This window comes from Bufo bufo, chromosome 4, assembly GCF_905171765.1.
Source record: "Bufo bufo chromosome 4, aBufBuf1.1, whole genome shotgun sequence".
NCBI classification, from domain to species: domain Eukaryota; kingdom Metazoa; phylum Chordata; class Amphibia; order Anura; family Bufonidae; genus Bufo; species Bufo bufo.
In genome coordinates, this window is record NC_053392.1 from 523,422,349 (window position 1) to 523,494,437 (window position 72,089).

The 72,089-nt window shown below is 45.7% G+C and overlaps 1 protein-coding gene across 5 annotated transcripts; it reads left to right on the plus strand.

The window, feature by feature from the left end:
- The first annotated feature begins 11,243 nt into the window (after positions 1 to 11,243).
- On the plus strand, positions 11,244 to 45,088 carry PAPOLG (poly(A) polymerase gamma). Of its 5 annotated transcripts, none has more exons than XR_005778495.1 (22): positions 11,244 to 11,454; positions 16,175 to 16,333; positions 17,092 to 17,158; positions 20,302 to 20,383; positions 20,461 to 20,570; positions 21,538 to 21,591; positions 22,819 to 22,930; positions 25,364 to 25,453; positions 25,783 to 25,921; positions 26,035 to 26,107; positions 27,760 to 27,880; positions 28,019 to 28,103; positions 30,234 to 30,287; positions 37,544 to 37,663; positions 37,847 to 37,956; positions 39,271 to 39,392; positions 39,473 to 39,660; positions 39,973 to 40,076; positions 40,392 to 40,615; positions 43,034 to 43,243; positions 43,802 to 43,969; positions 44,226 to 44,314. XR_005778495.1 is itself a non-coding variant. In XM_040429721.1 (22 exons), the coding sequence occupies exons 1-22, from the start codon at positions 11,438 to 11,440 to the stop codon at positions 44,322 to 44,324; spliced, it is 2,253 nt and encodes a 750-aa protein (XP_040285655.1). In that variant the 5' UTR covers positions 11,244 to 11,437; the 3' UTR covers positions 44,325 to 45,088. The 5 variants fall into 5 exon arrangements, 3 of the variants coding, with proteins under 3 accessions (XP_040285655.1, XP_040285656.1, XP_040285658.1); XM_040429721.1 differs by having other exon boundaries at positions 43,034 to 43,096; positions 43,910 to 43,969; positions 44,226 to 45,088; XR_005778494.1 differs by having other exon boundaries at positions 43,802 to 45,088.
- Positions 45,089 to 72,089: the final 27,001 nt, after the last annotated feature.

Sequence of the window (72,089 nt, forward strand, 5' to 3'; positions counted from 1 at the left end):
TCGGATCCGCAAAACGCACACGGACGTCTGAATGGAGCCTTACAGGGGCGTGATCAATGACTGTGTTGATCACCCCATATAGACTCCCTCATCACCCCCCTGTCATTGATCACACCCCTGTAAAGCTCCATTCAGACGTCCGCATGATTTTTACGGATCCACTGATAGATGGATCGGATCCGCAAAACGCACACGGACGTCTGAATGGAGCCTTACAGGGGCGTGATCAATGACTGTGGTTATCACCCCATATAGACTCCCTGATCACCCCCCTGTCATTGATCACACCCCTGTAAAGCTCCATTCAGATGTCCGCATGATTTTTACGGATCCACTGATAGATGGATCGGATCCGCAAAACGCACACGGACGTCTGAATGGAGCCTTACAGGGGCGTGATCAATGACTGTGGTGATCACCCCATATAGACTCCCTGATCACCCCCCTGTCATTGATTGCCCCCCTGTCATTGATCACCCCCCTGTAAAGCTCCATTCAGACGTCCGCATGATTTTTACAGATCCACTGATAGATGGATCGGATCCGCAAAACGCATACGGACGTCTGAATGGAGCCTTACAGGGGCGTGATCAATGACTGTGGTGATCACCCCATATAGACTCCCTCATCACCCCCCTGTCATTGATCACACCCCTGTAAAGCTCCATTCAGACGTCCGCATGATTTTTACGGATCCACTGATAGATGGATCGGATCCGCAAAACACATACAGGCGTCTCCCTGGAGCCTTCCAGGGGGGGTGATCACCCCATATAGACTCCCTGATCACCCCCCTGTCATTGATCACCGCCCCTGTCATTGATCACCCCCCCTGTCAGGCTGCATTCAGATGTCCGTATGATTTTTACAGATCCACGGATACATGGATCGGATCCGCAAAACACATACGGACATCTGAATGGAGCCTTATAGGGGGGTGATCAATGACAGGGGGGTGATCACCCCATATAGACTCCCTGATCACCCCCCCTGTCATTGATCACCCCCCCTGTCATTGATCACCCCCCCTGTCATTGATCACCCCCCCTGTCATTGATCACCCCCCCCTGTCATTGATCACCCCCCCCTGTCATTGATCACCCACCTGTCATTGATCACTCCCCCTGTCATTGATCACCCCCCTGTCATTGATCACCCCTCTGTAAGGCTCCATTCAGACATTTTTTTGGCCCAAGTTAGCGGAAATTATTATTTTTTTCTTACAAAGTCTCATATTCCACTAACTTGTGTCAAAAAATTAAATCTCACATGAACTCACCATACCCCTCACGGAATCCAAATGCGTAAAATTTTTTAGACATTTATATTCCAGACTTCTTCTCACGCTTTAGGGCCCCTAGAATGCCAGGGCAGTATAAATACCCCACATGTGACCCCATTTCGGAAAGAAGACACCCCCAGGTATTCCGTGAGGGGCATATTGAGTCCATGAAAGATTGAAATTTATGTCCCAAGTTAGCGGAAAGGGAGACTTTGTGAGAAAAAAATAAAAAATATCAATTTCCGCTAACTTGTGCCAAAAAAAAAAAAATTCTACGAACTCGCCATGCCCCTCATTGAATACCTTGGGGTGTCTTCTTTCCAAAATGGGGTCACATGTGGGGTATTTATACTGCCCTGGCATTCTAGGGGCCCCAAAGCGTGAGAAGAAGTCCGGTATCCAAATGTCCAAAAATGCCCTCCTAAAAGGAATTTGGGCACCTTTGCGCATCTAGGCTGCAAAAAAAGTGTCACACATCTGGTATCGCCGTACTCAGGAGAAGTTGGGGAATGTGTTTTGGGGTGTCATTTTACATATACCCATGCTTGGTGAGATAAATATCTTGGTCAAATGCCAACTTTGTATAAAAAAATGGGAAAAGTTGTCTTTTGCCAAGATATTTCTCTCACCCAGCATGGGTATATGTAAAATGACACCCCAAAACACATTCCCCAACTTCTCCTGAATACGGCGATACCAGATGTGTGACACTTTTTTGCAGCCTAGGTGGGCAAAGGGGCCCATATTCCAAAGAGCACCTTTCGGATTTCACAGGTCATTTACCTACTTACCACACATTAGGGCCCCTGGAAAATGCCAGGGCAGTATAACTACCCCACAAGTGACCCCATTTTGGAAAGGAGACACCCCAAGGTATTCCATGAGGGGCATGGCGAGTTCCTAGAATTTTATATTTTTTGTCACAAGTTAGTGGAAAATGATCATTTTTTTTTTTTCTTACAAAGTCTCATATTCCACTAACTTGTGACAAAAAATAAAAACTTCCATGAACTCACTATGCCCATCAGCAAATACCTTGGGGTGTCTTCTTTCCAAAATGGGGTCACTTGTGGGGTAGTTATACTGCCCTGGCATTCTAGGGGCCCAAATGTGTGGTAAGGAGTTTGAAATCAAATTCTGTAAAAAATGACCAGTGAAATCCGAAAGGTGCTCTTTGGAATATGGGCCCCTTTGCCCACCTAGGCTGCAAAAAAGTGTCACACATGTGGTATCTCCGTATTCAGGAGAAGTTGGGGAATGTGTTTTGGGGTGTCATTTTACATATACCCATGCTGGGTGAGAGAAATATCTTGGCAAAAGACAACTTTTCCCATTTTTTTATACAAAGTTGGCATTTGACCAAGATATTTCTCTCACCCAGCATGGGTATATGTAAAATGACACCCCAAAACACATTCCCCAACTTCTCCTGAGTACGGCGATACCAGATGTGTGACACTTTTTTGCAGCCTAGGTGGGCAAAGGGGCCCATATTCCAAAGAGCACCTTTCGGATTTCACTGGCCATTTTTTACAGAATTTGATTTCAAACTCCTTACCACACATTTGGGCCCCTAGAATGCCAGGGCAGTATAACTACCCCACAAGTGACCCCATTTTGGAAAGAAAACATCCCAAGGTATTCGCTGATGGGCATAGTGAGTTCATGAAAGCTTTTATTTTTTGTCACAAGTTAGTGGAATATGAGACTTTGTAAGAAAAAAAAAAAAAATCATGATTTTCCGCTAACTTGTGACAAAAAGTAAAAAGTTCTATGAACTCACTATGCCCATCAGCGAATACCTTAGGGTGTCTACTTTCCGAAATGGGGTCATTTGTGGGGTGTTTGTACTGTCTGGGCATTGTAGAACCTCAGGAAACATGACAGGTGCTCAGAAAGTCAGAGCTGCTTCAAAAAGCGGAAATTCACATTTTTGTACCATAGTTTGTAAACGCTATAACTTTTACCCAAACCATTTTTTTTTTACCCAAACATTTTTTTTTATCAAAGACATGTAGAACAATAAATTTAGAGCAAAATTTATATATGTATGTCGTTTTTTTTTGCAAAATTTTACAACTGAAAGTGAAAAATGTCATTTTTTTGCAAAAAAATCGTTAAATTTCGATTAATAACAAAAAAAGTAAAAATGTCAGCAGCAATGAAATACCACCAAATGAAAGCTCTATTAGTGAGAAGAAAAGGAGGTAAAATTCATTTGGGTGGTAAGTTGCATGACCGAGCAATAAACCGCTAAAGTTGTGGAGTGCCGATTTGTAAAAAAGGGCCTGGTCTTTAGGGGGGTATAAACCTGTGGTCCTTAAGTGGTTAAAATGTAAAACACAATAATAATAATAATAATAATAATAATAATAGTACAACTCCATCTAGACAACACTGTTCTAATAGCTTTAGTAGCTCCCATACTGTTAGATCTGACTATAGGGATGCTGCCTGTGTAAGGGCATATCCTGCTGAATACCGCACCGCTGTTACACTGATTAGGCCGTCACGATGACAGTCTGATCTTACTAATGTGACAGGGAGCTGTATTCATCAGTTCATTGTCATTGAACCACTAAACACAGGCTCAATGTGGCTGGTTGCTCTGGAAACATATGACATTGTAATAATGTCACAGATTTCCCAGTGTCATTAGGTGAGGGGCCAAGGAGATGATCCTTGCATTTCCCCATATAGAGACGGGTTATATTTGTGGCCCATAATCCGTGGTTTACCGTTAGCTGTGATCTGTAGAAAAGACAATGCTGGAAATAGACCGTGCTGTCTCTGACACCTTGAGGCAGCGATATTCAGAATTATTCTGATAATGTCTTTAACACTGGGTTTCGATGAGGTGGACACGATGTTCTGGCCACAAACCCACCCAGTTAGCACACACTTATTCCAGCTCACCTCCCTGGTCAGTAAATGCAGTCCCAGTTCCAGAAGCCTTGGGGTATGACCCCGCCGCAATCAGCACAAAATTCAAAAGAACGGCTCCGGATTCACATAGAGGTCCTCTAAAAACTTCTTCTTTATTCAGACATAATGTTTACAGCAGACACATCCACCCAGTATACAAAGACAGTTAAACAAAACAAGCAATGCAACAGCTCACTGCAAATCAAATAAAGTACAAAATTGCATCATAATAGCAAATGCTGAACTAATAAGTTAGAGATACTTGGCAAATCGTTTTGTACAAAATTATTTGAGCCCGTCTGCCGAACGTCAAGGCAATCTCTAGTTAGACGGGTTCCTAACACTAAATATACCTGTTATGTGCCATAGCGGCTATCATAAAATTCAGAAAGTGCAGGTTCCACTTACATGCTGGATCCGCCTGAATTTCCGTCATTTTCGGTGCCAAAATGGCCTCCATTATATCCAGGGAAAGCAGTTACCAGCATGCACGCCGGGCCCACTCCACACCACCCCTGGCGCCAAAAGGTCACCAAGGACTGCAATGAGAGTCCACACACTATCTCTCTCCTGGTGCCAGATGGCCTCAGTGAGTGGGGGGGAGCAGGCCAAGCTAAATACTAACACTGATTAAAATCAACCTGTGGGACAGACAAGCTGGAAGGAGTGCACGACTGGGGAGGCAGCCACACCTCCAGTACAAACTGCAAAGAAAAAGGGGGTCAGTCAGCACATCCCAATGCGCAGGGGCACGTTGCTATGGCTGAGAACAAGACTGTTAAACAAAACAAGCAATGCAACAGCTCACTGCAAACCAAATAAAGTACAAAATTGCATCATAATTGCAAATGCTGAACTAATAAGTTAGAGATGCTTGGCAAATCGTTTTGTACAAAATTATTTGAGCCCGTCTGCCGAACGTCAAGGCAATCTCTAGTTAGACGGGTTCCTAACACTAAATATACCTGTTATGTGCCATAGCGGCTATCATAAAATTCAGAAAGTGCAGGTTCCACTTACATGCTGGATCCGCCTGAATTTCCGTCATTTTCGGTGTCAAAATGGCCTCCATTATATCCAGGGAAAGCAGTTACCAGCATGTACGCCGGGCCCACTCCACACCACCCCTGGCGCCACATGGTCACCAAGGACTGCAATGAGAGTCCACACACTATCTCTCTCCTGGTGCCAGATGGCCTCAGTGAGTGGGGGGGGAGCAGGCCAAGCTAAATACTAACACTAATTAAAATCAACCTGTGGGACAGACGAGCTGGAAGGAGTGCACGACTGGGGAGGCAGCCACACCTCCAGTAAAAACTGCAAAGAAAAAGAGGGTCAGTCAGCACATCCCAAAGCGCAGGGGTACGTTGCTATGGCTGAGAACAAGACTGTCAAACAAAACAAGCAATGCAACAGCTCTCTGCAAACCAAATAAAGTACAAAATTGCATCATAATAGCAAATGCTGAACTAATAAGTTAGAGATACTTGGCAAATCGTTTTGTACAAAATTATTTGAGCCCGTCTGCTGCACGTCAAGGCAATCTCTAGTTAGACGGGTTCCCAGTATACAAAGACCTTTGACGCGTTTCGGAACTAAATCCTTAGTCGTAACAACGTAACATAATGAAGCACAGAAATTTATACTTATCTCAAAGCCTCCTCCCCAAAATTTCAGGGAGGGGAAATGACGTTATTGGTTGCTTCATTAAGCTAACACCCTTCACTTAATCAAATAGAACCTGTGTTTCACCCTGCGCTGTGACCCCTCTTAACCCTTGATGATCCGTAATAGCTTTGCTGAGATCCATACAAGGGAAGAATACGTCTGAAACCGCACAGTGTGAACAACATAATGTGATATATACAAAACAATGTACAAAGTGACACATACTGGCCTTCTTTTTCTACTATACCATTTTATAATAAATATAATTGTGTTAAATTGTGTTAAGAGGATCCTTATGATAAAAATTCACAGAGAGTGCATGGAGATGAAAACATGGAAAAATGAGAACATGGAAAAATGCATACACTTATGAAGTGCACTTCAGGAAGCGCAGAAGTGCAAAACGGCTGTTGTCCTTTTTCATATGTATCCATTATACTGCCAAGAATGAAGAAATAAAAGTGCTGGGCTTTTGATTGGTTTGAGCCGTGGATATACATACTGTATATCCTAAGGCGCTGTCTCTCATCCTCCGGTGTGCTCACTCCAGGGTGAGGGGTAAGCAGGACAGCTCCACATTCAACTGTATGGCCTTGCCCAAGGCTGAGAGACAGAGAACAGAAGCTGATGTCCCCCTGCCCCACTACTTGGTACGAAGCCTGAGAGGACGGCACACTGAGAGGCACTATGGGGGCTTTATTACTTCTGAAAGTGCATCTTGCGTTTTATTACTACTAGCGGCACAGTGGTTGATAATTTTACTAGTGGGGGACACTATGGGGACTTTAAAGGTCTGTTCAAACCGACGGCAGTTTGCTTAGAATCTTTTGTCAGGTGATGGTGCCCATTGGCATCCTGGTCCCCACTCATAATAAATGACGCCGTGTCAGATGTTGTACAACTGACTTATAATAAGGCCCATTAGGGTCGTGTTAAAAACATTGCCTCATCTGAGACAATGGGGACATATTGTAAGGATATGCCCCTATTGTCTGATAGGTGAAGGGTCCCAGCAGTCTATATCGAGAACGTAGCGGGCCAAAATGGTGGCTAGAGGACTCCAGTCTGACCACCACCAAGCGCTCTCCCCATAGTAGTAAATGGAAGCGCACCGCGCATGACTCGCCACTGCTCCCATTCACTTCTATGGGCCCAACGGAAATACCCAAGCCAGTGTTCGGCTATTTTCGGCTGCCCATTAGAAATTAATGGAGTGCAGCTGCGCATGCACAGTGCGCCTTCCACTACTTTCAGGGCTCTGTTTAGGAGATAGGTGCAGGTCCCGCACCTATCAGACAATGGGGGCATATCCTAGCGACATGTCCCCATTGTCTCAAATGAGACAACTCCTTTAAAGGAAATCTGTCACCTCCACTTAGCCACTGAGAGGACTTCTCCTTGAGTCCTCTCCATCATGTGTGGGTGCTCAGCAGTCCTCTCAATGTTTTTTGGCATAGGTTTTCAGGCGCACAGTGGGGGAATGAGTATGAACATATAAATTAACAATCTATTCATGTAGGACTGTAGTTAATAGGTCCTGGGGGAGGTGAAAGATTCACTTTAAGGTTTCCAACTGTTTAATGGCAGGATAAGATAATCTTTTAATAGTCTCACCATGGGGAAATTCACAGTGTTTCAGCAGCACAGTGTACAAAAATTCCAAAATAAAGGCATTACAGTGACAGCAGGGTCCAGATAAAAAGTAAAAATTAAGGGATATACAGTAGATATCGCAGCTTAAAAAATTGAATGATATCCGCAGGAACCCAGTAGGCAATGAGTGCAGTCTATCTCCGCTTTGGTCAGTGTTGGTAGTACAACCTAACAGCAGCAGGGAGGAATGACTTCCGACAGCGCTCCTTCTCACATTTGGGGTGAAGCAGTTGGTCACTGATGGTACTGTCCAATGCTATTACAGTCTCATGCATGGAGATCAACTTGGATAATATCCCTCTCTCATATACCACCTGGCTCCCTAGGACAGTGCTGGCCCTTCTAATCAGTTTGTCAAGTCTCTTCCTCTCCCTGGTTTAAATGCTACTACCCCAGCAGGCCACTCCGAAGATGCCACTACAGAGTTAAAGAAAAGGTCCTAAGAAGTGCCCTCTGGACTCCAAAAGCTCCTAGCCTTCTAAACAGGTAGAGCCTGCTTTGACCCTTTCTGCCCAGTACCGCTTATTATTGAGGAGTACACCCGGGTACTTATAAGTGTTCGTGTCCACTGGTTTAGGGAGATGTCTGTGCTTGAGAAGGTCCAGCACCATCTCCTTAATCTTCCCAGTATTAATCCAGGGCCTTTCTGCTGCCTTAGGTGAAAAATGATACAGCGCACCCACTCCCCCTCCCCAATGCCAATTTTTTAACCTAACCCCTTCCCTTCAGCCCATGGCCCTTCCGCTGACCCCCTCTTGCCCCTACCTGGTGCTGCTTGAGGCGATCGCCTCACCTGGCCTCATTGGTGGGGCACCCCTGTATTGATCCTAAGGTGGTTCTGCTGGCACCAATCCACAAATTCCGGGGTCAACTCTCTGTACTCAATGTCATCCTCATCTGTGATGAGGCCTACTATTGCCGAGTCATCAGAGAGCTTCTGTAGCAGCTAGATGAGTTGTACCTGAAGTCTGCAGTGTACAGTGTGAAGAAGAAAGGAGCAAGAACTGTACGCTGTACTACAGATCACAGTGTCTGACACACAGTCCCACAGGCTCTCACATACGGAGGTCCGTTTGTCGGGTAGTCTAGGATCCAATTGGAGAGTAATGCATGCAGCACTATGTGACATTATACCCTATGGCAATGTGAACGTAACCCTACCAATTATTTCTGAGCAACTTCAAAGGTAATTCCCATCATCCCACAAGTGTGACAAAAAAAAAAGCCAGATCAAAAACCCCTAAAGCACCGCAATCCATGTGACTATGTCCCACTGTGTGAACCCAAGCTAAAAGTGGCCATGCACCCTAGTTCCCTCTGCCCTCCAACCATACACAAACATGCTCAGTTTGCATGTGTTCTCAATAGGGAGAGGGAAATAAGCCATACTTGGCAACATTTTAATTGGTAAATTTGAGGCACCTCAGCCCCACAGTGGGAATACTCCAACCCTACACAAGAATGCTCACTTACGGGCAGAGCTTACATTAGTGCAGCCCATTTTGGCCCTGGACAGCCCCTGCAAATTCGGGACAGCTGGCAACATCTCTAGTGGTGGCTTATCTCAAAATAATCGGCCATGTCCAAATCCAACATGCCTGATCCTGCGTTTCCCCCAACATCAGGGATAGTTGGGACAGTCGCATACCGATTTTCAGGGGTCGTCAACTTTCAGCAATCCCTTTTCAAAAGCCCAAGGAGGGACAACAGCAGAGGAGCACTACTCAATTTTTTGGTTAAAGGAATTGTCTCATGTCAGACAATGGGGGCTATATTGGGAACGGAGACCCACAAAGTGGTGGCTGGAGGACTTTGGTCCGGTCACCACCAAGCACTCTCCCCAAAGAGGTGAATCGGAGAGCACTGCGCAGGACGCCCACCGCTCCCATTCACTTCTATGAGCCTGATGGAAATAGCCGAGCCAGTGCTCGGCTATTTTCAGTGGCCCTATTGAAAATGAATGGAGGGGGGTTGCACATGCGCAGTGCCCCCTCCACACTCTCGGCCTCTGTTCTCTTGTACTCAAATGTATCTACGACTGTGAAACAGACATCAAAATCTAGGACTGTCCTGCCGGATCCGGGACAGTTGAGATTATGCCCTTGTGACACTACAACTCCCAGCACGCACACTTGCTTGGTTGTTCTCTGAACTCACATAGATGTGAACAGAGCATGCTGGGAGTTGTAGTTTCACAACAGCTGGAGGTTGCTGACCTTAGAAGGGGTTTAGCTGCTTTGTAGAAACCAGAGTTACCAAATTGCTGGACAGTCTGTAAAAGGCGACTTTTTTCCTGTGTTGGTGAAAAAAAAAAATATATGTATATATTTTTTTGAGGCTGCTGGTACTTAACTAGATTATTTTTGTGGTAATTATCATGATTTTACAGCTCAGTAAATGCTGGTAATGAGTTCTTAACATTAGATTCAGCTATAGGCATGTATTACTTTAAAGTGGTTATCCAATATCATAAACAGCCCCCCCATGTGTCGGGCCCCTCACCGGAAATATACTTACCCAGCTCCCGGCGCCACTCCTGGTCCCTGCACCGCCGCTGCTGCTTCTCCCTGTACATGGATGAAAACATCCGGTGTCGGGGGTGAGCAGCCAATGGCAGGCGGGGACGAGCCTCCCTAGCATCGCGGGTGACGCTAGAGAGGCTCGTCCCCATCCCCGCCTGCCATTGGCTGCCCCCCCCCCCCTGTGTACAGGGAGAAGCAGCAGCGGCGGTGCAAGGACCAGGAGTGGCGCCGGGAGCGGGGTAAGTATATTACCGGTGAGGGGCCCGACACATGGGGGGGGCTGTTTATGATATTGGATAACCCCTTTAATCTTTATCATTCGTTATGGTTTTCCAATTTGTCCTTAAAAATGTTGGCTGTCCGTAATTTTGGGATAAGTTGTCCAGAAATAGAAAAAAAATCTGATTGGCAACCCTGATCTCCCATACAGGGCCACATTCCTATGGGCCTTTTTTATAGAGACCAGAGAGTATTGTAAAATTTGATTTGGCTGCTTCGCTGAATTTTACTAAAAAATTACACTCCCCCTTCCCCCTCCCCCATCATTGTACCCTTCAGATGCCGTGTTCTTAGATGATCGCAGCTTCTGGCAGTTATAACACAGGGGAAATAAAAATCAAACTTACCTCATCCATTTGATCGCAACGCAATGTTGATTGAAGATCTAACCCGAAATCTTGCAAGGCCTATGATGACGTCATCACGTCGGTCACCGGCATATGATTTCGTGCGAGATCTTCAATCAAGATGGCAGCGGCGATCAAATAGATGAGGTAAGTATGATTCAGGGAAAATCAATTTGCTACCACCAAGCATGAGGTAACTCGGCTTCGTGGCGAATCAAATTTTCCCTGAAATTCAGACGGACTTTGATTTGCTCAACAATAATAGAGACCAATGCAGTCAAAAAAAAACATCTGCAACTAACCAATTACATCATTGCTTTTATTTTCTAGAGCTGGTTGGGAGATAGAAGATGTAGCCTGATTGGTTGCTAAGGTTTTCTTTCCTCAGCACTAGCTTCTCTCCATCGCTACCACCAGTTATATGACCGTCTGCAGCGTCATCACTATTCGCACAGGTCAGGTACCGTCTGGGGCCGCTAGAGGTCGCCAAAAGCTCAAAACCTCGGTTTGGCAATGCATTCCCATCTATCTCTGGGCGCGGTGCATTTTGGGAGGTTTTTAGGGAGCAGCAGGACAGAGTGTAGGCGCTGGCCGCCATGTTGAGCGCTTTGTGTAGTTATAAATAAAGATCGGCGGACTTCCGGGCGGTGTATTGGTTGGTAGCCGTGACAGTTTGAATTTCTTTTTGTGGGGGGGAAGTCGATTTACGGTTTGGTTGGAAGCTCTTGATTTCACCCGAGGCTCAACCTGAACCGGGAGCCATGAGAGAGATGTTCACGTAAGTTTTGTGGTGTCCTCTCGTCAGGACCGTGTGTGTGGGGGGAGAGTGTGGAGCTGAATGCTTGTTATATTGGAGCCTGCTCTGCTCCACCATCCTCTATGGACCTGGGTATCCCCCTCCCTCTAAGTGGTCAGAACCTGAGAGAAGTGGGGCACCCCTCAGTGACGTCATCATGTTCCTGCGGCTGGGGGATGATGTCACATCACTGGGGGGGGGGGGGGGCGCAGAGGATTGTGGGAACATCTCAGAAGCAGGATAAGGCTCTGTTCACACCTCGTCTTGTGACATATATTCTAGTCTAAAGCCCGTACATCACCATGCTTTTTCTTTTCTTAAAAAAATCTAGGTTGCTGCACTTTCCTATGCAGGTGGCTGCAGGAAAAGTCTTGATGGCACTGTATGCCAGGGGTCGGCACGCCAGGTGTTCTGAAACTGCAACTCCCAGAATCCTCCACTTCCATGGGAGCTAGAACAGCAGCCGAGTATGTTTGCATGCTGGGAGTTGTAGTTTCACCTCAGCTGAAGGTTGCTGATCCCTGGTCTATACCATACCTGTATCGTGGCCCCCCCTGTATGCCTCTTCATTGGAGGTATACATCTTCTGGCCGAAAAAGGATCCAGCTAGTTTTAAAGGCCATTGCTTCCAAATGTTGTCACTAGTGTTTGAGCGAACTTGTGTGTAGATTTCAGTGCCGGTGCACGGACTGCCGGGGGATGCTCCGGTGAGGCCTGCGGCTCCCCATTATTTAGGCGCCAGCAGCGCAGGGAATATTAAGACCGGTGTTGGACGTCTCCCCCGTCACTCCAGGTGTTCTGAAACTACAACTCCCAGAGTGCGAGAGTTAGAAGAACAAAAGCTGAGGATGTTTGCATGCTGGGAGTTGTAGTTTCACAGCAGCTTGAGAGCCAAAGGTTGCTGATCCTTATCCTAGCTATTGCCACCCATCTCCGACATACACAAAACCTTGTTCCCTGAAGAAACGGCATTACCAATGTTGCCATTCTTTTATTTTTAAAGGGGGCATCCCATTAAGATGGCGATTACATGCTCCCCGTTTTAATAGACGTGTGTCCGATGCTCGATTTGAACTCTAAGGCCCCTTGCAGACGAGCGTGAGCCGCTGGCCCCATTCACTTCTATGGGGCCAGCGCTGCGTGAAAAAATGCAGACTATCGAACGTGCTGCGGTTTTCACGCAACGCGCAAGTGATGCATGAAAACCAACGCTCATGTGCACAGACCCATTGAAATGAACGGGTCCGGATTCTGCGCAGGCGCAATGCCTTCACCTTGCGAAGTGCACCCGCGCAGAATACTCGCTAGTGTGAAAGGGGCCTAAAGGCATTACACCAATTCCAGCAGCCCCACAGACTTGACCTAGCTTAAGGATGGGCTGTCAATATAAGATCAGCGAGTGTCCGACTCCTGGCACCTCCGCCTATCAGCTGTTTGACCAAAAAAAAAAAAAGCTTTAAAACCCCGTTATTGGCAAAACAGACATGGTGGTGTGCATGACTCCTCGTATTACTGTAGCAGAAGCCGTGCAGATTAGTATATATAGCCGGGATGAGCCGCTATTTATAATGTCCCCTAATGCTGACATGGCAGAAGGAACTATTTTAAAGCTTCTGTAGCACTAACTGTGTGCCCGCCTCTCCTGTAGATGCCGCCTGCTCTGTGCGTGTCACAGCACACTTCTGTACAGGGCCCAGTATTGTGCAGCAGACAGCTGTGTGCCCGCCTCTCCTGTAGATGCTCTGTGCGTGTCACAGCACACTTCTGTACAGGGCCCAGTATTGTGCAGCAGACAGCTGTGTGCCCGCCTCTCCTGTAGATGCCCCCTGCTCTGTGCGTGTCACAGCACACTTCTGTACAGGGCCGAGTATTGTGCAGCAGACAGCTGTGTGCCCGCCTCTCCTGTAGATGCCGCCTGCTCTGTGCGTGTCACAGCACACTTCTGTACAGGGCTGAGTATTGTGCAACTTGTCTCATTCTCTTATCAGAAACCTCGTGCAGCAAGTCTGCAGGGCACAATGCGCTTCCAGAGAAGGATCTCTCCAGTCTTCTCCTCACAGACTCCGTGGTCAGATTCCAGGAACATCACTCCACTACATTGAAGATAAAAATGAAACTTTCCAAATAGTCTTAAAGGGGTTGTCTGGGAAATAATAATTGCCTATCCTAATGAGTTTTTAATTTGAAAACCACTTTAAAACTTGGAATCAAACTGGGCTGCGGTTCCGACTGGTACCTTGGATCCGACGCAAAGTTTGCTTCGAAGTTTTAAAGCGGTTTTCCACTTTAAAAATCAATTACCCAAGTTATTCAACGACTTTGCGAAAAATTCACTTCGGCGCCCATACGTTTTAATACTGTACGGAGATGGATCTCAATACAGTATTTATGCAACGTTTTGAATGAAACGACTTCGCATGTAGCATCCAATGCTCACTTAGCTCATCATTATCCCATCAGCAAGGGTCCATGTCCCGTCACTCTTGCTAATCAGATTTTGCGGGGCGCCAAGATATGGCGCTCCCTGGTGCTCTGATGGACGCCGCAGCCTCCTGGCAACTCGCCAGCGCAGCACCGTACATTGTATAGCAGCTATGCTTGGTATCTCAGCTCAGCCCCATTGACTTGAATGCCATGTGACTGATATATGGCGATGTCACTGGCCTAGGATGAGGCCATGGCGCTCACTGAGCCCCCAGCCTCTTCTAACAGCTAATCACCGGGGTTCCTTTGAGTCATATCCTGAAGATAGGCCTTCAAAATCTTTTCTCGGATTACCCCTTTAAATTTAAAGCTTCATGTATTCAGATCCTGTGCAGACCAATGTGCCTCCCTGGTTACATGCGGTCTTCTCTTCCTGCTAATAGGAGTAACTTCCTTTCTTAATATGCAATGTTGCTATATTTTAATTGATTTTGAGGCACCAAAATACAAAAAAAAAATAGTTGCATAAGTCACCATAGCCTTTTAAGGGGTTTTCTCATTTCAGACTCTCTAGGATATGCCCTATTGTCTTATAGGTGCAGGTCCCACTGCTGGGACCCACACCTATATTGAGAACGGAGCCCCGAAAGTGAAGGAGAGCGCACTGCGCATGCTCAGCCGCCCTCCATTCATTTCTATGGGGCCGCTGAAAATAGCCGAGCACTGGCTCGGCTATTGCCGTCTGCCCCATAGAAATGAATGGGAGCATGCGCGGCACGCTGCCATTCACTTTTATGGTAGAGGCGGGGATTAGCAATTGGTGGTGGACGGACCCCGGGAAATCTGGGGTCCTCCAGCCACAGCGCTGCCTGCTCCGTTCTCGATATAGGTGCGGGTCCTAGCGATATGCCCCCATTGTCTAAGATGGGAATACCCCTTTAAGCCGTGGCTGTAGGATTTTGTGGAGATTGCAATATCCCTTGGTCAGTGGAATTTTACAATTTGTCTTTTCTCTGACGCAGTTGATTTACCGAAGAACTTGGAGGTGTTAGCAGCCGGACTATCCACATATTGCTTGAAGAGGTTCTCTGGGAATAATTCTGGTAGTTTTTATCTAATGCCCACAGCCCGTCTCTGTAAACAGAAAATTCATGTTTACCTGCCGCTCCGGTCCTCTGCGCCACCTCCGCTGTGTCCATGTTCTGATCCCTGCAGTGTTGACATCCGGCGCTGCGTAATCACATACTCTGCTGCAGCCAGTGATGTGCCACTGCTGAAACCAGTTATTGACTGCAGCAGAGCATGGGGACACGGCAGAGGGGAGCAGACGAGTATGAATTTTCTGCTTAAGGAGGCAGGCTTTGTGCTTTAGATAAAAAGTAATTATTCCTGGAAAACCCCTTTGAGGGAGTATTCCCATGTGGACATTTTATGGCATAGAATAGGAAGTGCTCTAAATGTCCATTAGGAACAGGCCTCCTATCTCAAGAATGGGGCCCTGAAGTTAATGCAGAGCAAGCAGTGCACGTGTGACCACCCTCGCCATTCACCGCTTTGGGAAAATAACCAAGTGCTGACTCAACTATTGAAGTGTGTTCTCTGTTTACAGCGGGGGCCTCATACTTGAGATAGGAGTGGGACCCTCACATATCGGACATCACAGCATATCCTACTAAAATCAGATCGTCAGGGCTCCGACTCCCAGCACCCCTCTGATCCGCTGTTGGCAAGAGTGCGGGCACTGTGTAGGGGTCATGCCTGGTTACTGCAGCTCTGCTAGGTTTTGGATACTTCTCGCAGGCAGGTTCTGAATGAGTTGAGAGAAGGTTTCTCTAGCAAGAAGCTGCCACAACAATTTTCTTTTCAGGCTGCCTTCGTTTCTGCGTCAAATGCAGCGACTCGACCGGACACAAACCGCAGCAGCAGGGGTGCGGCTGGCTCTTTCCCCTGGACTCCATTATACTTAATGGGGCCGGCAGGCTGTATTCTGCAGGAACCACTGCCGCAGATGTGAACGTAGCTTTACCTGAATGCACAGGTGGATGAGAATTCAGTGCCAGTTAAATATATTGAGCATGTCCACTGACGGAGGCTGTTCTATAATAAAAGTACTGGAAAAGAGCTGCCCTCAGCATCCCACCACTTCCCAGCTCATTAATTCCGAGGCCCTTTTCAAAAATGGGAAAAGCAATTTATTTGCAAAGCTTCTGTAGCTGTATGTACCTGATAGTCATGTACCCAGTGGGTTCTCTTCTTTCACTCTTCCTTTGTTCATCAGGAATGGCCATCTGGAGGTCCAGCCTCAGAGAAGCTATGGCATTACCTCCCCAATTAGTTGGGCTGGTCCCAAAGACCTTGATCACCTCTACACCCAGAAGCTGATGGAAGCCATGAGACCTTTTGGAGTTTTTGAAGATGATGAAGAACTCCGTCACAGGTTGGTCATCTTGGACTGCTTATCTGTCACAGGGGGGGTTCCCCTTTAAGATCTAAAGAGATGGCGTATCATTAGGCTGGGGGTCTGACTTCTGGGGCTGCCATCAAACCTGTCTCTGTTAGCTTGGGGTCAGACTCTCCTCAGTCAAAAAGTGATGGCCTTTTGCCAGATAAGATGGGAATATTAGAGTGATGCATTATCCGCATTTCTTCAGTATAGATTGTGCTGGAGTGGTCCATATCCAGCAGCACATGATGCTCGGCTAACCTCCCCTCCTACAATTCTAAGCGCACACAACAGGTTTTATGGGAACTGTAAGAACGGCCTCTATGTTGCTGCAACTTTCCAGATGACTCTCATGCACCCATGCCTGTATGGCGGCACACTGACAGCTCTATGTATGTGTAGGGTTAACGCTTACACTGGCTGATCCCAGTGTCTAAAGGTGCCTGTGTGCAGGTAGCAGCCAGTTGTCAATCTGTAGGTTGTGTAGGTCCATTCATATGGCTGTGTAGACCCCAGAGGTCATGTCACCCTGCAATACAGTCATGCACCTGAGCGCAGATTCGCAGTATAGTGCAGCCGGAGTAGCTGACTGCTTTCACCAGAAATCCCACAGATCTGTCCGACAACCCTAGTGCAATGGTTGGTTTTAGTAATTGGCATATGTTACCATTCTTAGTACTTCTGACTACTTGCACGTGGGAATTATTAGCCAGTCTAAATTGCATACCTGACTGTATCCCCTTTATTTCCAGGATGTTTGTTCTGGGAAAACTGAACAATTTAGTCAAAGAATGGATTGCTGAACTTGGGGAATGTAAGGTAAGTGCACGGCTGTCAATTGATGATTCCAACAGAGCAGTTTAAAGGAATTGTCTCAGACATTGTTGGCATACAACATGTCTTGGGCATCGCTGGAGTATTTGACAGCCGATTTTAACCCCTTCACGACATTCGCCATACATGTACAATGGATGTCGACACTTTAACATGGTTTTCCGAGATGTAAAAAAACTGCTTATGAAGCACGGCGCCGTACATTGTGTAGTGGCTGTTCTTGGTATCGCAGCTCAGCCCCATTCACTTCTATAGGGCTGAGCTGTGCCTAGGCCACGTGACTCATGTCCTCACTGGTCTAGGAAAAGCTGTGAGAAAGCCACGGCACTCACAGGTGCGCCTGTGCCTTTAAAATAAAAATGCTGTTCAGGGGTGTTGGACCCCTGCCAATCAAATACTGATGACCTTGGAAAAACCCTTTTAAAGATGGTGGCTACACCATAGCTGTGGGGTATCTGCTGTTTTACACAGCAGACACTAAGGCTAATACCTTCGATCGGCATTGTCGCACACTTAACCCCTCAAATACTCTGGTCATTTTTGACCAAAGCAGATGAGGCGGATTTCCCTGGGCGCGCTCCCAGGGCTTCCCTGCGCTGAGATTTGGGAAACCTTTCGTTGGTGGTGATAGGCCTATCACAGGTATATTCCCATGTAGAGTTGTTGCGATACCAAATTTTTGATTCGGTTTCGATACCATGAAAAAGTATTGCGATACTCGATACCATTCGATACCACGCGAAAAAAATAAACAAAAAAAGCCACGTGCATTCCTCATTTTTAAAAATGGCGAATCGCGCAGTTTTTATTTTATTTTTTCTGTTCCGGCATTCACCACCTAGATTTTTTTTTTTATATATTTTAATAGTTTGGACTTTTCTGACGTGGCGATGTAATATGTTTATTTATATATTTTATATGTGAAATTGGGAAAAGGGGGGTGATTTATACTTCATATTTTAGTGTTTTTTTTTTTTTCACTTTTTATTTAATAACTATTTCCCCCCTTAGGGGCTAGAACCTGGGATCTTTCATCCCTTTTCCTATTCACCCTGATAGATCTCTATCAGGGTGAATAGGACTCCACACTGTCCCTGCTGCTCTGTGCTTTGTGCACACAGCATCAGGGATGTTACCATGGCAACCAGGGCTTCTGTAGCGTCCTGGCTGCCATGGTAACCGGTCGGAGCCCCAGGCTTACACAGCTGGGGCTCCGATCAGAAGCTGCCACTGCACCACCAATGAGGGGGAGTGGAGAGGTCCCTGTGGCCACTGCCACCAATGATTTTAATACTGGAGGGTTGAGAGGGGCCGGCGCACTGTGCCACCAATGATTTTAATGGGATGGGGGGATTGAGGGGGGGGCACACTGCACCACCAATGATTTTACCCCTTTATACAGGAGGCGGGTACTAGCAGATCAGCGGCAGTTAACTGCCGCTGATCGCAGCTCCCTGTCAGGGGCAGGGTGCCGGCAATGCGATTCTGCTGCCGGCACCCGCCTCCTGTATGTGTTAAAGACTGACTACTGTATATGAGTCCAGACTTTCACTATTAGGCCACACAGAGCGGCGCCCAGCGATGTCTCAGCACTCACCATTTAGTCCTGGGCGCTCCGTTCGCCCGCAGTGCCCCATTACTGTCTCCTCTCCTGCTCCACATGCTGCTGATTACTATCGGAGCGATGGGAGGAGACATCAGCTTCACTAGTGGGCGTTCCTTCTCCCTGGCTGTAGCGCTGTCCAATCGCAGCGCAGGGAAAAGGAACGCCCACTAGTGAAGCTGATGTCTCCTCCCATCGCTCCGATAGTAATCCTATCATTGGTGGCGCAGTGCGCCCGCCCCTCCTCCGCCCCTCTCTTCTCATTGCCGCCCCTCCTCCACCCCCTCTCTTCTCATTGCCGCCCCTCCTCCACCCCCTCTCTTCTCATTGCCGCCCCTCCTCCACCCCCTCTCTTCTCATTGCCGCCCCTCCTCCGCCCCTCTCTTCTCATTGGTGGCAGCGGCAGCAGCACAGGGGGAGGGAGGACAGCTTCCTTCTCCCCGTGCTGCTGAGAGAGAACATGAGCGCGCCGATAGCAGCGCGCTCATGTTCAGAGATACTAGACTGCGCAGAAGCGCAGCCCAGTATCGAAAAAACGGAAATCCCGGTATCTTATCGATACCGGGACAAAAGTATCGATTGGGTATCGAAATTTCGATACCCGCAACAACCCTATTCCCATGTAGGCCGGCAGGTGGCAATGCTCCATATGAATATACGGAATTTCCCACACACACTATTGTATTAAATTACAGAAGTGTATGAGAGAAGCAACGTAGTGACCATATGTTCAGGCCCCCTAAAAAATGTAAATATAAACATTTAATGGGGAAAAAAAATCAATAATGGACATTTTCCGTTTTACTGCCACTTCACCTCCCCAAAACCATTGAATAAAAAGTGATTGAAAAGTTATACACACTCCCCGCAAATAATAAGCCCTCCGTAGACTTAACTATAAAAGGGTACGGTCAGAATATGGCAATGAAAATAAACAGTTTTTTCCAAAGTTATTTTTTTGCGTATTAAAGCACAAGAAAAACCTATTCAACGATGGTGACACAATAGTCGTACTGACCCGGAGAATGAAGGGAACAGTTCAGTTTTACCACATAAGGAACGCTGTAAAAACCAAACCCCATAAAAATGTAAGAATTGTGTATTTTATTTTTCAATTCTACCCCAATTGGAATTTTTTTGCCGCTTCCCACTATATATTATATGGTGCCATTGCAAGGTTCAAGTAAACAAGCCCTCACACAGCTATGTGAACGCGTAAACTAAAAAAAAAAAAGTTATGGCTCCGGGAAGGCAAGGAGTTAAAAACTGAAAATCGTTGTCATGAAGGGGTTAACATTTAAATTAAAGGGCTGCCATGTGATAATACGTTTACAGATGAGGAACTCATCGGTTTCAGCCGATAATTGTCAGGTCTGCAATTGGATACGGGGTTGTCGGCATGATTAGATTGCACGTTTCACTGGGTGCATACCATTAGGTTTAGGGGGTTTTAGATTTTCCTTGGAAAAGATTTTTATTTTTATTCTGCACTGAGAATCTACTTTGCTTGTCATTTGTCTGTTAGAGTATCCCGCCCACTATAATATCTGCTTCTGGGGGAAAGATCTTCACTTTTGGTTCCTATCGCCTCGGGGTGCACACTAAAGGTTTGTCCTCATGTTTTCTCACTGCCTGTGGTGTGGCTGGTGTCGTCCTAGAAAACTGATGTTCTTCCTCCTCCCAGGTGCTGATATTGATGCCCTCTGCGTTTCTCCCAGACATGTAGAGCGTTCAGATTTTTTTCAGTCCTTTGTTGAAAAGCTGAAACTTCAGGAGGGGATAAGAAATGTCCGGGTAAGTAGTTACTGTGAGCATCCTGACTGCATTCATAAGGGTGTCACTGAGCAACAGCTGTATAGATTAAAGGGGTTGTCCGGTTTCAAGAGGAAATTGGACACCTCAGGAGATCGACTCGTAATAAAGAATAGATGATTACTTGCCTGGCGCATCCCACACTGGCGCTCTGGTTCTCTCCACAGGGCTCTTTTCCTGGCTGCAGTGATCGCATTGACAACATGCAGCCAATCACTGGTCTATTCATTGCACTGCTGAGGCCAGTGACTGGCTGCAGGGGTAACGTGTCACTGCTGCAGCTGGGAAAACACCTGTTGAGAGATTTGGCATAGGATCTGTCGGGTAATAAAGTCCTTTTTATTACCTTTTTAAAGGGCATCTGTCAGCAGATTTGTACCTATGAAACTGGCTGACCTGTTGCATGTGCACTTGGCAGCTGAAGGCATCTGTATTGGACCCATGTTCATATGTGCCCGCATTACTTAGATGTTTTAAAATATAAATATATATATATATATATATATCTTTCGGTGCAACAGGGGCATTGCCATTACACCTAGAGGCTCCAATATCTCTGCAACTGCTACACCCTCTGCACTTTGACAGAGCCAGGTACGATGATGTTTTCACTACCTGGCTCTGTCAAAGTGCAGAAAGCTGAGTCTCTAGGTGTAATGGTAACGCCCCCGTTGCTCCTAGAGGCTCATTTGCATATATTAAAACATCATTTTTCTCAGTAATGTTGGCACATATGGACATGGGACTAACACGGATGCCTTCAGCTGCCAAGCGCACATGTAACAGGTCAGCCAGTGTCATAGGTACAAATCTGCTGACAGATACCCTTTAAGCCCGTTTTAGAAAAAGCAGCTGTCCATCATGCTGTGTGATACTACATCTTTAAAGAATGTTCTGGTCAAAACTTGTATTCGTTATAACTAGTTGACTTCTTGGTTTGTGTTGTTAGGCTGTTGAGGACGCCTTTGTTCCTGTAATAAAGTTTGAATTCTTTAATATTGAGGTAAGCATAAAGAAATATCCAGACTGTCTTGTGTTTGGCATTGTATTCACCTGAAATACTTAAAGATCATGCTGATTCAAACTGTACCTTTCTTTTGTCTGTATGATAAATAGCTGCAGAGAAATCAGTGTTTTTATTCATATGCAAATGAGTAATTGGAGCATTAAGAGGCGGGGCTGAATATTCTGAGCACTGCTTTGTAACGCCCTCCCCTTGGTACATATCTACTGTATATATGCGTATTATACACACTCTGTACTATAGCTTCACACTGAGATCTGCTCAGAAAACTATTCTACATATTACTGCTTTATTCACAGGCAGAATATTTGATTATACAGACACTGGTAATATGTGATAGCTTATAAGTAGCGATGAGCGAATCGACTTTGGATGCTTCAGTCGATTCGCGTAATACTGCACGGAGCGGGAGCGTTTTTTTTTTTTTCTCACGCACGGTTGCTAGGAGACTATCGGGATGGGGACCCGATCATTATTATTTTTCCCTTATAACATGGTTATAAGGGAAAATAATAGCATTCTGAATACAGAATGCATAGTAAAATAGCGCTGGAGGGGTTAAAAAAACTTGCTCGCGCAGCCAGCATCGCTTCTGTCTTCATCTGAGCTGTGTGCAGGAAAAGGACCTGTGGTGACGTCACTCCGGTCATCACATGGGCCGTCACCGTGGTAAAAGATCATGTGATGGATCATGTGATGACCGGAGTGACGTCACCACAGGTCCTTTTCCTGCACACAGCTAAGATGAAGACAGAAGAGATGCCGGGCTGCGCGAGCAAGTGGATTAAGGTGAGTGAATTAATTATTTATTTTTTTTAACCCCTCCAGCGCTATTTTACTATGCATTCTGTATTCAGAATGTATTATTTTCCCTTATAACATGGTTATAAAAGGGAAAATAATAGCAATCAACAGAACACCTAACCCAAACCCGAACTTCTGTGAAGAAGTTCGGGTTTGGGTACCAAGCATGCGGGATTTTTCTCACGTGAGTGCAAAACGCATTACAATGTTTTGCACTCGCCCGGAAAAATCGCGCATGTTCCCGCAACGCGCCCGTGTGAAACCAGCCTTTGGGGTGAAACAATACTACCTTTTTATGTTTTAACAAACTGAAATCCTAGATTAAGAGGAGTTTTCATTGACTTAATTCGCTAAATGTCTTGTCAACAACTCCCTCCCCCCCCCCCCCTTATTTCTCTATAGATTGATTTGGTTTTTGCAAGACTACCCTTACAATGTATCCCTGATAATTTGGACTTGCGTGAAGATTCATGGTTAAGAAGTTTAGATATAAGGTGCATAAGAAGCTTAAATGGTAAGTGTGAAAGTTTATGCAGCTGTAACATTCTTACTTTCACTGTAATCCATATGTCGGTGATTCCCAAGAAGACAGCAGTAACAAGAGTCCATGTGCTATGCCAGGATTAGCTGAGCGGAGACGGCTCCTGCCTCTGCCTGCTTCGCTAAGCTAAGAGTCCTGCATGTCAGATCTTGGCTTAGCGAAGCAGGAGCCTGCTCTGCTCAGCTAATCCTGGTATAGCACATGGTTACAGGCTATCTATGTGCTATGCCAGGACTTGGTAAACCTCTGGGGGGGCCTGTGCTGCCGTCCCATTGAGAAACTGAACTCCGTACACTGCTGAGAAGTCAGTGTTGTACTGAAAAGTCAATTTTAAGCTCACAGGGAAAGGTGCGCTTTGGGCGGAAAGGGGGGACGGTTGGGATGAGTCTATTACCGTAGTAACATAGTTTATAAGGCCGAAAAAAGACATTTGTCCATCCAGTTCGGCCTGTTATCCTGTAAGTTGATCCAGAGGAAGGCAAAAAAAATAAACTGTGAGGTAGAAGCCAATCTTCCCCACTTAAGGGGAATAAAATTCCTTCCCAACTCCAATCAGGCAATCGGATAACTCCCTGGATCAACGACCCCTCTCTAGTAGCTATAGCCTGTAATATTATTACACTCCAGAAATACATCCAGGCCCCTCTTGAATTCCTATATTGTACTCACCATCACCACCTCCTCAGGCAGAGAGTTCCATAGTCTCACTGCTCTTATCGTAAAGAATTCTCTTCTATGTTTGTGTACAAACCTTCTTTCCTCCAGACGCAGAGGATGTCCCCTTGTCACAGTCCTGGGGATAAATAGATGATGGGAGAGATCTCTGTACTGACCCCTGATATATTTATACATAGTTACTAGCTCTCCCCTCAGTCGTCTTTTTTTCTAAAGTGAATAACCCTAATTTTGATAATCTTTCAGGGTACTGTAGTTGCCCCATTCCAGTTATTACTTTAGTTGCCCTCCTCTGGACCCTCTCCAGCTCTGCTATGTCTGCCTTGTTTACAGGAGCCCAGAACTGTACACAGTACTCCATGTGTGGTCTGACTAGTGATTTGTAAAGTGGTAGGACTATGTTCTCATCACGGGCACCTATGCCCCTTTTGATGCAACCCATTATCTTATTGGCCTTGGCAGCAATTGCCTGACACTGGTTTTTGCAGCTTAGTTTGCTGTTCACTAAAATTCCTAGGTCCTTTTTCCATGTCAGTGTTACCGAGTGTTTTACCATTTAGTATGTACGGGTGACTTGCATTATTCCTTCCCATGTGAATAACCTTACTTTTGTCAGTGTTAAACCTCATCTGCCACTTCTCTGCCCAAGTCTCCAATCTATCCAGATCCATCTGTAGTGTATATTATCCTCTTCAGTGTTAAAGGATAACTGTCACATTTAAACCCTAATTTCAATTTTCATATATGTAGTTACTAATAACATGATATTCCAGAATCAGTTACTATTAGACTGACTTACCCCATATTTAATAAGATTCAGCCCTTAGCAACCAGTCTGCATAAAACTGCAATTTCACTATTCAGTTAAGATGGCCGCCACTGCCCTCACCCTGAGGCTAATCCCACCTGCCCTCACTAGCCAGTAACAATAGCCCCCCAAAAGTGTCAGTAACCAGAGCCCTTCCCCCTAAAGGGTTAATCTCCTGCAGCACAAAGGGGTCCTCTTACCACATGTTGCTTTCATTTATACTCTGAGCCGACGGCAGATCTCCATTCCCTGGTCTGCGCTGCTTCGACTCTGCATTCTCCAGCTCTGCTGAGTGAGGGAGCGTCTGCCAAGCGCAGGGACAGGGAGAAGTGCACACAGCCCAGGCACTGTTATCAGCTGCTGGGGAGGACCTGGCTTTAATCATTTACTTAGTCCCTGGCTGTCAGTAATGTGAGCCTGCACGCTGCGTCCTTCAACAGATAGACGGACCATGCCTAGCAACCCTATTTTAAGTACAGGGAACAAAAATGTGGAATTAAGGGGTAATTGAACACACAGTGAAAGGTTGAAATAGGGCCACCAAGGAGATATTAATCACCACAATCCAATACTCCAAAAAAATATATATACGACAGTTATCCTTTAATTACTTTACACAGTTTAGTGTCATAAAAAATGCAAAAACCATAAATAAAGTATATTACAAAATGTGTTATGACATCAGGGACATTTTTAAACAAAAAAATATATTCAAAAGTTTTTAGTTTCTCTTTGAGCATAGGTGCAGGCAAAAGGAGCTTTTGACCAAAATCTAAAATGATGTAATGCTTTGCAGTGAGGTAGTGATGGGTTGTGAATACATCTTTCATGGCTTCACTCCTTTGCTTGCGCTCAGATGCAACATATTTGATTCATCTGGTTGTTGGTGTCGTGCTAAAAAGGTGCTTGTGGTCTCTTTACAGGTTGCAGAGTTACAGATGAAATTTTGCATCTAGTACCAAATAAAGAAAATTTCAGATTAACTTTGAGAGCCGTCAAGCTATGGGCAAAGAGTAAGTATCAAGACTTCTAGTAGTGACCAAGCCACATGGGTTATAGAGGGAGGAGCTCTGTTTAGTAACCCTTTACATGATCTAGTAGCATTGAGAAATATTAATGATGTGTTCAGGGTTTTTTGTTTTCTCGTAGTCAACCCTGTTTAGGTTATAGCAGATCTGTAATAAGGGGCAGGTGTCTAACTGCCCCATCACATTTGCCCACTCATAACTTTCTCGTGTTGAGTTCTGTAACCTGTAGGTGTTGGTTCTAGAATTTATAGCTTTCTTCTGATTAGAGTATCTCTTGGGATTTTGATTTTGTAACTTTTTTTTTTTCTTCTCAGAACGTGGAATTTATTCTAACATGTTGGGCTTTCTCGGTGGAGTTTCGTGGGCAATGTTGGTAGCTAGGACTTGTCAGTTGTACCCAAATGCGGTTGCATCTACTCTTGTCCATAAGTTTTTCCTTGTGTTTTCTAAGTGGTGAGTGTTAGTTACCGTATAGAATTTATTTTACAGGTGTTATAATTCTTCTTGCCTTAAGTGCAGGTAATGTGTTTTCTATTTCTAACAGTCAGCATCTCCTCTCTCCACAGGGAATGGCCTAATCCAGTATTACTAAAACAGCCAGAAGAAAGCAACCTAAATCTGCCTGTTTGGGACCCCCGAGTAAGTGGAATACTATGTTTAGTAATAATTGTAGAGCCAGGTTACTTTCATCTAGACTGGACGTCTTCTTTTTTTATTTGTGAGCTTAGAAGACATGAACTCTATACATTTAAATATCAACCTTGTTGGATGGATTTCTTGTATTTAAATTATAATGTTAATGGATCCTTTGTCTTGTCTCCCCCGTTCTACTCCATTCATCTAGTATTGATGAATGGCGATTCTCTTCTCTATATGCTGATTTGATATGTACTATTGTAATGCCCACATATTGCATATACTCAAATGTAACTAGCTCATATTGCATATTTTCAAATGTATATGGTTTTCAATAAAAACAAATTGAACCATAAATTATAATGTTCAAATGGTGCAGGTTTAGATGCATTTTTTTTCCCTTTCCTTTTAAAGGGTAACTGTCATGTTCTCATCAAAAATCAATTTTAGCATATGTTACTGCTGCTGTAGCATTATGATTAAAGCAATCTTTAGTTTATTCACGTATCACTGTTTTCCTTGAGTTTTTCCCTTTAGTTACGGATGTTTTAACCTCTACAATATGAGGATCTTCTCAAGATGGCTCCTCTGCCAGTTATCTGAGGCCAAAACTGCTTTCCCTCACTTCCCATACATACTTGCTTTAGCCATCAGCTCCCTGCCAGCCAATCAGATTGAATTACTGAGACACGCATTTTCACTGTGTAGCCTAATGAAGGCATGCAGTGTGAAGGACCGCCCCTCTGTCTTCTGTTTATACTAAAAGGAAGACTGACAAGCCCTAGCAACTGTATTTTAAGGGAACAGTGAAAAGGGACGGGGATATTAATGAAAGCTGTTATTATAAAGTAATTTCAGATCTTTTGACAATCATTGGAGTAACAGCAACCTGTGGCCAGGGTAAGGACAGGGTCACATGTCCCACTGCAGTCGTGGCCTCAGTAGTGACTTATCCCCAAGCAGCATGTCCCTGCAGGGTCACGTGCTGGTTGGTAGGTGTTTCCCCTTAGGGTATGTTGACATGGCACAATATACAGTGTACTTCAGGGCTGTTTTACTCTTTGTATGTGGCACACTGGTAATGCAATTTCACATGGGTGTGTTTTGGGGGGCAGTCATTTGAAATATGCCTCAGGAGGTGACATGTGATTTGTTTTATATATCACATCCGATTTAAAGTCAATGAGAGAGCCCAAAAATATATTCTAGCTCACACAAAACATCAAATACTAAAAGAAAATGATAAATGAGACTCTGCTCATCGGCCACTTTTTTTTTTTTTTTTTTAACTTGACCATTTTGCCATGTGAACATAGTCTCATATTCATGAGCTCTTGCCTCCCTCATCCTTTTTTTCCCTGCACTGCTGATTGCAATAGAAGGAAATATGTCTGTCGGCAGCAGTGAAAGCCAAGAAAATACGAAGACCTTTTGTATTGAGCAGACTCCAGCACTCCGCTCTTGCTGGAGCTGTTCATTACAGATTTTAGCAAATTTTCTTGGGTGATCTTAAGAAAGCTACCCAGCATTTTGTTCAAAGTATTTGTCACCAGCATATGCCTTGATAATGTGGCATAACTATTTGTATATAGTGTAAATTCAATATGTGCAATTAATTTTGCTTTTAATTCCTCCTTTTCTTCCTATTTTTACAGGTAAACCCAGCTGACCGATATCACCTCATGCCTATAATTACTCCAGCATATCCTCAGCAAAATTCCACATACAACGCTTCAACCTCAACCCGCACAATTATGGTAGAAGAATTTAGACACGGTATGGGTATTGTATTACACAGTGTTAGTGTTTTGGTGCTGATGACATGAAGTATGAATGACTGGTAATACATTTTCATGTTCAACTGAAGATAACTTGAGATGGTTTTAGTTATAATCATGTCATGTTTTTCCAAAGGTCTTGCTGTCACAGACGAGATCCTCCAAGGCAAGGTGGACTGGTCTAAATTGTTTGAACCGCCAAACTTTTTTCAGAAGTACAAGTAAGTTTTATTTTATTCCCCCCCCCCCTAAAGCTTCATAAATGAAACTGGTGTTTCCAGTTTCTAAACCTTAAAGGGAATTCCTGTATTGGACATTGGGGACATATCGCAAGGATATGCTCCCAATGTCTGATAGGTGCGGGTCCCACCTCTGGGTTCCGAAGGGCGCACCACACATTCGCGGCTGCTGCAATTTTTCGTAAGTTCCATTGAAATGAATGGGAAGCACACAGCACAAGCGCTGCCACGGCTCCATTCCCTTTCTATGGGGCTTCTGCAAATAGCCGATCCAGTGCTTGGCTATTTTCAGCAGTCCTATAGAAATGCGCCCTCCGGTAATTTGTGGGCTTCACACCTATCTGACAGTTAGGGCATATCCTGGTGATATGCCCTCCAATTTCCAAGATAGGAATACACATTTAAGACTACATGCACAGGGGTGCGGGTAGATTGGCAGAAATTCCTCACCAAATCAGTTTTTAAAATCCATGTATTATATTTTTTATTTATTTTTTGCAGATTTAATACGTTTGTTTCAGATCTCTCTTGTATTGAAAAAGGTGAAATCTGCACCAAAAAAATCTCAAACAATTGACAGTTCAGTTTCTGCATGTGATTCTCATCTTATACACTTTTTTTTACACTTGCTGGTACATAGGATTTGTCTCATAATACACTTGCTAGTACTGTATTATGTTGAAGTTTTTCGGCACAAGAATCCACTTGGGGGGGAGGGGGAAATGTGCATAATTTGCAATGTGTGCAGGTACCCTAAAGGAATATTCTGGTGCCATAATTTTAAATAAAGATGGAGTTGGATGCCTCGGACCCTGCTCCTCTCTACTTCCGCCCACCACTGGTAACTGTTGGACCTGCCTGCTCAGCCAGTCATTGGCTACAGCTGTTAACCCACCTTAGACAGTGATTGGCTGAATGGAAAGACTAAATCAATTCCAGCATGTCAAGTGCACTAAGAGGAAGGGGAGAGGTGCGGGGGTCGGAACAGCACGGCTGATCAGTGAAGTGAGTACTCTCCATTTATATTTTTGCCCTCTGCTATGCCATTTTTATCTGAAACTTTGGCACTGACATATCCCTTTTAAATTTAATTTAATGGTTAAGACATGGGCCAGGTGCCAATATTTTACTTTTCAAACAACTTGACAGACAAGATATTAGTAAACTTTGTCTACAAACTGATTTCCATATCGAAGCAACACAAAATGACTAAAAATAAGTAGCAGAGTGTGTTTTAACCCCTTCAACTACCATCACCTACCCGTCACAGTGGTTGAAGGAATGTATGGCGTGGGCTGCTGAGGTGAATCCATACGTGGCGGGTGCCAGCTGTATCATACAGCAGACACCCAGCCACAATGACTGGGAATGGCGATCCTGTCGAACCCCATCATTTAATCCTTCAGGTACTGTGATCAACACCAATCGCGCCATGTGTGAGCTAAGGCAGAGGGATGCGGCTCCTTCTGATCGGAGCCCCCGCAGTGAATTTGTGCGGCTCTGATCAGTTACCATGGCAGCCTGGACTCTGCTGAAGCCTTTCAGGCTTGCCATGGTAAGTTCCCTGCTGCTCTGTGCACGAGGTACAGCGTAGCAGGGACAGTGTAAAAATCGTATTCACCTTAATAGATCTTAGGGTGAATAGGATCAAAAGATACCGGGTTCTAGCTCCCTAAGGGGGTCAATGGTTATTAAATAAGTGGGGAAAAAAGTTAACAAATATTTTAAATCGCCCACTTTTCCTAATTTTACATATACAAATATATCAAAAAAATAAATACAGGTATCTCAGCGTCTGAAAACGTCTGAACTATTAAAATATATATATATATATATATATATATATATATATATATATATATATATATATATATATATAATATATATATAATATCCTTATGGTCCGAGGTAGCGGAATCCATAACGAAATTCTTAGATATCCCGAACCCTGTACGCCAAACTTGAACTACAAGCTCGCTCAACACTAGTGACAGGTCCTCTTTAAAGCATATGTAAATGCAGAATTCTTAACAAAATACACTTTTTTTATTTTATTTATTTTTTATTATTTTTTATTCTTACAGCATTGTTTTTTTTTACCTTTAATTTTAGGCATTATATTGTGCTGACTGCCAGTGCATTCTCTGAAGAACACCATCTGGAATGGTAAATATGTATGCAGCATCTCTGTACTTACATGTGAAGGCTTCAAAATGATTCATATTTTGCGGGCCAGGAATCATTTTGGGGTACACGATCACTAAGTCTTGTCAGTTGTCTGCTTTATAGTTTTACTTAATTGCTGAATATGCATAGGGGGAATTATTTTAGTACTTTGCAGAATACTCCGAATGTTGGATTGGCTGTTGGCCGGCTGTTCGATGCATTATCTTTAACCTATGATTAGGTTCTGGAGCTTTAGGCTGGGTTCACACGAGCGTGTCCGGATGCGTCCCGGTGTATTGCGGCAAACCCGCACGAGTAGGAACGCAAATGCAGTCAGTTTTGACTGCGATTGCGTTCCGATGTTCAGTTTTTATCGGACGGGTGTTGGGTTCAGGTTTGGGTTAGGTGTTGTGTAGAAGTTATTATTTTCCCTTATAACATGGTTATAAGGGAAAATAATAGCATTCTGAAAACAGAATGCTTAGTAGGTGATCAATTGAGGGTTAAAAAAATAAAATAAAATTAACTCCCCTTCTCTTGATCGCGTAGTTACCGATCTCTTTACTTCTTTGATTATGAGCTGTGGGCTAAAGGACCTGTGGTGACGTCAGATCACATGCTCCAATCACATGGTCCATCACCGTGGTGATGGACCATGTGATTGCAGCATGTGATCTGACGTCACCACAGGTCCTTTAGCCCACAGCTCATAATCAAAGAAGTAAAGAAGAGATCGGTAACTACGCGATCAAGAGGAAAAGGTGAGTTAATTTTATTTCTCGCCCATATTCCTTGGGGGACACAGGAAACCATGGGTATTGCTCTGCTCCCTAGGAGGCGTGACACTAAGCGAAAGCTGTAAGCCCCTCCTCCATCAGCTATACCCTTCAGCCTGGAGAAGAGACTGCCAGTTTTTGCTTAGTGTCCAAGGAGGCAAGACACCCCCTGCTTATGCAGGGTTGTTTTCCTATGATTTTTTATTTTTGCGTTATTTGTTGTTTTTAATTCGGTTTTTTTCTACTTACAGGGACAACAGAGGCGCATTAGACCCCTCTGTTTCTCCCGGGGTTGAGTTGCGCCAGTGCCGGTAATTCCGCACTGCTGCCTCCCCCACAGAAGACAAGGTGGACCAGGGCAGCCTCGCTCCCCTGCGTCCCGCCAGCTCAGGGTCGCCCGCACGCCAAGTCCCTCCCCCGGCTTCCTGCCACTGCGGTGCCAGGAGCTGAAGGGGCGACCCCGCTGGATGGATTGAGGGTGAAGACAGCGTATGGTGAGACAGGCTGCTCCAGCCTCCCCTTCCTCCCTCCCACCGCTGCTACAGGCCTCCTGGGCTCCCATGGCCACTGTTAGGCCACTGCTACATCGTGCGCCCACCCCTCCCCCCCCCCCCCCCCGGGCATATATCGGGACCGTTACCGGGCAGGGGAGTTTATCTGGGCAGGTCCTTGGCAGGGACGCTGCCTTCAGGGGACGGCTGCAGGAAAAAAGCAAGCCGTCTGCCACATCCAGGCGCGGAGGGGGCCGCTTTCTTGGCGTGAACGGCGCCATTTCAGGCCGGCACTTCATGATCCTTGGGGGTTAAAATCATTTTGCCGCGCGCGCGCGCGGCTCTGCTTCAGAGCGGCAGAGAGGGGGCGGAGCTACATGCGCTCCGCTACTTCCGGGTTCATCGCACAGTGCTGCGTGGAATCCTCTCTGCAGTGCGATCCGAAGCCGGTGCTGCTGCCTCTCCTCCACAGCCTCCTCAGTCTGTTCCCCTTACCGCTGCCGCTTGCATCATCCGGGTCTGGTAGGACTTTTAACCCCCTCCGTGCCACAGTACTGTCGCTTGGGTGTTATCCCCGTTTCTTTCCTTGGGGTCTCCCACTTTAAGTGCAACATCTTTGTTCCACCATGTCAGACCCTTCTGCAGCCGCCAAGCCTTGGTACCATGCCTGTACTGCTTGTAGGGAACCCTTTCCCCGGGGGCAGTCTGATCCGCACTGTACTGCATGCCGGGCTCCACCGCAGCCTCAGTCGCCCGCTGTGTCGCTCCCTGCTGCCTCTGACCCGCCTGACTGGGCTAGATCCCTGTCCCAGGCCGTGGAAAGCCTCACTCATGTCGTGGGCCGCCTATTAGACAGGCCGCCTACCCCGCAGGACGCCACTCTTACTGTCGCGCCCTCCGGGTCCACCGCTTCTGCCGCTGCAGCGGGTTCACTCTCTTTTAGTGACCCCTCCCGAGCTAGGCACTCTCAGAAGCGTATTAGAGTAGAGCGAGCCTCCTCGGATGCCTCCCTCTCCCCGCCACGCGTGCGCACCCAGACGAGCCTCTCCTCTCCAAAGGATTCGCTCTCTGAAGGTGAATTGGCGGTTTCAGATTTGGAAATGGACTCGGCCCTGCCGTCCAAGCTAGCCTCAGCGATGGGTCAACTCATCTCTGATATTCGTGACACCTTTAAGGTGCAGGATGATCCCCCTAGCTCGGACGCAGCTAGCGTCTCATTTATCAGACCCAGGCAGGTCTCAAAAGTCTTTCCAATCCACTCTGATTTCTCCTCTGTGGTGTCTAAAGCTTGGGCTCGCCCGGACGCCCGTTTTGTCAACCCCAAGAAGCTGGACATTTGCTATCCTTTTCCAGCAGATGTCGTGGCCACATGGTCTTCCCCACCCAAGGTGGACCCCCCTGTGGCCCGGCTGTCAAAGAACACGGCCATCCCTGTTCCCGACGGGTCCTCTCTTCAGTCAGCGGAGGACCGTCGCATGGAGACCCTTTCTAAGGGCATTTTTGCTGCCTCCGGTTCTGCTCTCAGACCGGTTTTTGCCTCTGCTTGGGCAGGGAAAGCAATTTCTGCTTGGGGTGCGCAGCTGGAACAGGAGTTGGACTCGGACGTCCCTATCCAGGACCTGCGTTCCTTGGCCCAGCTTATTGTTCGGGCCGGGAATTTTGTTTGTGAGGCCTCCCTTGATGCGGGAGCCCTTATTGCACGCTCCTCCGCCCTGGCAGTTGCCGTCAGGAGGGAGCTCTGGCTGAAGGTCTGGAAAGCGGACGCTGCCTCCAAACGTTCCTTGGCCGGGCTACCGTTTGCGGGTTCCCGCCTTTTCGGGGTCCGCTTAGACGAACTTATTTCAGAGGCCACGGGTGGTAAAAGCACCCATCTTCCTCAACCCCAAGCCAGGGGCGCCCCCCGCGGACGCCCTGGTGCGTCTCGTTTTCGGTCCTCCCGCAGGGCCTCTGGGGCTCCCACCACAGCTGCCGCTTCGGCTCCTCCCCAGGACAAGCGTAGGAAGCCGTTTTTTCGGGCGCAGCCCTCCTGGCGCAAGCCGCAGGCTGCCCGCACACCCGCAGCAAAACAGTCCTCTGCCTGAAGGCGCGCCCCCACCCACCCGGGTGGGGGGCCGGCTCCTCCTTTTCAAGGACGTCTGGATGGCTCACGTCTCCGACGCCTGGGCCCTTGAAATTGTGTCCTCCGGATACAAAATCGAATTTGCATCCTTCCCTCCGGATCGGTTCTTTCGCTCCCGCCCCACGCGAGACCCGAAAGGCGCGGCTGCGTTCTCCGCGGCCGTTCAAGCCTTACTGGACAGGGGGGTGATTACCCCCGTTCCTCTAGAGGAAAGATTCCAAGGGTTCTACTCGAACGTCTTTGTAGTTCCCAAGAAGGGAGGTTCGGTGCGGCCCATTTTGGACCTCAAAAAGCTCAACCGTTTTCTCCTCCTTCGACGGTTTCGGATGGAGTCCCTCCGCTCCGCGGTGGCTTCCCTGGAGCAGGGAGATTTTATGTCTTCCATCGATATACAGGATGCCTACCTCCATGTTCCGGTAGCCCAGTGTCACCATCGCTTCCTTCGATTCGCCGTGGGGGATCTCCACTTCCAATTTGTCGCCCTTCCCTTTGGGCTGGCAACAGCCCCCCGGGTGTTCACCAAGGTCCTGGCCCCGGTTTTAGCCTTACTCCGTTCCAGGGGTGTTTTTCTGCTACCGTACTTGGACGATATCCTCATCAAGGCTCCGTCCCTTTCTCAAGCGGTTGCCAGCGTGGATCTCACTCTAGAGACTCTGGCGAGGTTCGGTTGGGTCATCAACTTCCCCAAGTCCTCCCTTCCCCCCTCCAGACAACTCGTCTTCCTGGGAATGCTTTTAGACACGGGAGCGGCGGAGGTACGTCTTCCCTCGGAAAAACGTCTGATCCTCCGTGGGGCGGTTCGGGGTCTCCTTCTCCACCGTCGACCGTCCTTCCGCTTCTGCATGCGGGTATTGGGGCAGATGGTTGCCTGCTTCGAGGCGATCCCATTTGCGCAGTTTCACTCCCGCCCTCTCCAACGGGCGATCCTCTCCTCCTGGGACAAATCGCCGCAGTCTCTGGATCATCCCTTCCATCTTTCGCCTCCGGTGCGGTCATCTCTCCGCTGGTGGTTACAGTCCCCTCTTCTGGGCAGGTCTTTTCTGCCACTCAACTGGTTGGTGGTTACAACCGATGCCAGTCTCTCGGGCTGGGGAGGCGTGTTTCCTCCCCGATCCGTCCAGGGCATTTGGTCTCCATCGGAGTCCAAACTCTCGATCAACGTCCTGGAACTGAGAGCGGCCCTTCTGTCTCTACGACACTGGACTCATCTGCTGAAGGGTCATCCAGTTCGTGTACAATCAGACAACGCCACGGCTGTGGCGTACATAAACCACCAGGGGGGCACTCGCAGCGCTGCGGGAGGTCACCAGCATTCTCCGTTGGGCGGAAGCCCACGTCCCGGCCCTATCTGCAATTTTTATTCCAGGGGTGGACAATTGGGCGGCGGACTTCCTCAGTCGCACCACCGTCGACCCCGGCGAGTGGTCTCTTCACCCGGAGGTATTCGAGGCCATTTGCCTTCGTTGGGGCATACCGGACGTGGACCTCATGGCCTCAAAATTCAATCACAAGGTCCCCGCCTATCTGTCCAGGGCCAGGGATCCGGGAGCTTGCGGAGCCGACGCCCTCGTTCTTCCTTGGCGAGGCTTCGCGCGCCCATACATATTCCCTCCCATCCCTCTCCTGCCCAAGGTCCTTCGGAAGATCGCGGCGGAAGGCGTCTCGGTGATTCTGGTCGCTCCGGACTGGCCCCGCCGGTCTTGGTATGCCGACCTCATGCTGCTCCTGGCAGACGCGCCCTGGCCGCTGCCCGCCAGGGAAGATCTTCTCTCTCAGGGACCGATCTTCCACCCGCGTTTAGGGTCCCTACGTTTGACGGCGTGGTTGTTGAGACCACCGTCCTGACACGTAGGGGTTTTTCTGCGGACGTCGTCCGCACCATGATCCGCGCCCGTAAGCCGTCCTCTTCTAGGATCTATTATAGGACCTGGAGGACTTTTTTGGGGTTCTGTGCCGATCTGGGGATTCCTCCGCTCCGCTTTTCTCTCCCCACCGTTTTGTCCTTCCTGCAGAGCGGACTGGCCCAAGGTCTAGGCCTTAGTTCTTTGAAGGGTCAGGTATCTGCGCTGTCCATTTTGTTTCAGCGCCCACTGGCCCCCCTTGGTCCTGTCAAGACCTTCCTTCAGGGCGTGGCTCACGCGGTTCCCCCGTATCGCCCTCCGGTACCGCCCTGGGACCTGAACCTGGTTCTCTCAGCGCTCCAGGCTTCTCCTTTCGAGCCTCTGCGGACGGTTTCCTTGCGACTTCTGTCCTGCAAGGTTATTTTCCTTGTAGCCATCACCTCTCTTCGGAGGGTGTCCGAATTGGCTGCACTCTCCTGTCTGGAACCTTTCCTAGTGTTCCACCAGGACAAGGTGGTTCTTCGTCCGGTCCCTTCCTTCCTTCCTAAGGTGGTCTCCGCCTTTCATCTGAACGAGGACATCGTTCTCCCCTCTTTGTGTCCTTCCCATCCGCGGGAGAGGAAGCTTCATCGCCTGGACGTTGTCAGGGCGCTCAAGATTTACCTGGAAGTAACCAGCTCTTTCAGGCATACTGACTCGCTCTTTGTGGTCCCGGAAGGGTCGCGCAGAGGGATGGCGGCATCCAAAGTTGCTATCGCCCGTTTTGTCAAGATGGCTGTTACTGAGGCTTATCTCGCCATGGGCAGGGTTCCTCCCCTTGGTGTTACCGCTCACTCCACTAGAGCGGTCGGGGCTTCCTGGGCTCAGAGAAATCGGGCTTCTTCGGAGCAGATTTGCAAGGCGGCCACTTGGTCCTCCTTGCACACCTTCACCAAGTTCTACAGGGTGCATACTCATGCGTCGGCTGACGCTGCTTTAGGCCGTCTGGTGTTGCAGGCGGCAGTTGATTGATGCCTCTGGTGTTGGTCTAGTTTGTTCTGGTCCCTCCCTTCTGGGACTGCTCTGGAACGTCCCATGGTTTCCTGTGTCCCCCAAGGAATATGGGCGAGAAAAGGAGACTTTTGTATTACTTACCAGTAAAGTCTCTTTCTCGCTCTTCCTTGGGGGACACAGCACCCGCCCTTCATTGGGTTACAGTTGTGGTTCCGGCTTGGTTGCCCCCGTTGGGGCTCGACAGTTCTTTTTCCGGTTGGTGGTTATCTTTCACTACTTGGACACGCAACTGGCAGTCTCTTCTCCAGGCTGAAGGGTATAGCTGATGGAGGAGGGGCTTACAGCTTTCGCTTAGTGTCACGCCTCCTAGGGAGCAGAGCTATACCCATGGTTTCCTGTGTCCCCCAAGGAAGAGCGAGAAAGAGACTTTACTGGTAAGTAATACAAAAGTCTCCTTTTTATTTTTTTAACCCTCAATTGATCACCTACTAAGCATTCTGTTTTCAGAATGCTATTATTTTCCCTTCTAACCATGTTATAAGGGAAAATAATACAGTGAATAGACTGTCACCTAGCAACCATGCGTGAAAATCGCACCGCATCCGCACATGCTTGCGATTTTCACGCAACCCCATTCACTTCTATGGGGCCTGCGTTGCGTGAAAAACGCAGAATATAGAGCATGCTGCGATTTTTCACGCAACGCACAAGTGATGCGTGAAAATCACCGCTCATCTGAACAGCCCCATAGAAATGAATGGGTCGGGATTCAGTGCGGGTGCAATACGTTCACCTACCGCATTGCACCCGCGCGGAAATCTCGCCCGTGTGAACGCAGCCTTAAACAGAGCAATGTGAAAAAAAAAAATCCATAAGTAGCTAAACATGAATACTATTCCTCCAGCCCTTGTGAAAATTGAATGGGCGCTGAACCCTTAGTTGCCCATAGATCCCCTGTATTCAGTTGCTTTGATGTATTTGTGGCAGATGCTCATATTTATGTACGAACCGTGAGGAATATTGTATCTCATTGTAGGGTTGGTTTAGTTGAATCAAAAATCCGTGTTCTGGTGGGAAACTTGGAGAGGAACGAGTTCATTACACTTGCACATGTGAATCCTCAGTCTTTTGCTGGAGGTCAAGATCACTGTAAAGAGTAAGTGTTTCTGTCTAGTAGAATTGTATTACCTTAGTCGTGTGACTAGTAGTGGTACATATGGACCATACACAAATTGTGCAAGTAGGTCACATTCTGCTTACTATGGATTTTCAAGGGCTATCAAGTGAGCAGGGAATAAGTCCACTGTTGTATGTGCCCCTTTTACATTTTCTCTTTCAGTGATGAGTTTATGTCCATGTGGTTTCTTGGAATCATTTTTAAGAAAGTGGAGAATGCCGAAAGTGTCAACATAGACTTAACACATGATATACAGTCTTTCACAGACACGGGTGAGTCGTTCTTCACTTTACAGTAGCCAAAAAGACCTGATTACCAATTTGAGCAGACAACTAGTCAGTGTTGACAGCGCTTTTTGGTCTCCTAAAGATTACTCTTAAAGGGCTTCTACCACCAGAAATACTGTTATGTAGCTGACTGACATTAGCGATGCACTAATGTCCACACTACATAACAGTATGTTTCTAACATTTGTCCCTGCAGCCGTTTTTGTAAAATAAGCACTTTTATAATATGCTAATGAGCCTCTAGGTGCTATGTGGGCGTAAAATCAGCACCTAGAGGCTCCGTCCACTCACGCTTTATCCCGCCCAGGTCCCCTGTTTTGCCCGCCCAGCTCCTCTTGATTGATGCCACGGTCCACCGCATCGTTGACGAAATCCCGCGCCTGCGCCGTTCACTTCTGTCTTCGGCGCAGTGAGTGAATGATGCGCTGCTGGTGCCGGATTCCTCACTGTGCCTGCGCCGACTACGTCACAATGAGGAAGCTGGCATCAAGAGAGCGGCCTTCACTCACTGCGCGAAGACAAAAGTGAATGGCGCAGGCGCGGGATTTCGTCAACGATGCGGTGGACCGTGGCATCAATCAAGAGGAGCTGGGCGGGCAGAACAGGGGACCTGGGCGGGATAAAGCGTGAGTGGACGGAGCCTCTAGGTGCTGATTTTACGCCCACGTAGCACCTAGAGGCTCATTAGCATATTATAAAAGTGCTTATTTTACAAAAACGGCTGCAGGGACAAATGTTAGAAACATACTGTTATGTAGTGCTGACTTTAGCGCATTGCTAATGTCAGTCAGCTACATAACGGCATTTCTGGTGGTAGAAGCCCTTTAAAGTAGCATTCCAGCATTTGGACGAGAAACTTTAAAGGCTTCAGGGTGATTACAACAGAATAACATGACTACGATTACCTTTTTGCCACTCGTGCTCCTTCTGTGCTCCTCCTCAGGGGAGCAAGTATGGGTTTGGGTTCAGCAGCAGGTCCCTTTGTGCAGTGCTGATCTCTGTTGCAGACTAACTCTCCGTGTATTTCTCTGACGGCTGAAGAAGTGTCTCCACCAAAATACACCTTAAGTGTTTGGTGCTTTCCTAGACTGAGTGTTTTATAGTGGTGACACATTGTAGGGCTCATTACACAGATGGTATCCACCTGTATCAGTCTCTGTCCCCCAATGGACATACAATGTCATGAAATTGGCCCCATCAAGATGTGTTTAGTAAATTAGGAGAAAAGTCTAGAGGAGTTGAGTTGTTAGATTTGTGGATCTGTTATAAAGTCATAGAAAAAAAGTTTCTGCTTTTCAGTTTACAGACAGGCCAACAATATTAACCTGCTGAAAAAGGGAATGACGATTGAAGCCACTCATGTGAGGAGGAAACAACTCCACCAGTATCTTCCTCCAGAAGCTCTACAGAAGAGGAAGAAGGTAATGAAGAAATGTATTCTCTGCCCTTCTTTTCACCACCCACCGAGTTTGTAGCTTAATCCTTTGCATGACCTTTGCAGCAAAGTGTTGCGGAAATCACCAAGTTGTCTTCTGGTGTTTTATCAAAGCGATCATCCTTGGATGGTAACTGTCTGGACAGTTCTAGAGATACAGATACAGGGACGCCATGTGAGTCTCCAACATCCAGTCATCCAACATGCCAAAAAACGTCTAGATCGAACAGTCCTACTCTGCAAGAAGTGCTCAGGTGAGGTGAACCTCGTTGTGCTAGGCCAGTTTCTAAACCTCAAACACATCTTTTCCAGTGACTGAAGTTTGTGCCTTTTTATGTCGCTTGGGTTGTTTTTGTGGCGAACGTGTGGATCTCTGCAAACCCCATACATATTAATGGGAGAGTAGCAACAATTCTGCAGTGTGTGAATATACCATAAGATGTTTTATATTGGGAAAACTATCGCAGACTATTGTCAGTAGTGTGAAATGGTAAATTGTGCACTTCCTTCTGCAACCTTTTAACTAAATACTTTTTATTTTATTTTAATTTGTTTTTGTGCTTTAGGAAACCTGTATCCGAGAACGCTCCAGCAAATCACTTCCCTTCCATACAGAAACAAGTGCCTACAAATACCACTTGGGGACAGACCATTCCTGTTATTGGATCAAGTAAGGATTTGCACTTTTAATTTGTGTAAATTTATTTTATTATTCATATATTTTCTTAGATTCATAACTTAATTTTGTTTTTCTTTTGCATTATGTTCTTATATGCATCATAAAATATATATATATTTTTACTATTCTGCCTAAAGCGTCTTACTGTGAAACATGTTGCCTGGAAATAGGGCAGCCTTTTGACTTGACTGTATGTCTCTGATCAGCAAAAAATATCCGTTCAAGATCTGTTTCTTTGACAGTATCTCTATTTCCATGGTAGATGTTTTTGTGAATTTTTATTTTAATTTTTTTTTCTTCTAACAGAGTCGGATCATGCTATCGCAGTGACCACCCCAAGTCCCACAACCTGCACAATCCCAACTGTAATAGGCCTTAATGTTGTACCACCCCTTCCATCACTGCCTAACCTCCCTCAGGGACATCCTCACAGTGAAATGGTAAATATAAGCCCTAAAAGTGCTGCAGCTAAGCGGACGCATCCTCCAAGCCTAGAAGAGTCTCCAAAGCGATTGAAGGATACAGAAAAGGTTTGTATTTGCTTTTAGTCAGATTATAGGAGAAGGACTAACAAAGATTTTATTGTGTTCGATGTGCATGAATGATAACACTGACAGAGGCCTTCCAATAACATTTTTTTTGGGCCTTTCCTTTTCAGCTGCTCCACCATTCTCGACCAGAATATGTGATCACTAGGCTCCACAAAGCTTAGATAATGCATGTGACCCAAATTTTGCATAGCCTTTTTCTACATTAATTTGCTAAAATGTGCTGGCTGCGCTGTACTTATTGATGAGGATCGTTGATCAATAGTTAAAAGGGTATTCCCATCTCAGACATTGGTGGCATATCACTAGAACGGAGCCCGCACTCCTATAGGAATGAATGGAGGGCGGTGCAACCTCCAGCACTTTGCAGACTCCGTTCTAAGTATAGGGTCAGGTCCCAGAAGTGGGACTTGTACCGATCAGACATTGGGGGCATATCCTCGTGATATGCCCCCAATATCTAATATGGGAATACCCCTTTAAAACCTGAAAGACCAATCTTGTATAAGACAAAACTCTCACTCCGAAATTAATTTACCAAAAATAAAATTTAATACCATAAAAAAGAGCGAATTAAATATATTATACGGAATTAAAGTGTACCTAGACTCATTTTCATCATTTTTCTATTGCATTTTATCAATTGATTTTACTTTCATGCTCCAAAAATAGCCCCCCAAAGTTCCAGACAGTCTATAGCTTTCCAGTCTTTTGGGGTACATGGAGGAGACGCCAGTTATATGCACATGTTCTGGAGAAAAAGGCGCCATAGTCCTCTCAGTACTGGCATGTGCACACTACTGTACTCCTGCCTGGGTCCATTATAAGCTCAATGTAGCAGATTGGTGCACTAGAACTGGTAATTCTACTGCCCTCTGTACTGGTGCTAGCAAACTGGTCTGCTCCTCCCTGTGCCTGCTGCGCTCCACTAACAGCCTTGCATGGCACATTGGTGCAGGAGAATTATCCTGCACTGATGTGCTATGCTGGGCTTTTCAGTGGAACGTAGCTGGCAGGAGCAGTGCAGTGTGCTTACACCAGTACTGATCTGACACCTATTTATCTTAACAAGCACTGATGAGGGGCAATCATCCCGAAACAGCTGTCTGCAGATGAGTTGCTGGCTTATTTAATATCAGTCATGTCTCAAGGCCTGTTTAAAGAGTCAACCAGTGACTTCTATTATAGTTGCCTTCCATCTGCTGCCATTAGAGGCAGAACTTAAGAGCTCATTTGCATCCCTTTCTTCCCAGAGTTCTAGAGGAGCATGTATACCCCTGTAAGTCTCCTCACGCCGACTAAGGCGCTCTCTCACCAAGTAGAGATATTATCCCCCCCATAACCTATTTCTCTAGAACACATGCATATAACAGGTGCTTCCTTCACTGGAATCCCTGCACTGCATACATGGCAACATTGAAATGCATGCATTTGGAAGAAGGAAGAAAAATAAAAGTTACGGGCTGCCTGAAAATTTGGAAGTTTGTTTTGGCAGGATGATAGTAAAAGTGAGTAATGAAATACATTTGAAATAATTTTAAAGCAAGTTATATAAAATGTTTAGGGACACTATAAAAGGGTTCTGCAAATTGTAAACTTTTTTAGCTGACCTCACAAAGTGTCCAGACCTGTGGTGGTAATCATACTTGCCTGTCCCCGCTTCTTGGTTCTGGCTGCATTGCTCCACGGCCACCTTGACAGTCCCCTGATCTCTCTGGAATCAGCATGCTGTTGATGGTGGTCGTATGAATGCTGCAGCAAATCTCTGGCCATAGCGGTGACCTGACACCTGTGGGATATGTCACTGGGGCACCTCCATCAACAGGATGTTGAATGCAGAGAGACCTGTGGATGCGGCCATGGAATGATTAATCCGGAACCCAGTGGCAGGTACCAGGTAAGTATGATCGCCACCTTAGGCCACTCTGAGAAGTTTGTTTAAAAAAAAAAAAAGGTTTAAAAGGGGTTTTCCATGATTATATAATGATGATCTAGTCTCTAGATAGGTCATCAGTATCTGATCGGAGGGGTTCTGACACCTGAGACCCCAGCCGATCATCTGTTTGAGAAGGCACTGGCACTCCTGTGAGCACAGAATCCTTCTCGCAGCTTACCAAGCACAGTGCTGTACATTGTATAGCGGCTTTGTTTGGTATCGCTCTCAGCCCCATTCACTTGAATGGGGCTAAGCTGCACCTACACCACGTGACCGATGAATGTGTCGTCACTGGCCTAGGGAAAGCTGTGAAAAGGCTGATTAGTGGGGCCCCTGGATGTGGGGACCCCCCATCCCGATCAGATACTGATGACGTATCCAGCATTAGAATCTTGGAAAACCCCTTTAAATCGAAGAGATTTAGATTATTTTCCTAAAGTTTATTCATAAACTGTCCTTTCCAGCTCCTGGGAGACTCTGCGTTTGTGCAGCCGTCTGATCCTGAAACGGAGGAAAGAAAAGCCGTGGTAAGCCGGGTACTATGTAGTTAAGTAGTATTAAGTAGTTAACGTTATTCAGCTTGTAGATAGGCGCTGGTATGCAATGTATGTGGAAGCATGTGTGTAGTACACTTATATTCTATCCACATACGTTCATGGCATGGGTGTATATAAGTAGTAACATAGTACATAAGGCCGAAAAAAGACATTTGTCCATACAGTTCGGCCTGTCATCCTGCAAGTTGATCCAGAGGAAGGCAAAAAAAACCCTGTGAGGTAGAAGCCAATTTTCCTCACTTTAGGGGAATAAAAAAAATTCCTTCCCGACTCCAATCAGGCAATCCGAATAACTCCCTGGATCAACGACCCCTCTCTAGTCGCTATAGCCTGTAATATTATTACGCTCCAGAAATACATCCAGGCCCCTCTTGAATTGCTTTATTGTACTCACCATCACTACCTCCTCAGGCAGAGAGTTCCATAGTCTCACTGCTCTTACCGTAAAGAATCCTCTTCTATGTTTGTGTACAAACCTTCTTTCCTCCAGACGCAGAGGATGTCCCCTCATCACAGTCACAGTCCTGGGGATAAATAGATGATGGGATAGATCTCTGTACTGCCCCCTGATATATTTATACATAGTTATTAGATCTCCCCTCAGTCGTCTTTTTTCCAACGTGAATAACCCTAATTTTGATAATCTTTCAGGGTACTGTAGTTGCCCCATTCCAGTTAATATAGGTAGAAATTCCAGGAGTGTGCTAGCTTATGGGATAATCTAAGAATGACGGGGTCTCTTTGTTGCCCCCTTCCCTCTCCCTTGAACCTCTTGTTTTACAGGAAAGAATAATTGTTGGTGAAGCGATGCCCATTCCTACCATTGACCGGGCTAGATCACAGGTACTATCTATGAAATCTATATATTCACATTGGTGAAAGTACCTGTGAATCTTCACAAGGGGTGAATTAAAGGTGCTTCTCTTTACTCGACTGCTATGTACAGTACTTTCTAATGGCTCATTTTTAAATGTCCAGTTTTTATTTTCCCTGTATGCATATTTTGTTGGCTATACGATGGCAGTTAGAACTTGCACTGTGGTGTTAAAATCTACATTACGAGTTTTAATATCAACCTGATGTTTTAATCTGTTTATAGAGGCTACCCAGTAAAGAGCTGCCAGATGCATCTTCTCCTGTGCCAACCAGTAATATTCGAGTCATTAAAAATTCTATCAGACTAACTCTAAACCGGTAACTACTCCTGCGTGATCTGTAAAGCCATAACGGAGCAGTTATATTGCATTCAGTTTATCCTGTCATTATTGTAAAAAGCTGTACAAAATCAATCATGAATTCTGTATGTTAAAGGGGGGATTGATCACTTTGCGCATGCTTATGGGTAGTGCCAAAGCCTTGCTGGAACAAAGACCCCCATTTGTTGTCTGTCCTCTTCGTCCCCATCCTTGACAGTGACTGTGTATCCATCAAGAGCAATCATTTCTGTTGGTGGCATCTGCTCTGCTGTCAAATGATGCAATCTACAGAGGACGTCTTAAAGAAACACTTGCCCAAAATTGTGGAATAATACGGGTTTCTCCCCTATATCACACATTGCCATGATATTCTACATATAGTTTTATATCCCTTTTAGAGTGTTTGCCTTTTTGGGTTTTTTGTATAAAATGATAAAAAGAAAAAAAAAATCTATAAAAAAGGGGGCTTTTTGGATTTTACATCTTTAAAGGGGTTTTCCCATCTCAGACAATGGGGGCATATCGCTAGGATATGCCCCCATTGTCTGATGGGTGCCGGTCCCACTGCTGGGACCCGCACCTACAATGAGAACCCGGCGGAGAAATAAACGAAGGGTACACTGCGCAGCCGCCCTTCATTCATTTCTATGGGGCTGCCGAAAATAGCTCGGCTATTGCTGTCTGCCCCATAGAAATGAATGGGAGCATGGGCCCACGCATGCGCGGTGCGCTCCCGTTCCCGGGAAAGGGGTCCTCCTGCCACAGCGCTCCCCGCTTCCTTCTCGTTGTAGGTGCGGGTCCCAGCGATGGGACCCGCACCTATCAGACAAAGGGAGCATATCCTAGTGATATGCCCCCAGTGTCTGAGATGGGAATACCCCTTTAATGCCCTTTAAGTGTTTTTTTGTATGTTTGTCTTTTTTTGAAAACTTTATTTCCAAAATTGGAAAAAAATGTTTTTGTATCGTGATTGTAATGAGACGTTGTGTTCTGTTTTGTATCAACTCTTTGTCTCTGCTTTCGTAATTGTTTAATCATGAAAAAAAAAAAAAACGCGTATTGCTTTACATTACCTCGTTTATTGCCTAGGGAAGCTGATTTTCCTGGGCTTGAATAAGTGCAAAGCCTCGGTTTTCAGGCTTTTTGACATTTTTGCATCTCTGCTATCAATGCAGATGTACAGTTTTGTGTAATATCTGGAGAGCTAGATACTGTAATGTCTCCCGTGGAGACTTGTAATGTAAATGAACATTTATTTCAAGGTTATATTTAGAAGGATCCCTAATTTTCCCTAATTTAATATCAGATTAATATGAATAGTATTTCTTATTGTACAGTTCATGGGATTTCTTTACCTTGCTACCTCCAAACTCTGAAATGCTCTGCTGCGGTTGTCATGATGGAAGCAATTTCTTTTCATCAGAAGTAACGCACATGCCATTTTTGTGGCAGCTTTTTCACCCAGTACCAGAAGTGGATCTAGTAGGAATGAGAAGTATAAGTCCCTTTATATTTCCCGTTTCTTAATATAATAACCCTTTAAGGCATTGTTTTTCCCTTGTTCTTCTCCACTTATTATTATTTTTTTTATAATTATCATTAAATATTTTGCTACCACAATTATATCTCCTCTCCACAGGATAGGTAATAAGTGTTGCTGGGACCATCATGATGACTAGTACAGTAATGCAGCAGCTTCCAAGCTAAAATAGTGCTCTCCTCTATGTACTGTATATGCAGGCAGGTAAATCCGACTAAGCGATGCTTCTTGGTCGTGACCTATTAATTTAGATTATTGTAGTGAGATGATGCTGTATCTGTAACTCTGTAATGTATGGAAACCTCACATCACTCCATACAGACTGCTCACTGTGGTCATGAGGAGCAGCAGAAGATTCATACCCTAGTACTAGACATGCATGGGCCCCAGTGGTGTAACATTTATCGTCGATCCTGTGGAATTGAAGTCCTATGGCAGCAGTGAAACTGTGACCAACAAACTCGCGATGGCTTCTTTCCCGCAGCAGAGAATGCACCACTATGCTTGGTTGTATGACCAAAACGCCAGCAGTAGAAATCTCACTGGTCTACACTACTTTCCTCAGGAACTCTGTATCATTAGGGTTTATACTATGTGTATTTCTTCCCCATTCAGTCTCCATTTTATTTCAGTGTTTTGCATGCATAGACCTATACCAGCTTATCATCTACACAGCAGTTGTACTGTTACTTGCACTGTTTTGTAATATAAAACTATTTTTGTATGTAAAACGACATCACCTCTTCAAACAGCACAAATAAAGCAATACTCTCCCCTAGCCTTGTTCTGTTGTGTTTATTTGAAAAGTAAAAGGGTTCATATCTGCCTTTTTGTTGGTAAATTTTTTTTTTTTATATTTTTAAGCATCCGTGCTGCTTGTTTTGCATCTATTTGACAGTTCAGTTCTGTCAGAGCTGTTATTTTAGACGAGAGATGATAATTCTCACAGCCTAAGGCTAGTTTCTCACTAGCGGCAGCCTTCTCCAGCAGGCTGTTCCAGCAGGGGAACAGTCTGCCGGATCCGTGCTTCCTCTGGTGCACCGTGCCGCCGGAGGTCCGGCCGCAGCACTGCAAACCTGCCGAGAGATGGCCGGAATAAAACTACAACGTGTCGAAGTTTTATTCCGGACGCCTCCCCCCCTCAAGATTAAAATTTAAAGTATAAATACAGCATAACTAAACCACAGAAGAGCAGTATTTGAATGTACATAGGTGTGGACACCTTGTATAGTCTAATGCCAAAATGAAACTTTGAGAAGCTACAATGCGTTCGGAAAGTCTTTAGACCCTTTCGCTTTTAACACATTTTTGTTATTTTGCAGCCTTGTGCTAAAATTAACAACGTTTTTTCCTCCTCCATTCTACCCCTATAATGAGAAACTGAAAAGAGACTGTACAAAATCTTAGCTGTGTGCTTCAGGTCATCTGGTTGAAAGGTGAACCTTTGGCCCAGTCTGAAGTCCAGAGCACTCTGGATCAGGTTTTCATTAAACATATGTATGTGCTTTGTTCCACTCCGCATTCCAACAGCCCTAACTGGTTTCCCAGTCCTAACCACTGAAAAGCACCCCCACATCATGAAGCTGCCTCTACCATGCTTCATTGTAGGATGGTATTGGGCAGGGGGATGAGCAGTGCTTGGTTTTCTCCAGACATGACACTTAGAATTGAAGCCAAAACGTTAAATCTTGGTTTCATCAGACCAGAAAATCTTGTTTCTCACTGTCTGAGTCCCTTAGGTTTTTTTTGGCAAACTCCAGGTGGGTTTTCACATGTCTTTTACTGAGGAGAGGCTTCTTTCTGGTCACTCTGCCATAAAGCCCGGATTGGTGGAGTGATGGTTGATCTTCTGGAAGTTTCTCCCATCTGCACACAGGATCTTTGGAGCTCAGCCAGAGTGACCATTGGCTTCTTTGTTAACTCTTACCACCGCCCTTCTCCCCTCATTACGTTGATAGTTCAATGGGACAGCCAGCTCTAGGAAGAGTCCTGGTTGTTCCAAACATCATCTATTTAGGAATTATGGAGGCCACTGTGCTCTTGGGAACGTTCAGTGCAGAAATTGTTTTTTTTGTATCCTTCTCCCGATCTGTGCCTCCACACAATGCTATCGGATCTCTACAAGCAGTTCATTCCCCCTTTTGGCTTGGGTTTTCGCTCAAATATTCATGGTCAACTGTGAGACCTCATATACACAGGACTGTGTCTTTCCAAATAACGGAATTTACTATGGGTGGACTCCAGTCTCAAAGATGAACAAGAGAAATAGGAGGCCTCCAGAACTAAATTTCAAGTGTGTGAAAAGATGAAAGGGTCTGAAGACTTTCTGATTGCACTGTAACTTTTAAAAAGTGTCAATGTGGTGGCACTTCCTGTTGTCACTCTTGCAAAAAGGCTTTCAATAACAGAAATGTCAGTTATCTCAAAGTAATGGTGTCCTACAGGCATGAATTCAGTTCTTGTGGGGGTTTTCTTAACCAGTATAAAACCAGAATAAGCACATGTGGGGTTTGTTACATTTACACTAATTTCAGTGCACCTAGACACTGTTGTAAACTGTGCCAGAATGCTAGTTCTTGAGAACTCCTCTGTACCTCGCTTTACAAGGGAGTGTGGCCTAATATGTGACTTTCTGCACCACAATTCTGGTGTAAAATTCTCTCTAAGTAAGCCAACCAATAGTTGGTATAGTCAGAGAAAAGTGTCCATCCCTGCACCACATTTATCACCCAGCCTGAGCCTCTGAGATATACAGGTCCTTCTAAAAAAAATTAGCATATTGTGATAGTTCATTATTTTCTGTAATGTACTGATAAACATTAGACTTTAGGGATGTCCCGATACCAGTATCGGTATCGGGACCGATACCGGGCATTTGCACGAGTACATGTACTCGTGCAAATGTCCCCGATACCACTGCCGATACCTGTGCGCCGCTTCTATGTGTCTGTGTCCGTCCGCAGCCCCTGCACCTGGCACAGCTAACAGCTTCAGAGGGCAGCAGCAGGCACTGTGTAATAGGAGCCGACAGTGGAAGCTAGCTCCGCCCCTCCCTCCAACCAATCAGAGACTCACAGCACAGGGAGCGTAGTGCAGGGACTCAGAGAATCGTCTGACAGTTTATTAGTTAAAAGAATCTAATGAGTCACAGACCGTGTCACCGAGTCCCTGCCAGGCTTCCTGCTCTGCTGCTCCCTGTAAGTCCGTCCGGGGGGAAGGGGGGGCATTATTCGTATAGCATGTAGTGGAGCTGGGTGTGTACAGGGTGCATGTAGCAGAGCAGGAAGTCTGGCAGGGACTCGGTGACACAGTCTCTGACTCATTCGACTCTTTTAACTAAAACTCTCAGACGATTCTCTGAGTCCCTGCAATAACTATACATTGTAATTACATCAGTCTGCTCCACTGCATTCACTGCAGCAGAGCTGTGTTTGCCAGGAGCGAGTCCCTCCAAAGGTGATAGTGTCTGTCTTCTATGGCCCTGGTCCCTCCCTTCCTGCCTGCAAGCTGCACATTGATCTCTAAAAGCAGGCATTAGGGCAAGAAGAAATATACATTACTGTATGATGGCCACAAGACTATTATACTGAGGAGGGGGGCTTCAAAAATTGTTTTCCTGACTCCTTACAGTAGCGTCTCCTTGTGGCCGCCCCATACAGTGTAACGTCTCCTTGTGGCCGTCCCATACAGTGTAACGTCTCCTTGTTGCCGTCCCATACAGTATAACGTCTCCTTGTGGCTGCCCCATACAGTGTAACGTCTCCTTGTGGCCGCCCCATACAGTGTAACGTCTCCTTGTGGCCGTCCCATACAGTGTAACGTCTCCTTGTGGTTGCCCCATACAGTATAACGTCTCCTTGTGGCCACCCCATACAGTGTAACGTCTCCTTGTGGCCGCCCCCATACAGTATAACCTCTCCTTGTGGCCGCCCCATGCAGTATAACGTCTCCTTGTGGCCGCCCCATGCAGTATAACGTCTCCTTGTGGCCGCCCCCATACAGTGTAACGTCTCCTTGTGGCTGCCCAATACAGTATAACGTCTCCTTGTGGCTGCCCAATACAGTATAACGTCTCCTTGTGGCCACCCCATACAGTGTAACGTCTCCTTGTGGCCACCCCATACAGTGTAACGTCTCCTTGTGGCCGCCCCCATACAGTATAACGTCTCCTTGTGGCCGCCCCATACAGTATAACGTCTCCTTGTGGCCGCCCCATACAGTGTAACGTCTCCTTGTGGCCGCCCCCATACAGTGTAACGTCTCCTTGTGGCCGCCCCATACAGTATAACGTCTCCTTGTGGCTGCCCCATACAGTGTAACGTCTCCTTGTGGCCGCCCCATACAGTGTAACGTCTCCTTGTGGCCGTCCCATACAGTGTAACGTCTCCTTGTGGCCGTCCCATACAGTGTAACGTCTCCTTGTGGCTGCCCCCATACAGTGTAACGTCTCCTTGTGGTTGCCCCATACAGTATAACGTCTCCTTGTGGCCACCCCATACAGTGTAACGTCTCCTTGTGGCCGCCCCCATACAGTATAACGTCTCCTTGTGGCCGCCCCATACAGTATAACGTCTCCTTGTGGCCGCCCCATGCAGTATAACGTCTCCTTGTGGCCGCCCCCATACAGTGTAACGTCTCCTTGTGGCTGCCCAATACAGTATAACGTCTCCTTGTGGCCGCCCCCATACAGTATAACGTCTCCTTGTGGCCGCCCCATACAGTGTAACGTCTCCTTGTGGCCGCCCCATGCAGTATAACGCCTCCTTGTGGCCGCCCCCATACAGTGTAACGTCTCCTTGTGGCCCCCATACAGTATAATAGTGGCTGCCCCCATGCAGTATAACGTCTCCTTGTGGCCGCCCCCATACAGTGTAACGTCTCCTTGTGGCCGCCCCCATACAGTATAACGTCTCCTTGTGGCCGCCCCATGCAGTATAACGCCTCCTTGTGGCCGCCCCCATACAGTGTAACGTCTCCTTGTGGCCGCCCCATACAGTGTAACGTCTCCTTGTGGCCCCCATACAGTATAACGTCTCCTTGTGGCTGCCCCCATACAGTATAACGTCTCCTTGTGGCTGCCCCATACAGTATAACGTCTCCTTGTATCTGCCCCATACAGTATAACGTCTCCTTGTGGCTGCCCCATACAGTATAATGTCTCCTTGTGGCTGCCCCATACAGTATAACGTCTCCTTGTGGCTGCCCCATACAGTATAACGTCTCCTTGTAGCTGCCCCCATACAGTATAACGTCTCCTTGTGGCTGCCCCCATACAGTATAACATCTCCTTGTGGCTGCCCCATACAGTATAACGTCTCTTTGTGGCCCCCATACAGTATAATGTCTCCTTGGAATGTTATAGTTCTGTTTTTGGGCCTTTTGGTTGGTCAGTGGTCAGAAAATACATGTGTGTGTATTTTATTGTTAAAATTAGTATCGGTAATTGGTATCGGTGAGTACTTAAATAAAAGTATCGGTACTCGTACTCAGTCTTAACAAAATGGTATCGGGACATCCCTATTAGACTTTCATATATTTTAGATTCATTACACACAACTGAAGTAGTTCAAGCCTTTTCTTGTTTTAATATTGATGATTTTGGCATACAGCTCATAAAAACCCAAAATTCCTATATCATGAAAAGGTTCTCTAAATGAGCTATTAACCTAATCATCTGAATCAACTAATTAACTCTAAACACCTGCAAAAGATTCCTGAGGCTTTTAAAAACTCCCAGCCTGGTTCATTACTCAAAACCGCAATCATGGGTAAGACTACCGACCTGACTGCTGTCCAGAAGGCCATCATTGACACCCTCAAGCAAGAGGGTAAGACACAAAGAAATTTCTGAACGAATAGGCTGTTCCCAGAGTGCTGTATCAAGGCACCTCGGTGGAAAGTCTGTGGGAAGGAAAAAGTGTGGCAGAAAACGCTGCACAACGACAAGAGGTGACCGGACCCTGAGGAAGATTGTGGAGAAGGACCGATTCCAGACCTTGGGGGACCTGCGGAAGCAGTGGACGGAGTCTGGAGTAGAAACATCCAGAGCCACCGTGTACAGGCGTGTGCAGGAAATGGGCTACAGGTGCCGCATTCCCCAGGTCAAGCCACTTTTGAACCAGAAACAGCGGCAGAAGCGCCTGACCTGGGCTACAGAGAAGCAGCACTGGACTGTTGCTCAGTGGTCCAAAGTACTTTTTTCGGATGAAAGATGGAAGACTGGGGAGAGGGAAATGCCAAAATGCCTGAAGTCCAGTGTCAAGTACTCACAGTCAGTGATGGTCTGGGGTGCCATGTCAGCTGCTGGTGTTGGTCCACTGTGTTTTATCAAGGGCAGGGTCAATGCAGCTAGCTATCAGGAGATTTTGGAGCACTTCATGCTTCCATCTGCTGAAAAGCTTTATGGAGATGATGATTTCATTTTTCAGCACGACCTGGCACCTGCTCACAGTGCCAAAACCACTGGTAAATGGTTTACTGACCATGGTATTACTGTGCTCAATTGGCCTGCCAACTCTCCTGACCTGAACCTCATAGAGAATCTGTGGGATATTGGGAAGAGAAAGTTGAGAGACGCAAGACCCAACACTCTGGATGAGCTTAAGGCCGCTATCGAAGCATCCTGGGCCTCCATAACACCTCAGCAGTGCCACAGGCTGATTGCCTCCATGCCACGCCGCATTGAAGCAGTCATTTCTGCAAAAGGATTCCCGACCAAGTATTGAGTGCATAACTGAACTTAATTATTTGAAGGTTGACTTTTTTTTGTATTAAAAACACTTTTCTTTTATTGGTCGGATGAAATATGTTAATTTTTTTAGATAGGAATTTTGGGTTTTCATGAGCTGTATGCCAAAATCATCAACATTAAAACAAGAAAAGGCTTGAACTACTTCAGTTGTGTGTAATGAATCTAAAATATATGAAAGTCTAATGTTTATCAGTACATTACAGAAAATAATGAACTTTATCACAATATGCTAATTTTTTGAGAAGGACCTGTATTTGGTGCAGGACTAGACAGCTGGTCTAAGCTTACGCCATCTGAAGGATTGGTAAATCTGTATTACCACAAGTGGTTTTTTTTTTTCCCCCAAGGTGTTTTTCCCTATAGAGGTGGTGATGTGAAAAAGCACCAACGCTACAGTGCGCAGTGTTCTTGAAAATAAACCTGAAAGTCATCTAATAAAGTAATAAAAACGCCAGTTGCAAAAAAAATAGTGTGTGCTTCTCTTCATATTCCCCATAGACCTTCATCTAACATCTGGAGCTAGTATTTTTTTTTTTCACCAAAAAAGCACAAGTATAAAAATAACACTAAATACATGTGAAAGCACCTTAAAACAAGCCTTTAAAACAATCTGCTTGTTGACTGCGGAGTGGGGGTCAGTATAAGGAAGAATAGATTTCCCGATCACCAGGTTAAAGACTGACTTGCAACAAAAAAAAAATCCCATACAGAGGGATGCTTCTCCCAGAATAATGGTCCACATTTACTAATATGATTGTGCCCAGACCTTTAATTGTCACATCTAGGGGGAGATTAATCAAGACTGGTGTGCCTAGTCTGTCTTGATCTCCCTGCACTGGCGTGGGATGAGCCTAATTTATTAAGTGGTAGATGCCTTTCTAAATTAAGCATATCTATGCCCTGCTGTTTGCCAGAAACTGAAGTCTACACAAGCCAGGAGCTGGCACAGACTTCAACTTCACCCAGTTGTGGTGTAAGTTATAGTAAATTCGGCAGGCGGTGCAAGGCCCTGCCCCTTTTCTTGCGACTTTCCTGAAGCCTAAAACCTCAGACATATGGTGTGCTCCATATTTTGACTTTTTTTTTTTTTTTTTACAACACAATAGGGGCATTTATTAAGACGGGCGTTTTAGACACCGGTCTTAACCCCTATAGCTGGAGGTGGATCCGCCGACATTATGAAGATAGCTTTGGCGTATCCAGTGCCAGTCTAAATGTAAGACAGCTTCCTTCCTTACATTTAGACAATTTTCTGCGCCTAAAACAGGTGTAGAAAGTGATGAATGAGACGGGCCTGCCCACGCCATGCCCGCTTTTTTTTTTTTAGACCTGGCATGAGCAGGGAAATAACCTTTTGTGCTGCAATCTGTGCCAGAAATATGCCTAATATAAGCGTATTTCTGGCTAGTAAATGACCCCCAAAAAGTTAGCCAACCAATAGGTGGTATGAAGCTACACAAAAGTATCCAGCCATGCACCAAACTTATCACCCAGCCTGAGCTACTATGATAAATGTGGTGCATCCAGAGTATGCTTAGATTTATGCTGTCTACAGGTTTAGTATATCTGCTTCATTGTACTTTGATTCTGGTATCTTTTTGTAAAGCGCTTTTTACACTGGCTGATCACCTGCGTTTCTGAAGATTGCCCAGGGTAAGGCCTCCTTCACACGAGCGAGTTTTCTGTCGGGATGCAATTCAGGGAAAAACTGATGGTTTATTAAGTTCTGTCTGCGAATGCATTGTGTTTCTGGTTTTTTCTGCATGGATGCAATCCGTTTTTGATGCATTTTTACACGTGTTAAGATTTAACACCCAACATCTAGCAACCATCAGTGAAAAACACATTGCATTCGGATGTCATTCACTTCTATGGAGCCAGGGCTGCGTGAAAAACGGACAATATAGATCTTGCTGTGAAGATGGTCAGTGACCAACAATGCACATAAAATGGATGGGTCAGGATTGAGTCTGGATGCTCTCCGTTCAGAACACGCATCGCATCTGGACAGAAGCCTCCCTTGTGAAATGGGCCTAAAGATGCCCAGCTATCGACCAACAAATGATAAAGCACTTGTCATGCATGGTATGGTGGTATAAAAATTTTCATCGGGACAGATCTGGGACATTTGGTTGTGGTCAATTGTTAGTAGTTGAATGAAGGAAGAGTCGAAAAGCTAAGCCATAAACGGGTCAATCTGCCTAGCAGCAGAATATTTTTCCATTGTCACAGGACACTGGTCATCCTTGCTGTATTGTCAGAAGCTGACATTACACCTGATCGCCTGCAATTACCTTATCTTAAGAAGGCAATGGGTAATAATGCATACCAAAAAACTGATAATGGATTTGTCCACTAGGTGGCAGCATGTTACTATATTACATACCAGAGTACTTGCGTAATGTCAGCAATGTCGATTGGCAGTAGTGCATTGGAAAAAACAGCAAATAGTTTAACAAATGCTGATTCTAAAAGAATTCTGTTTTTCAGACTGTTAACTCAAGTATTTGCCCCATTAAAGATTTCTTTTGTTTTTGCCCATTTGTCACACTTAAATGTTTGATTATCAAACAAATTTAAATATCAGACAAAGATAACCTGAGTAAATACAAAAAGCAGTTTTTAACAGATTTCATTTATTAAAGGGAACCTGTCACCGGGATTTTGTGTATAGAGCTGAGGACATGGGTTGCTAGATGGTCGCTAGCACACCCGCAATACCCAGTCCCCATAGCTCTGTGTGCTTTTATTGTGGAGAAAAAAAACCGATTTGATCCATATGCAAATTATCCTGAGATGTGTCCTGTATGTGAGATGAGTCCAGCATGAAGGAGCACAGCACCGCCCCGCATCCTCAGAATCTCCTCCTTGCTCCCCGACGTTAGACAGCCAGAGCGCCGTAATCTCGCGATGCGCGAGCTTGCGCATGCGCAGTGTCCTCATAGTGTTCCTTCCCTGTGCTGGCATCAGCCTCAGGGAAGAAACAGCGCTCGCGCATCGCGAGATTACGGCGCTCTGGCTGTCTGACGTTGGGGAGCAAGGAGGAGATTCTGAGGATGCGGGGCGGTGCTGCGCTCCTTCACGCTGGACTCATCTCACGTACAGGACACATCTCAGGGTAATTTGCATATGGATCAAATAGTTTTTTTTACACAATAAAAGCACACGGAGCTATGGGGACTGGGTATTGCGGATGTGCCATGTGCAACCCATGTCCTCAGCTCTATACACAAAATCCCGGTGACATGTTCCCTTTAAGGTCAGTGTTTATGATTCAACAATAAGACTGGGCAAAAATGGTATCCATGGGAGAGTTCCAAGGCGAAAACCCACTCTTGACCAAAAAACACATAAAGGTCTGGGAAAATATTAAGGTCTGGGAAAAGCCTTTTGGGAAAATATTCTGTGGACTGACATGACAAAAGTGGAACTTTTTGGAAGGTGTGCGTCCTGTTGCATCTGACGTAAAACTAGCAGCATTTCAGAAAAAGATCACACCGATAGTCAAACATGGTGGTGGTAATGTGATGATCTGGGGCTGCTTTGCTGCTTCCAGACCTGGATGACTTGCTATAATCGATGGAACCATGAATTCTGCTCTCTGCCATAAAATCCTGAAGGAGAATGTCCGGCCATCAATTCGTGATCTTAAGCTCAAGCGTACTTAGGTTCTGCAGAAGGACAATGATCCGAAGCACACCAGCAAGTCCACCTCTGAATGGCTGAAAAAATAAATAAAATGAAGGTTTTGGAGTGGCCTAGTCAAACTCCGGATTAAATCCGATTGAGACGCTGTGGCATGACCTTAGACGGGCTGCTTATGCTCAAAAATCCTCCAATGTGGCTGAATTCTGAACAATTCTGCAAAGAAGAGTGGGCAAAAATTTCTCCACGGAGATGTGAGAGACTCATTGGCAGTTACATAAATGCTTGATCGCAGTTGTTGCCATCAAGGGTGGCAAAACCAGTTATTAGGTTTAGGGGGGAGATTACTTTGTCACATAGCGCCAGGTTGGTTTGGACTGCATTTTTGTATTTCCCCAGGTTATCTTTGTCTGATATTCAAATTTGTTTGATAATTTCAAACATTTAGGTAAGTGTGAGAATTGTGCAAAAACAAAAGAAATCTGTAAGAGGGAAAATACTTTTTCACAGCACTGCAGGCGCTGATCATATTGTTTTACCTTTCTTTTCCCTGACGCCTTTTTACCTATTTTGAAAAATATCATAGGGGCTCAACTACATTTCTTAGGCCCTTCTTCACCTTAAAATTAATCTGGGGACAGACTGATCATCCCCAACAAATGGTTGTGGCAGACAGCAACCAAACTGTCATCCATAAGGCTACTTTCACACTGGCGTTTTGGTTTCTGTTTGTGAGATCCGTTCAGGGCTCTCACAAGCGCTCCAAAACGGATCAGTTTTGCCCTTAATGCATTCTCAATGGAAAAGGATCCGCACAGAATGCATCAGTTTGGCTCCGTTCCGTCTGATGAAACTGAGCCGAACTGACACACAATGTAAGTCAATGGGGACCGATCCGTTTTCACTGACACAATATGGCACAATAGAAAACGGATCCGTCCTCCATTGACTTTCAATTATGTTCAAGACGGATCCGTTTTGGCTATGTTAAAGATAATACAAACGGATCCGTTCATGACGGAATCGCACAAAACGCGAGTGTAAAAGTAGTCTAAGCTGTTCAGTTCAAAACTGGCACTGTGCAGAGAACACACCATGCCATTTATCTAAGACTGTGATATTAATGGGGCTGTCCTACATAAAATAGAAATTGTGTAAAAAAAAAAAAAAAGGCAAAAGCTCACACTAGACTATACATATGCTATATTTCTGTGTTCTGTAATATACACATACATCATGTATATACTATACATATACACATGCACTATGTATATGCTACACACGCTGTATATTCGTTAAACACATTCTGTACTTGTAGAAATCATATGTACCCTACACATATATATGCACACATACATACATATTTTGCACACATACCCCATATATGCACTACAGACATATACATACACTGTTTATGTACATGTCTACAATGTACACTGCAACATATATACACATACAGTAAATACACTATGTGATTAAAAACACTTGTGACACCCCCATTAATCGTGTTTCATTCAGCCCCATTGCCACAGGTGTATAAAATCCACCCCCTAGCCATACAGGCTACCTTTACTGACATTTGTGAAAAATGGATCGTTCTAAAGAACAGCATTGCCCTGTGATAGGATGTCACTGCTGAATTTCTTCCCTTCCCTCCTCCGGTCTATTTACGCCTTTAGGCCTCTTTCACACGGGCGTTGCGGGAAAATGTGCGGGTATGTTACGGGAACACCCGCGATTTTTCCGCGCGAGTGCAAAACATTGTAATGCGTTTTGCACTCGCGTGAGAAAAATCACGCATGTTTGGTACCCAAACCCGAACTTCTTCACAGAAGTTCGGGCTTGGGATCAGTGTTCGGTAGATTGTATTATTTTCCCTTATAACATGGTTATAAGGGAAAATAATAGCATTCTGAATACAGAATGCATAGTAAAATGGTGCTGGAGGGGTTAAAAAAAATAATAATAATTTAACTCACCTTAATCCACTTGATCGCGAAGCCCGGCATCTCCTTCTGTCTTCATCTTAGCTGTGCAGCAACAGGACCTGTGGTGACGTCACTCCGGTCATCACATGGTCCATCACATGACCCATCACCATGGTAAAAGATCATGTGATGGATCATGTGATGACCGGAGTGACGTCACCACAGGTCCTGTTGCTGCACAGCTAAGATGAAGACAGAAGGAGATGCCGGGCTTCGCCATCAAGTGGATTAAGGTGAGTTAAATTGTTATTATTATTTTTTTAACCCCTCCAGCGCTATTTTACTATGCATTCTGTATTCAGAATGCTATTATTTTCCCTTATAACCATGTTATAAGGGAAAATAATAATGATCGGGTCTCCATCCTGATCGTCTCCTAGCAACCGTGCGTGAAAATCGCACAGCATCCGCACTTGCTTGCGGATGCTTGCGATTTTCACGCAACCCCATTCACTTCTATGGGGCCTGCGTTGCGTGAAAAACGCTGAATATTGAGCATGCTGCGATTCTCACGCAACGCACAAGTGATGGGTGAAAATCACCACTCATGTGAACGGCCTCATAGAAATGAGTGGGTCGGTATTCAGTCCAGGTGCAATGCATTCAACTCATCCACGCGGAATACTCGCCCGTGCGAAAGGGGTCTTAGTGCTAGGATTCAGCCAGACAAAAAAATGTTTGCAGTGGAATTTGGTCGTATCTCTGCAGTAATGCCCGAACCCTGCTGGGTCCCATTATAGTCATTGGTGCCACGGCAGTGTCCGGCTGCTCCTCCGCAGGCACAGCCTGCCAGAACTGTTTAGGGCTAGTGTGAAACGAACCTAAAATGGCAAAATGAATGGAAAAAGCAATATTTCTTTTACTTTTTTCAATTTGTTTTCCAATTCCCAGTATCAGCATCATATTACCATGGGCCATGGTAATGTAGGCTGACATCCCCAGACATGTACAAAGTGTGAGAATGTAAAGGCTACAGAAACCAATAAGGTTCAATAGTAAACTTGTGGATTATACACTGCTCAAAAAAATAAAGGGAACACAAAAATAACACATCCTAGATCTGAATTAATTAAATATTCTTCTGAAATACTTTGTTCTTTACATAGTTGAATGTGCTGACAACAAAATCACACAAAAATTAAAAATGGAAATCAAATTTTTCAACCCATGGAGGTCTGGATTTGGAGTCACACTCAAAATTAAAGTGGAAAAACACACTACAGGCTGATCCAACTTTGATGTAATGTCCTTAAAACAAGTCAAAATGAGGCTAAGTAGTGTGTGTGGCCTCCACGTGCCTGTATGACCTCCCTACAATGCCTGTGCATGCTCCTGATGAGGTGGCGGACGGTCTCCTGAGGGATCTCCTCCCAGACCTGGACTAAAGCATCTGCCAACTCCTGGACAGTCTGTGGTGCAACGTGACGTTGGTGGATAGAGCGAGACATGATGTCCCAGATGTGCTCAATTGGATTCAGGTCTGGGGAACGGGTGGGCCAGTCCATAGCATCAATGCCTTCGTCTTTCAGGAACTGCTGACACACTTCAGCCACATGAGGTCTAGCATTGTCTTGCATTAGGAGGAACCCAGGGCCAACCGCACCAGCATATGGTCTCACAGGGGGTCTGAGGATCTCATCTCGGTACCTAATGGCAGTCAGGCTACCTCTGGCGAGCACATGGAGGGCTGTGCGGCCCTCCAAAGAAATGCCACCCCACACCATTACTGACCCAATGCCAAACCGGTCATGCTGGAGGATGTTGCAGGCAGCAGAACGTTCTCCACGGCGTCTCCAGTCTCTGTCACGTCTGTCACATGTGCTCAGTGTGAACCTGCTTTCATCTGTGAAGAGCACAGGGCGCCAGTGGCGAATTTGCCAATCTTGGTGTTCTCTGGCAAATGCCAAACGTCCTGCACGGTGTTGGGCTGTAAGCACAACCCCCACCTGTGGACGTCGGGCCCTCATATCACCCTCATGAAGTCTGTTTCTGACCGTTTGAGCAGACACATGCACATTTGTGGCCTGCTGGAGGTCATTTTGCAGGGCTCTGGCAGTGCTCCTCCTGTTCCTCCTTGCACAAAGGCGGAGGTAGCGGTCCTGCTGCTGGGTTGTTGCCCTCCTACGGCCCCCTCCACATCTCCTGATGTACTGGCCTGTCTCCTGGTAGCGCCTCCATGCTCTGGACACTACGCTGACAGACACAGCAAACCTTCTTGCCACAGCTCGCATTGATGTGCCATCCTGGATAAGCTGCACTACCTGAGCCACTTGTGTGGGTTGTAGACTCCGTCTCATGCTACCACTAGAGTGAAAGCACCACCAGCATTCAAAAGTGACCAAAACATCAGCCAGGAAGCATAGGAACTGAGAAGTGGTCTGTGATCACCACCTGCAGAACCACTTCTTTATTAGGGGTGTCTTGCTAATTGCCTATAATTTCCACCTGTTGTCTATCCCATTTGCACAACAGCATGTGAAATTGATTGTCACCTAGTGTTGCTTCCTAAGTGGACAGTTTGATTTCACAGAAGTGTGATTGACTTGGAGTTACATTGTGTTGTTTAAGTGTTCCCTTTATTTTTTTGAGCAGTGTATATCAGAGTGGGTCAATGGCCTCCTGGGGTAATGGAAGCCAAGAAGAGGCAAAAACAGGCGATGCTGCAAGATCTGGAAAGAGAATAGATAAAATAGCGCTGTTACCCGATCAGTGGAAGAAATGATTGTGATGACGCCCCATTATAAACACAGTGGGAGGCATTATGGATTCCATAATTAAGAAATTACTAGATCCCTTGTATACATACAGTATAGACCAAAAGTTTGGACACACCTTCTAATTCAAAGAGTTTTCTTTATTTTCATGACTATGAAGGCATCAAAACTATGAATTAACACATGTGGAATTATATACATAACAAACAAGTGTGAAACAACTGAAAATATGTCATATTCTAGGTTCTTCAAAGTAGCCACCTTTTGCTTTGATTACTGCTTTGCACACTCTTGGCATTCTCTTGATGAGCTTCAAGAGGTAGTCCCCTGAAATGGTCTTCCAACAGTCTTGAAGGAGTTCCCAGAGATGCTTAGCACTTGTTGGCCCTTTTGCCTTCACTCTGCGGTCCAGCTCACCCCAAACCATCTCGATTGGGTTTAGGTCCGGTGACTGTGGATGCCAGGTCATCTGGCGCAGCACCCCATCACTCTCCTTCATGGTCAAATAGCCCTTACTTTCAAGGTTTTCCCAATTTTTGGGCTGACTGACTGACCTTCATTTCTTAAAGTAATGATGGCCACTTGTTTTTCTTTACTTAGCTGCTTTTTTCTTGCCATAATACAAATTCTAACAGTCTATTCAGTAGGACTATCAGCTGTGTATCCACCTGACTTCTCCTCAACGCAACTGATGGTCCCAACCCCATTTATAAAGCAAGAAATCCCACTTATTAAACCTGACAGGGCACACCTGTGAAGTGAAAACCATTTCAGGGGACTACCTCTTGAAGCTCATCAAGAGAATGCCAAAAGTGTGCAAAGCAGTGATCAAAGCAAAAGGTGGCTACTTTGAAGAACCTAGAATATGACATATTTTCAGTTGTTTCACACTTGCTTGTTATGTATATAATTCCACATGTGTTAATTCATAGTTTTGATGCCTTCAGTGTGAATCTACAATTTTCATAGTCATGAAAATAAAGAAAAAATTTTGAATGAGAAGGTGTGTCCAAACTTTTGGTCTGTACTGTAGATCTTGTGATGAAGCGACAAATGGGAGTGAGGGACATAAAAGAGAAGGGTATGTATATGCGTGACTGGATAAATTGGCTCCAATAGAACTATAAGGCCTATACCAACTGGTGAGGGGTTAATTTGGTGAGGACAGGGACTCTTGGTAGAGGGAATACTAAATGCAATATAGTCAGAAATAATCAACAAATACATGGGTAATGGAAGCATAAAATGTATATGGCATATATGATACATACAGAATATACAGTTAAAACTAACATGTAGGTGTAAAAGAATTCAAAGTATCATGCATTTTCTATGAGACCATTGGGACTCACGCTATTTAGTTTAAAGGGCATCTGTCAGCAGATTTGTACCTATGAAACTGGTTGACCTGTTGTATGTGCACTTGGCAGCTGAAGGCATCTCTGTTGGTCCCATGTTCATATGTGCCCGCATTACTGAGAAAATGATGTTTTAAAATATGCAAATGAGCCTCCAGGAGCAATGGGGGCATTGCCATTACAACAGCGTTCGGTTCTGGAAATGCGACCATCACACTTGTATGAAACTGGCCTAAAGATCCAAAACTTTTCTCCCTCTTAATTATTTGTCTTAGGTGGGTGGTTAATTGGGATTTGTTGTAAGGGAGTCAGAATTAGATTTTCTGGGATAGAATACTGATGACTGGACAGATGTCAGGACACACTAACAGGCAGATTTGATCTTGCTCCCATGGGTGTCACTACTATTTCACAAGGGTTGGGAAGTGCGTCCCACATACTGGAGCCCATGGGGGCATTCCAGTAAATAAATCACAAAATCAGGGGAACAATTGATGAATGTTTTAATCGAAACGTTTTCGCCTGTAGTGACTGAGGAGAAAGATTTTCTGTGATGTATGATCTTACATCAGCATTACAGCCATCTTTTCCCATTTCAATAAAAAGAAACTGTGAAAACAAAGCACTGTGTTCCAGATGTTTCTCCTACGCTCCTCACTCAGCCAACTGGGCACTAGTAGGTTCCTAAGGGATGGCGCTCTCCTGAATGTAATATTGGGACGTTTTGATAAGGGTCTTACTTTGTATGAATCTTGTAAGACATACAGCACTTAGATATAGTGCTTCGATGGCCCTAGTATCAGCGTAAACGTGGTAGTAAAATTAGCCTAATTTCTTTGTCAGTGGAGGTTATTTTTATGTGGGCTTCACACGGCCATCTTGTAACAGTTTGCAGGTTGCTGGAGCACATTTTGAGGATATTTCTCAGATAGCCATTCTGTGTAAACCAATGGCACAAAATCTGAGATTGCTCTTAAAGACTTGGTCTCTGGTACCATTCTTCCTGACTTGTTTGTGCTGACTTTATGGCATGTTAGTAAGCCACTTTTTAGAATGGGAGTTGTGAAATAGGTCTATGTGGTTAATTGTTACTAGAATCAATCCATTCATATAAGCAGGTTCAGGAATGTGATTTGGGTGTTAGACATTTTTAATCTTAATGTGATATCCCAAGTGTTCAAATTAACTATTTCTACTAGTGAGAATGCAATCAGTGGCTCTCCAGGCTTACTAGAATGTGATAACTATTATTATTATTATGCATAAAATATTGCACTGCAAATAAAGTATGTGTTAGGCCTCTTTCACACTTGCGTTGTCCGGATCCGTCGTGTACTCCATTTGCCGGAAGTGCCCGTCGGATCCGTAACACCGCAAGTGAACTGAAAGCATTTGAAGATGGATCCGTCTTCAAAATGCGTTCAGTGTTACTATGGCACCCAGGACGCTATTAAAGTCCTGGTTGCCATAGTAGTAGTGGGGAGCGGGGGAGCAGTATACTTACCGTCCGTGCGGCTCCCGGGGCGCTCCAGAATGACGTCAGGGCGTCCCATGCGCATGGATGATGTGATCCATGCGATCACGTCATCCATGCGCGTGGGGCGCCCTGACGTCACTCTGAAGCGCCCCGGGAGCCGCACGGACGGTAAGTATACTGCTCCCCCGCTCCCCACTACACTTTACCATGGCAAACAGGACTTTAGTGTCCTGGCAGCCATGGTAACCATTCAGAAATGCGGTAATGCGCCGAAACGACGTTTAGCTTAAGGCCGGATCTGGATTAATACCTTTCAATGGGCATTAATTCCGGATCCGGCCTTGCGGCAAGTGTTCAGGATTTTTGACCGGAGCAAAAAGCGCAGCATGCTGCGGTATTTTCTCCGGCCAAAAAACGTTCCGTTCCGGAACTGAAGACATCCTGATGCATCCTGAACGGATTTCTCTCTATTCAGAATGCATAGGGATAATCCTGATCAGGATTCTTCCGGCATAGAGCCCCGACGACGGAACTCTATGCCGGAACAGAACAACGCAAGTGTGAAAGAGCCCTTAGGCTACTTTCACACTAGCTGCACAGACTTCCGGTAGGCTGTTCCGTCGGGTGAACAACCTGCCGGATCCGTCCTGACGCTAGGGACTGTGTGCCCCAGGACTGCTGCTCCGTGCCCAATGACTATAATGAGGCGGGGGCGGAGTTCCGGCGGAGGCACGTTAGTGCATGGCGAGAGGCTGCCGGAATAAAACTACGACATGTCCGACATTTATTCCGGCAGGCTCCCACCGTGCGCTGCCGTGCCTCTGCCAGAACTCTGCACCGCCTCCATTATAGTCAATGGGGATGGAGCGGCAGTCCGGGGCACACGGTCACTAGCGGCAGGACGGATCCGGCAGGCTGTTCACCCGATGGAAAGTAGTGTGAAAGTAGCCTAAAAGACTGATGTTGGTCTAGAATATAGAAGTGCTCAATGTTAAAGGGCATCGGTCAGCAGATTTGTACCTATGAAACTGGCTGACCTGTTACATGTGCACTTGGCAGTTGAAGGCATCTGTGTTGGTCCCATGTTCATATGTGTCCACATTGCTGAGAAAAATTAGTTTTAATATATGCAGAGGCTCTGCTCTCTGCAAATGTTGTGCCCACTGCCTGCATTTTGATTGGTAGGGCCAGGCAGTGATCAACAGTTGTAGAGAGAGCAGAGCCTCTAGGTGTAATGGTAAGACCCCTGTTGCCCCTAGAGGCTCATTTGTATATAATATTAATTAATAAATAACATCATTTTTCTCAGTTATGCGGGCACATATGAACGTGGGACCAACACGGATGCCTTCAGCCGCCAAACGCACATGCAACAGGCTAGTCAGTCTCATAATTACAAATTTGCTGACAGATACTCCACTAAAGAAAAGCCTAAAATTTTCCCAGGCAATCTCCCATCGAAGTAGTGTCCAGAACCGACCCTGCTTAACTTCTAAAGTTGCACACTATACATGCAGAAACTACTGGAAAATGCAAAAAGATCATCCATTATGGAAGCCATTATTAGCATGCAGTAGGCATGGAGAGCAGTGAGTGAAGCGCTACACTGGCAGTACTCACCACTTCCTGGTCTTCTTCTGGACCCTGCTCTGTACTGTGTCCACACTGCATACAGTGGCAGGAAGTGCAGCGCAGGGCCCAGAAGAAGACCAGGAAGTGGTGAGAGCAGACAGAGTTTGCAGTCTGTAGCAGGAGAGGTATATTTTTTTTTTTCTTGTCTAATGCAGCTTGGGGTCTCATCTGAGCAGGAATGGGGGTCTAATCTGAGATCAAATGGAGTTGGAGGTCTGATCTGAGGTCTGATGGAGCTTGGGGGTCTGATCTTAGGTTTGAGGTGGAAAGAGGTCTGATGGGGGTCTGATCTGAGGAGGAATGGGGGTCTGATGTGAGATCTAATGGAGCTTGGAGGTCTGATCTGAGGTCTGATGGGGCTTGGTGTCTCATCTTAGGTTTGAGGAGGAATGGAGGTCTGATGGAGGTTTGGTCTAAAGAGGAATGGGAGTCTGATCTGATATCTAAGAAGGAATACGGTCTGATCTGAGGCTTCATAGAGCTTGGGGGTCTGATCTGAGGTCTAATGAATTTTTTTTTTTTTCTTATTTCTAGTCCACAAAATAAGTTTTTTTTTTCCCAGCGTTTTAATGTTTTTAAGTATCAAAACATAAGAGAAACAATATAAATGTATTGTAATAATACTGACCCGGAGAATGAAGGTAACAGGTTAGTTTTATCGCATAGGGATTGCCCTAAAATGAAACCTATAAAACTATGGTGAAATTGCATTATTTTTCCAATTACACCACAATTGGATTTTTTTTACCAGCTACATTGTATGGAATATTAAATGGTGCCATTAGAAAGTGCAACTTGTCCACCAAAAAAACAAGCCCTCATATGGCTATGTGAACAGAAAAATAAAAATGTTATGGCTCTGGAAAGGTAGGGAGTGATAAACGAAAACGCAAAAAGGAAAATCGTCCAGTCAGGGAGGGGTTGAGACCTTTTCAGGCCTAGATATTAAGGGGTTAAAGCATATAAAACCTAATATTTCAATACAGCCATTGGAATCATGATGAGATTTCTAAAGCTTATACTAGGGAAAGGTGAAGTGAATTCAGCATTCTTGCTGGGGTTAGTCCAGCTATGTTTGCATAAAACAGCAATCAACAGCTTCTGCTGTAAAACATAACACATCAAAAGACACCGCACATCTTAGAAGATGAAGACTGCAGAATGTGGCCATCGTTTGTGATAACACATGCATAGTATGCCCAAATGATGCAAGAGACCAGGACACTCTATGGAAATTGTGTCTGAATGTTTAATTTGTGTAGTGTTCCAATGGAAACAAATTGTAAATTTGTCCCCAAAGAACTCAAAAATGTCAGTGAGAGATTGCATGTTGTTAAATTAAGTAACGTATTAGGTAGTTGACCATTTTTTGTTAAAACTTGATTACTTTGCAGGTAAAATAAGAAAAAACATTTTGCCATGGTGGCAAATTGTGAACAACATCAGGCAATCTGTGCTTTCGTTTCAAGGCATGTATGCATGACGCAGGAGGAGCAGATAGAGGAGTCCACTGTACTCAGCGTCATTTCCAGCTTGGAGGACTTGCAAAACAGAAAGACACAGCTAGGGTACAGTCCAATGCTGTGGTCAGCCACATCTGGCCAAGCCACACCCACACACGGCAGCCAATAGCCACATGATTTTGCAGTAAAATATTACAGCCATTGGCTGCTGTGGGTGGGTGTGGCCTGCCTGCATGCCACCAACTCAACCGCTGGGCCATACCCATAGGAGTGTTCTACAAGTGCTGAGCCCAGTAGTCAATTACTCAAGGTTAAAACTATTATACTACATACTAATAGCCATAGCCAGTAGCAATTTTCTTGGTCTGTCCTGCAAGAGTATTCTGCCTCCCGGTCTAAAGGCTCCCATACAGATTAGAATGTCTTCAGCCAAAAATGCAGGAAACTCCCTAACCTCAGGACTTCTACTTAAGCCACAAAAGAAAAAAAAAAGCACAAAAAAATCTATGCTTCATGTTTTGCCATGAATAGAAACGGGCTTCCAGATTCACTAAACTGCAGGAAAGTGAATAAAAGTTTTGATAATTTGTATTTTTAATTCTACATTCCAGTGCATAACTGTGAGCGCAGCAACACGACAGAGGGTGGTCATTCCGGATCATCAACAGGAGTTTACAGATGTCCACGGTTTTGAAAGAAGTGCACAAAAAGAGCAAGGTTTACGGCCAGAATCACAATGGTCAGCAATGGAAACTGGATGTAACAGATGAGAACTGCATGAAACTTTAATGTCGGAAGAAGTTCAGTACTGTTATCAGCTCTAAACTTGCAAAAAACACTGGAACCCAATTATACCCTAGGTTCTTCTGGAAGAGTCATAAGAAGCATTCATGGAGGATCTGTTCCCAAGATTGTCATTCCTTCAAAGTGGGAATAAAGCAAGATGTACCTACTCACAGGGGTAGGGTCTGATCTGAGGTTGTTTCTCCATAGAAGAACATTGCATAGCTGAATGTTTTCAGCCGCAGTTGAAGCACAGAGGAGGTTCCCCATAGGTTTGATGCTGCATTTCTGCAAATCGACTCTCTCTTTAGCAAAAAGAAAGTTCTGCAGCAGATGCATAGTGTTGAACCCTGATCTCAACAACATTGAGGATATATGAGACTCCTCATAGGGGTCATGCAAGATTTTAAACATTTGGCAGGGAAGGGTGTTTTGTAAAATGTATAAAGACCTTACCTTTAAATAAATGTTCCACCAATATTGTACTGCTGCTCTGGTCTTTGCCATTCTGATCCCCACTAGGCCTGCTGTAGCCATGTACCGTTCATCGTCCTTGAGCCTGCTGTAGCTAATCATTGGCCGCAGCGATCACAAGCTGTTCATGCATACGTGACTGTTAAAGCCAGTGATTGGCTGCAGCAGTCATGGGAACAGTGAGTGTGGCGTCAACTTCACAGGACCAACAAGGATCATGGTGGTGTGGACTGTAAAGGTGGTGGAAGACCAATGGGACATTTTGAAGGATAGCAATGTTTTGTTTTGTTTTTTTAATTACAGAGCCCCCTGCTCCCTGCCAAATGTCAACAAATCTTGGAGAACTCCTTTAAATAATTAATAATCAAAATTTATTTTGATAGTATCATGTTTCCTTTCATGGGAACAGGAGAAGTACTTTGATATAGAAATGTTCCAGAAGAAGCTAGACATGAGAAATAAAAATGTTTCAGCCTATCATAACATGGGATGCTGGAGAAACTTGTTGCAGGAAGAGCTGAACTGATGCAGAGAGATGCCATGCCGGGGAGAAGAGTCCTTCCAAAAACAGCAAAATTCCAGAAATTAATTCACGTGTCCCACATTGTGAATTATTACTTGAAATCCTTTTATGTAATTGAAATTGCTTCTGAGCTTCTATTGTGTTGTATTATGTTGTTTTAATTAAGGCCTCTTGCACACAGCCATATGTATTTTGTGGTCTGCAAAACGCAAATCCGCAAAATACTAATGACGTATGAGTGATTTCCGTGTTGTATCTGTTTTTTTTTGTGCAGACCCATGACTTCATTGGGTCCGTGGTCTGCATTTCGCTGCCAAGTGTAGGACATGTTTTGTGGACAGACATATGGATGCAGAAAGCACACAGATCATTCATGTACTTTTCACATCCGTTAATCCATTCCACAAAGAGTTATATTTTTTTGACGGACTGAAATCATGGATCACGGACGCGGAGAAAAAACTGAGGACTAACAGTTTTTTTTCACAACTCCATAGAAATGAATGGGACCTCCGCTAAACTGTGAAAAATGACGGAACGGGTGCGGATGCACACAACGGTCGTGTGCATGAGGCCTTAGAACGTTTTGTTGGTTTTTATATGAGGCTACTTACAGAGGAAATAACTCTTCATTATAGTATTTTTGTACATTTTAACCCCTTAAGGACATAGGGCGTACCGGTACGCCCTATTTCCCGAGTCCTTAAGGACTCAGGGCGTACCGGTACGTCCTAACTTTAAATCGGGATTCCGGCGCCGTGGGGGTTAATCGGAACGGGATGCCGGCTGAAATCATTCAGCCGGCATCCTGTAACAACGCAGGGGGGGGTCATTTGACCCCCCATATCGGCGATCGCAGAAAACCGCAGGTGAATTCAGACCTGCGGTTATCTGCGTTTCCGGTCCATTCGGGTCTCCGGTGACCCGATGAACCGGAAAAAGACTGCGATCGGTGGCGTAATTATATACCACCAATCGCAGTCCGAAGATTTGGAGAAGCGGTGCTGGCCCTGGTGCTGAACGCCGCTGTCCAGGGTGCTGATTGGTGCAGGGGAGAGAGGCGCGAGATTCAAACTTCCTGCGCTCCTCTCTCCCCTCCTCTTCCTGTTCTGCACGATCACCCGGCAGCACCGTCCAGCACCAGCTCCTGCGCCCCCCTAATCGCCATCCATCACCCTCCTGCACCCATCGCCATCCAGGTAGGTTAGGGTCAGTGAGGGAGAGGCACAGTTAGGCAGGGAAAGAAGGGAAAAGTTAGTTTAGGAAAAAAAAAAAAAAAGAACTTTTATCTAAAACTTTCTGTGTTCCATCTTTCAGACCCCAGACCCCCCCTGCCACTTGCCCCCAGTGGACTTTGAGCCCGAGATTCCGGATTTTGCTGGCAATCCTGGAATCCAGATTCCCACAGTGGGGTTTACTGAAATTGACTTTTTTAGTTTTTTTTTCATTAACCCACTGGTGAATCTGATGGTGGAGCAGACGAATCTGTACGCCCAACAGTTCGTCGCTCAAAACCCGGGCTCATTTTTGGCTAGACCCGGTGGCTGGACGCCGGTCAGTGCAGCTGAGATGAGGACATTTTGGGGCCTCGTGCTGCATATGGGTCTAGTCCAAAAACCCAGTGTCAGGCAATACTGGAGTGGGGACGTCCTATACCAGACCCCACTGTACAGTATGGTCATGACACGTCCCCGGTTTGAGGCCATCCGGAAATGTCTGCATTATTCCGATAATGCAGCATGTCCCCCCCGAGGTGATCCTGCCTATGACCGGCTGTATAAGACCGGCTGTATAAGTGGTCATCGATCACTTTGGGGCCAAATTCATGGAGGCCTACGTACCTGGAAGAGAGGTTGCGGTTGATGAGTCTCTCGTTGCGTTCAAGGGGAGACTCCGTTTCCGCCAATATATTCCCAAAAAGCGGGCGAGGTATGGCGTGAAGCTATACAAAATTTGTGAGAGTACCTCGGGGTACACTTACAAATTTTGTGTGTACGAGGCGTGAGATTCCCGTATTCAACCCCCAGAATGTCCCCCCACTCTGGGTGTTACCGGGAAACTCGTGTGGGACCTTATGTACCCCTTATGTACCCACTGCTGGATAACAGTTACCACTTGTACGTGGATAACTTTTATACCAGCATTCCCTTGTTCAGGTCCCTTGCCGCCAGATCCACTTTCGCTTGTGGGACCGTGCGGAAAAATCAACGCGGCCTCCCTGCCTACCCCCTCCAGGTACCTATCCCCAGGGGTGAGACCCGTGCCCTTACCAGTGGAAACCTGTTGCTGGTCAGGTATAAGAACAAGAGGGATGTCTTTGTACTGTCCACAATCCACGGTAACAGCACCACCCCTGTCCCTGTGCGAGGTACCGCGGCAACGGTCCTCAAGCCCGATTGTATCGTCGACTACAATAGGTATATGGGAGGAGTTGATCTCTCTGATCAAGTCCTCAAGCCATATAACGCCATGCGCAAAACCCGGGCATGGTACAAAAAAGTTGCAGTCTACTTGGTACAGGTTGCCACGTACAACTCTTTTGTACTATCCCGAAGCGCTGGCAGCACAGGGACATTCCTCCAATTCTATGATGCAGTCCTCAAGGCCTTGATCTTTTCGGACCGGGAAAGAGCAGGCCGGAGTACCTCGGGAACTGGAGGCGCCCGGATCGTCCCTGGCCAACACTTTCCAGGTGTGGTCCCCCATACTGGAAAGAAGGGACGAACCCAAAAAAAAGTGCAGAGTATGTCGCAGGAGGGGGATACGGAAGGACACCACCACTCGTGCGACACGTGCCCCGATCATCCGGGCCTCTGCATTATCGATTGCTTCAGGGAGTATCACACTTCCATGGAGTACTAAATTTTTATAATCCCCAACAGTCCACTAGAGAACATAAAAAACTATGGCTCTCAGACTTTGGAGACACAGAAACAATTTTTTTTCCCAAAAAAAATATTAGTTTTAGTGCAGGCATCCTCAAACTGCGGCCCTCCAGATGTTGTAAAACTATAACTCCCAGCATGCCCAGACAACCTACAGTCATGAGCAGGGCATGGTGGGAATTGTAGTTTTACAACATCTGGAGGGCCACAGTTTTAGGATGCCTGCTTATTGTCTCCAAAGTCTGAGAGCCATACATATTGGGCATCGTCGCGTGCGTAAAAGTCGTCGCTATAAAAATAACTTTTGACCAAACCCCTCGGATGAACAGTGTTAAAAATATAAAATAAAAACGGTGCCAAAACACCCATTTTTGGGCAAAATTTCCATTTGAATCCTTTTTTCTGGTAATAATGCAAGGGTTAACAGCCAAACAAAACTAAATATTTATTGCCCTGATTCTGTAGTTTGCAGAAACACCCCATATGTGGTCGTAAATGGCTATATAACCGCGCGGCAGGGCATAGAACGAAGGG

What these genes read in the sequence shown, in the direction of transcription:
- PAPOLG (XM_040429721.1), top strand. An exon ending in GATGAAGAACTCCGTCACAG is followed by an intron (nt 16,334 to 17,091) that starts GTTGGTCATCTT and finishes CTTTATTTCCAG; the next exon opens with GATGTTTGTTCTGGGAAAAC. An exon ending in AACTTTTTTCAGAAGTACAA is followed by an intron (nt 28,104 to 30,233) that starts GTAAGTTTTATT and finishes CTTTAATTTTAG; the next exon opens with GCATTATATTGTGCTGACTG.